Source organism: Zingiber officinale, chromosome 3B (genome assembly GCF_018446385.1).
Source record: "Zingiber officinale cultivar Zhangliang chromosome 3B, Zo_v1.1, whole genome shotgun sequence".
NCBI classification, from domain to species: domain Eukaryota; kingdom Viridiplantae; phylum Streptophyta; class Magnoliopsida; order Zingiberales; family Zingiberaceae; genus Zingiber; species Zingiber officinale.
Window position 1 is genome coordinate 48,186,359 of NC_055991.1, and position 60,948 is coordinate 48,247,306.

At 38.6% G+C, this 60,948-nt stretch overlaps 1 protein-coding gene across 1 annotated transcript; it reads left to right on the forward strand.

Annotated features, from left to right (window-relative positions):
* Positions 1-40,540: 40,540 nt before the first annotated feature.
* LOC122054868 (cell division cycle protein 48 homolog) lies at positions 40,541-56,575 on the forward strand. The gene is made up of 7 exons (XM_042616293.1): positions 40,541-40,579; positions 40,700-40,750; positions 40,842-41,012; positions 41,695-41,770; positions 55,201-55,967; positions 56,057-56,294; positions 56,568-56,575. Exons 1-7 carry the CDS (start codon positions 40,541-40,543, stop codon positions 56,573-56,575), a joined length of 1,350 nt encoding a protein of 449 aa, XP_042472227.1.
* Positions 56,576-60,948: the final 4,373 nt, after the last annotated feature.

Genomic DNA, 60,948 nt, shown 5'->3' on the forward strand with positions numbered 1-60,948 from the left:
AACAAAATATCATCTACGTATAGTACAAGAAATACCACCACGTTTCTGTTACACTTCTTGTATACACAAGACTCATCCGGACACTGAATAAATCCATATGACTGGATTACTTCATTAAACCGGATGTTCCAAGACCTTGAAGCTTGCTTCAGTCCGTAAATGGACCGATTGAGCTTGCACACTAGATGCTCTTTGCCCTTTTCAATGAACCCTTCTGGTTGCTTCATATGGATGTTTTCTTCAAGACTTCCATTAAGGAAAGCTGTCTTGACATCCATTTTCCAAATCTCATAATCCATATGAGCGGCAATGGATAAGAGTATCCGGATAGACTTAAGCATGGCTACTGGTGAAAAGGTCTCCTCATAATCGATTCTCTCTTTCTGATTGTACCCTTTCGCAACAAGCCTTGCTTTGAAGGTTTCTACCTTCCTGTCTGCCCCTCTTTTCCTTTTGTAGATCCACTTGCATCTAACGGCTTTTATACCATCAGGTGGTTCTACAAGCTCCCAGACCTTATTAGAGTACATAGACTCTATTTCAGAATTCATTGCCTTTTGCCAAGATACTGCATCTATATCTTGGAGTGCTTCGTCATATGTTCGGGGATCAGGTTCATGTTTACCCGGGATCAAGTCCGAAGACTCTCCAAAAAACATGAATCTCTCAGGTTCCCTCACAACTCTCCCACTATGACGAGGTACCGTCTGTGGTTGTGTATCATGTGTGACACGTGTTGTAGTCTCTTGTGGTACTTCATCTTGTACTGTTGGTACTAAAGTAGACGTGTCCTCTCTAAGTTCTTCTAGAACAATTTTGCTACTGAGCTTGTGATCCATTATATAGTCTTCATCTAAAAACTGGGCATTGGTGCTAACAATGACCTTCTGGTCTTTAGGACTATAAAATAAACCACCTTTCATTCCTCTGGGATAACCCACAAACACGCGAACTTCTGTACGAGATTCTAACTTATCAGCATCTGGTTTCAGCACATGTGCTGGACTACCCCAAATCCGAATATGTCTTAGACTGAGCTTTCGCCCATTTCACAATTCTGTGGGAGTAGAAGATACTGATTTAGAAGGTACTAAGTTCAGAATGTGCGTTGCCGTTTCTAGAGCGTATCCCCAAAACGAATTTGGTAATTCTGAATAACTCATCATCGATCTAACCATCTCTATAAGAGTCCGATTCCTTCGTTCTTCCACACCATTCTGTTGGGCTGTACCAGGTACGAACAATTGGGATTGAATCCCAGCCTATGATAAGTAATTCCTAAATTCTCCTAAGAGGTATTCGCCACCACGATCAGACCGTAGTGTCTTGATACTTTTACCTAGTCGTTTCTCCACATCAGCCTTGTACTCTTTGAACTTATCAAAGCACTTGGACTTGCGGCGCATTAGGTAAATGTATCCGTATCTTGAATAATCGTCTATAAAAGAGACAAAATATTCAAAACCACCTCTCGCCTGGATAGACATAGGACCACACAAATCAGAATGAACCAATTCTAACGTTTCTTTGGCTCTATACCCCTTGGCCTTAAAAGGCCTCTTGGTCATTTTACCTTCCAAGCAAGATTCACAAGTTGGAAAATTTTTCAACTCTAATGAACCCAAGAGTTCATCGGCTATAAGTCTTTGAATCCTACCTAAGTTAATATGACCAAGCCATAGATGCCAAAGATACGCTTGGTTCATCTCCGAAGATTGTTTTCTCTTATTAGAGTTTGAAGATGCATTATTAATTTCCATATTTTACTTTGTGGGAGAAATTAGATTTAAAATATATAAACTGCCAATTAATGCACCAGAACAGATAATCACTTTATTTTTCTTTATAACTACATTTTTATTAAAGGAAATAGAATATCCATCCAAATACAGTTTAGAAACTGAAATTAAATTCTTTCTAAAACTGGGTACATAAAGACAATTTCTTAAAACTAATTTTCTATTCCTATCAAAAGATAAGTAGACGTCTCCCATTGCAACAGCTGCCACCTTAGTAGCATTGCCCATGTAGACGGTTATCTCTTCTTCAAATAGTCGTCGGGTTTCCTAGAACCCCTGCAAAGAATTGCAGACATGATCAGTGGCTCCCGTATCTACACACCAGGTGCTGGTAGATAACACCGCTAAACATGTTTCAACAACTAGAGAATGAGATATACCTTTGTTGTTTTGATTCCTACGAGGACAGTCTGCCTTCCAATGCCCTGATTGCATGCAGATGAAGTACTTGCCCTTCGGCTTCTTCACTCTAGCTTTAGGTCCTATACTCTGAGATTTATTCACCTTCGTTGCTGAGCCAACTTGTTTCTTCTTCTTCTTTCCTTTCGGATTAGAAGTAGAACCATTTTTAGCATAGTGAATCTGAGAATTGTGATGAAACAACCCTTTTGCTGCCTGAAGTTCTGTCAGTAGTTCCGCCAGTGAATATATCCTTTTATTCATATTATAATTCAGGCGGAATTGCTCAAAACTTCTAGGTAGTGTTTGGAGGATCATATCGATCTGAGTTTCCCCATCAATTTCTCCTCCAAGGATTTGTATTTCATTTAGATAAGCCATCATCTTTAGTATATGATCCCTCACAGGAGTACCCTCTTGCATGGCGGCCGTCATTAACTTTATCATGGCTTCTTGCCTAGAGGCCCGATCCTGGTGACCAAAAAGTTCCTTGAGATTGTTCATAATATCATAAGCTGTTGGTAAATCTTGATGCTGATGTTGCAATACATTTGACATCGAAGCCAATATGTAATAGCGCTCCATCTCATCTGCTTTTACCCATTTCTTATGATACTCAATCTCCTCTTGGGTAGATTCACCATTGGGTGCATCAGGGCAAGGCTCAGTCAGTACAAATTTATAGCTTTCAGCAGTAAGAACAATGTCCAGGTTCCTTTTCCAATCTATGTAGTTAGGACCAGTAAGTCTATTCTCTTTTAGTATGATGGCCAGTGGGTTGAAAGTCATCCTAAGAATCATAAATAACTTTGGTCAGGACTCTAAATTTAGAATAATATTGATTCCTCAAACAATACTATTTTAAATTAACCAACACCTAAAAACACCGTGAATTTTGTATGCCACGATAGTGTGGACGTATACAAATTCAACATTTATAAAAGGAGGGTATAACCCATTAATTTTATTATTTGTCAACCTAACTTTTTGACAAATAAAATTAATAGTTGGTTTCCTTTGGTCACACGAATAATAGCAGTGACTCCGATGGGGAGGATACTATTAGACGTGCCTAAGTGTATACCATTACTTGACACTAAGTCCATAATAAGATTGTGCCCCTTCTGATGGGGAAGATCACACGCTCTTAATTAATTTCTTATAGTCATCCAAATGGAAGTTTGATCTAGTGATCCACAAACAAACTCATCCGATATGGAGGAAGGCACTCAGAGTTATCGCGCAAGTTTGTTTGCATCACTTACAAACCAGTAATGGAGACCGTGGAATTTATTTAAAATCCCTCTCCCACTTAGTTATTTAAAGTGAGGAATTTTGACTATGCTAGCTTACTTAACATGCATACTAACAAGCACACACAACACACCATAAAAGCAATAAATAGAAAAACTAATTTTCAACTATTATGGCTTTTATCTATTGTTGTCCTCCTTGTGTTGCCATCCCTAGCTGCTGTCATTTTTAGCTACCGCCATCGGGTCTAGTTGTCACATCCATCTTGCTCCTTGTTCCGCTGCGCCTCTGGTCCTCAAAAGGTTCCACGCCTTACAAGATTCGATCCGCGACATAAATAGAATTTTACATTTTTCGATCCTATATTCCTCGAAGGAATGTACATGTATCTAGATCAAAAAATAAAATCCTAATAAAACTAAATACAGCTCCTGCTGTATTTTATAATACAATCATGCACACACAATAAAATTCCCTTGACATGTCCAAGGGTCCAATCACACACACAATATCTATAAGCCATAGTAGTTGGATCCTGCATCCACAAAGTTAGCACATCCTACTATTATCCTGCCTAAATTATGTATGACATGTGAATAATTAAACTAATACCATATACACAGAGGCAAAACCCTAGCTCTGATACCAATTGTTGGTTGCTATTCGGAAAGCCTAACGATTCCACTGTATAAAAATTTTATACAAAGGTCTGAACCTTTTCCTAGCTACCATGTATTCTTTTAAATTAAACTTGGATCGCCTGCGGAACTTAACACGTTTGATCCTAAGTTTAACTTATTTGTTCTTTTAGGTTTAGACTTGGATCTCCTGCAGAACTTAACACGTTTGATCCAAATCACCTAGGTCACGAAGATAATTAAATATCTATTTCTAAAATTGGCTTCGCACTTGACCTTCTTGGATATGGGAGCAACCACCACCGACTAGACAAAGCCTTTTAAGAAAATTAAATATTTAACCTTCCCATAGTAACCCTAGGTTAAACACTAAGAACAATCGAATCATAAGGAAAAAATAAAAGAACACAACTTCGAAAACTAATTCGAAAAACTAGAATCGCATGCCTCTTGTATTTGGTATTTTTACAAAGAAACAAAACTAACAAGATGCGGAAAATAATTATTAGTTATACCTTTCTTTGTGGATAATGACCTCTTGATCTTCTACCATATTCCTCTTCTAATCTCGGACGTTGTGTGGGCAACGATCTTCCAAGACGAGAACCACCTAGCACCTTCTTCTTCTTCCTTCAAGTTTCGGCCAAGCACAAAAACTCCTAAGGATGAAGAACCTTTTCCACCAACCAAGCTCCAAGGGATGCAAGCTTCCTCTTCTTCTTCTCCAAGCTAGGATCCGGCCACCACTTGATCTCCAAGAGGAAGAGGAGGTTCAGCCACAAAGATGGAGAGAAGAGAAAAGGAAGAGACCGGCCACACCAAGGAAGAAAAGAGGGAGAAATAGAATAGAGGTTGTGTCTCATGAAGGCACCTAAACCCCCTCTTTTATAATCCTTAGCCTTGGCAAATAAGGAAAATTTAATAAAACCTTCCTTAATTATTTTTCCATTGAAAAGGAAAATTTTAATTAATTAAAATTAAATTCCTTTTCTTGATGCTTATGGACAGCCACATCAAAACAAGCAAATAAGGAAATTTTTCGCTAGAAAAATTAAATCTTCCTAATTTGCTTCTGGACAAATTTTAAAATAAAATTTCTCTTTAATAATCTCTTCATGGTTGATGTAAGAAAATGAAATTTCTATAATTTTAATATTTATCTTTTCAACATGTGGATGATTTATAAATAAGGAAAGTTTTAACCAAAATTAAAATCAACCTTTTAATCTACAAATAAGGAAAGAGATTTAACTCTTCTCTTAATCTTTTGTAGAATCTTATAAAAGGAAATATTTTAATTTTTAAACTCTCTTTTAAATCATGTATTCCACATAAGAAAAACTTTAAAATTAAACTTCCTTTTCTATTTTTAATGGCCGACCACACCAAGATTGAACCCATGCTTGGGCCGGCCACAATCATTCCCATCTAAACATGGTTTGGCCGACCCCTTGCTTGGGCTCCAAGCAAGGCTTGGCCGACCCTTTTAGATGGGTGCAAAGGTCGGTATAGGTGGGTATTGTACTCTATAATTAAGAGGCTACGATAGGGACCGAGAGGAGGAATTATTTTGGTCTCCCAATAAAATTAAGCATCCCGTGTTTGCCCCGAACACACAACTTAATTTTATCAATAATAATTCATTCCACTAGAGAACTATTATTGAACTACCACACCAATCCCAAATTATATTTTTGGGCTCCTTCTTATTATAAGTATGTTAGTCTCCCTGTGTTTAAGATAATGAATGTCCACTAATTAAATGAGTAACTGACAACTCACTTAATTAATATCTTAGTCCAAGAGTAGTACCACTCAACCTTATCATCATGTCGGACTATGCCCACCTGCAAGGTTTAACATGACAATCCTTATGAGCTCCTCTTGGGGACATTCTCAACCTAGATTTCTAGGACACAGTTTCCTTTTATAATCAACAACACACACTATAAGTGATATCATTTCCCAACTTATCAGGCTTATTGATTTATCAAACTAAATCTCACCCATTGATAAATTAAAGAAATAAATATCAAATATATATGCTTTTTATTATATTAGGATTAAGAGCACACACTTCCATAATAACTGATGTCTTTGTTCCTTTATAAAGTCAGTATAAAAGAAATGACCTCTAATGGTCCTACTCAATACACACTAAGTGTACTAGTGTAATTATATAGTTAAGATAAACTAATACCCAATTACACTACGACCTTCCAATGGTTTGTTCCTTTCCATCTTAGTCGTGAGCTACTGTTTATAATTTATAAGGTACTGATAACATTATCTTCTGTATGTGACACCACATACTATGTAATCTACAATATAAATTAATTGAACAACTACAAATAAATGTAGATAATTTGACCAAATGTGATTCTTTATTTAAAATAAATATTTACAAAAGCTTTATCTTTCAGTATACACTCTAACAGAGACAACCACATGCTCGGTCGAGGATAGGTAAATCCTTAGGGGCTCACCAACAACTGGCTTGGCAAGCACGGCCAAAGAAGTGAGATAAGACTTGAGTTCTTCGAACGCCCGATAACATTCTTCGTTCCATTGAAACTTTGTGGCTCGGCGCAGGATCTTGAAAAAGGGCAAGCTCTGGTCGGCAGATTTTGAGATGTACCTCGATAAAGTTGTTATCCGTCCGGTAAGACGTTGGGCTTCTTTTAGATTCCTCGGCGACAGCATATCTTGGAGTGCCTTTACTTTGCTGGGGTTGGCTTCAATCCCCCGCACTATGATTATATATCCCAAGAAACACCCACTCCTCGCGCCGAACAGACACTTCTGGGGATTCAGTTTGATTCCATACGCTCGGAGGGTCTGACAGGTCTCCTTGATATCTGCGCAAAGATCAGTAGTTTGGAGGGATTTAATTAGGATATCGTCGACGTATACCTCCATATTGCGACCGATCTGCCTCCTGAACACCTTGTTCATGAGCCGCTGGTAGGTAGCTCCCGCATTTTTCAGTCCGAACAGCATAACGTTATAACAATACGTGCCATCCGCTGTTATGAAACTGATCTTCTCTTGATCTTCTCTGGCGAGCGGTGTTGGATCGAGAAGCGCTAGAGGGGGGGGGGTTGAATAGCACTCGTGGCTTTCACTCGGTTCGGAATCGTAAATCGTTTGATTAAACACTTGAGTAACGCAGCGGAATAAAAGAGAAAAGCAACACAAACACGAGGGTATTTACTTCGTTCGGAGCCGAGCTCGACTCCTACTCGAAGGCCCGCGATCCTTGATCGCTTACCATGGGCAACAACTAATAGCTCGAATAGAATTACAAGTGAAGTACAATAATCAATAAGAAATGATTAAATTATATCGACGACAATATGAATAACTGAAGATTCGGAGTTCTGGATCGTCGGGGGATCATCGCAGCACTTCGAGATCGTGTCGTTAGCAGCTAGTCGCAGAAGGATTGCTTGGAATTAGTTGTTGAGAGCTGCTGGTCGAGACCCTCTTATAAAGGGTGTTCAAGGCGCCTTGAAAGTAATCCAAGGCGCCTCCATGCTGGCCGAGTCACACGCTGAGATAAGGCTGAACTGGTCGAACCTTATCAGGTTCAAGGCGCCTTTTTTGCTCTCCAAGGCGCCTTCATCCACCAGTCCAAGGTACCTTGAGCTCCCTTCAAGGCGCCTCCAAGCTTGCTTCGCAGCCAGCTCATCTTTTGCACCCGAGGCGCCTCCAAGCTCCATGGAGGCGCCTCGGACACTGTTTATCCGAGGCTTAACCTTGTTCTTTCGTACCTGCAAGACATGTTAGATCCAAAACATAAACATATCCTGCAAAACAAAAGTTAGTACATATAATATCATAAATATGAAGTTTGACAGTCATCGGACTGTCCGGGTCTGACTTCAGATTTCTTACCGAAAATCCTAGGTCCACCCGACGCCTACTGTTCCCTCTACGGGGAACGCGTCCTCACCTACTCCACTCAGGAGATTTACCTGTTGCCAGTGCGATCCTCCAGATCGACTGGACTTTTTCTCGGTGTTCGATGCTTCCGGACTTTCTGCTGGACTTCCGCTTCCCGGCTGGTCCAGTCTTTCACCTGGTTCGCGACACCAGGACTTTCCACCTAGGGTTACCCCCTCTAGGGCTTTTGCCTGAAGCACTTGACCCACCAAGATTTTTCGTATAGGGTTACCACCCCCTAGGGTTTTTACCTTGCCTAACCACAGTTAGGTCTTTTCCTGAAACACTTAACAGACTTGTTAGATCACAACACACCTTAACTTTGAATCCTTTGCCATTATCAAAACTTAGGTTCAATCGCCGGATGCTTCCCGCACCAACAATCTCCCCCTTTTTGATTATGACAACTAAAATTTAAAGTTAAGTAAAACAAATGCATAAATATATTTAAAAGGTTTAAGTGAGCAAGCTTAAGTATTTAAATTCAAATAAATACAAGCATAACTTAAGCTAATACTTAAACTTTGTGAAGCTCCCCTTTAATACAGGGCTTGCTTTTTGAAGTAGATTTTTACTTTTGAATTTCCCTACTCTCCCGCTTTGCCATTTATGAAAAAATAAGCTATTTGAAAGCAAGTTATAAGTTTTTAGAAAAAAGATTTAGGCTTTGTAAAAAAACTTGTGTAACACTTAGCTTATAATTTAATTTTGAAAAAATAGTTAGCTAAGGGAGAGGGAGGATTTAAAAGGAATATTTTTCACCTAAGTTTAAAAGGCTAATTTATGGTCGACTTCGAAGGATGACTTTAGCCTCTTTTGAAACATAGTTGTTTTTAGAAAAAATGCTTAACTAAATTTTGAAAAAACTTAGCTAGATTTTAAAGAATTTTTTGGAGCCAAATTATTTTGAAAAAAATTTAAAGTCTTAGTAGAAATCTTTTGAAAGTCATGAGTTAAATTTTGTAAGTAAAGAAATATTCTTTTTAATACTTTTAGCTAAGTATAAAAAAGTATTTTAGAAAAAATTTATAAAGGTGGCTAAGTTTGAGGAAGTTTGAAAGTAGCTATATGAATCACTTAGCTAAGCCTTTTGTAAACATTGAATTTTGAAAATGTAGTTTCAGTTTAAAATAGGTACTTAACTTAAGAAAAATTTAATTTTGAAAAAATAGGAGTAAGAACTTGTTAAATTTTAGGACGAAGAGGGAGTAACTAAATATTTAGGTTATTTATTCAAATTTAGTTGGTCCTTAAGTCCAAGCATGAGTCAAGTTAAATTAGATTTCAAGTTATCCAATTTGTTTTGATAAGGTATCAGAGCCCTAAAGTACAAACATGCTTAATCTTAGTATTTCCATTTCCTTCACCAATTGTCTAACTTTTAGCTACTTGCTGATTGCCTAGAGGGTAGCAGCTTTCACTTGGTTAGTCAAGTTAAGTCATTTAGTCCAGTTAGATTTGACTAAGGCTGGAAGACTTGACTTGATTACTGTAATAAAGTGTTTAATGCCCAGACTCATATTGATGCACTGAAATAAGCATTCTTGAGTCCAGGCTGTATCCTATGCATCTCACACCATTCTTTGTTTTTCAAACACAAGCAAGGTATACCTAGGTGTTTGTGAGATGCTCTGGCTCAAATCTAGGGGAACAGGATTTCTAGGGTAGAGCCTAAACTAAGTCCAATTTTTGAAAATTCTAAGAAAAAGGGATTTTAAAATCATTATTTTCCTATAATTTTCAAAATAGTTTTTTTTTTGAAAAGAACAGGATGATTAAGTAAGACAATAAATTTGAAAATCAATATCTATTCTACCCAGCACATTCCTATTTGTCTTCTAAGTGTACTGAACTCAAGTTTAGGTAAGGGTTTTGTAAAAATGTCAGCTAGGTTTGATTTGGACTCAACATAGTTGAGTGCAAGTTCACCTTTAGCTACATGATCCCTTACAAAGTGGTGTTTTACCTCTATGTGTTTAGTCCTAGAGTGGTGAATTGGATTTTTAGTTAGATTAATTGAGCTTATATTATCAATTAAGATTTTTGTATTTTTGTATTCTAATTGATAGTCTTTTAAGGTGTGCATCATCCACAAAAGTTGAGAGGCACACTCTCCTAGGGCTATGTATTCAGCTTCAGTGGTGGACAGAGCAACACAATGTTGCTTTCTGCTTGACCAACTTACTAGGCACTGACCTAGGATTTGGCAGCTACCGCTTGTACTTGCACCCAGCATAGTCTGAGTCAGAATAGTCATAAAGGTCAAAGGTGCTAGTTCTAGGGTACCAAAGTCCTATATTTAGGGTGCCCTTAATATACCTAAGTATTCTTTTAACATATGTTAGATGTGATTCTTTTGCACAAGATTGGTATCTTGCGCACATACCAACCGCAAATATTATATCTGGTCGACTTATAGTTAGGTAGAGTAGACTTCCTATTATACTTCTATAGTATTTTGGGTCTACTGTTTTTCCTTCTGGGTCAGAGTCAATGTTGATGTTAGTGGCCATTGGGGTATTTATGATTTTTGAATTTTCCATGCCAAATTTTTTAATTAGTTCTTTAGCATATTTAGTTTGGTAAATATAGATTCCATCTTTTGTTTGTTTAATTTGTAAACCTAAGAAAAAATTTAGTTTCCCAACCATACTCATTTCAAATTCATTTTCCATTAACTTAACTAATTCTTTTAGAAATTTAGAGTTAGTTGAGCTAAAAATTATATCATCAACATAGATTTGTGTTATGAAGATGTCTTTTTCTATAGTTTTTACAAATAGGGTCGGATCTATGTGACCTTGGTTAAAGCCTTTGGATGTTAAGTAATTGGTTAACCGTTCATACCATGCTCTAGGAGCTTGTTTAAGTCAATATAGGGCCTTTTTCAGTTTAAATACATGATTAGGGTAGTCAAGGTCCTCAAATCCTGGGGGTTGGTTTACATAGACCTCTTCCTTAATGAACCCATTTAGGAACGCGGATTTTACATCCATTTGGTATAACTTAAACCCTTTATGGGCTACATAAGCTAACAACATCCTAATGGATTCGAGCCTAGCTACTGGTGCATAGGTTTTGTCATAGTCTAAACCCTCAACTTGACTAAATCCTTTGGCCACTAGTCTAGCCTTATTTCTAATTATTTCACCTTGATCATCCAACTTGTTTCTAAATACCCATTTGTTATCTATTATTGACTTATCTAAGGGTTTAGGTACAAGTTGCCAGACTTGGTTTCTATCAAACTGGGCTAATTCTTCTTGCATAGTAATGATCCAGTCTGGATCAGGTAGGGCCTCTTCTATAGTCTTAGGTTCAATTTTAGAAATAAGGGCAATCTGACTAAAGTTTCTATAAGAGGATCTAGTCCTGACTCCTAGGTTTGGATCTCCCAACATTTGGCCAGGTGGGTGAGAGGTACTTGTTCTAGTTGGTCTTATGTTTGGGTCAGAAATTGATTCCTCTGGTTTCTTGGTGTTGGGATGAATTTCATCGTCTTCAGTAACTCTTGGATTAATGTCAACATTTTCATTTAAGTTAGGTAGATTATTTTCTTCATCAAATATTATATTAGTTGTTTCTTCAACTTTTAGGTTATTTTGGTTATAGACTCTATAGGCCCTACTGATTGTGGAATACCCTAAAAAGATTCCTTGGTTTGATTTGGGTGTAAATTTTCCTAAGTAATCTTTAGTATTTAAAATATGAACTTTACATCCAAAAACTTTTAAGTAGTTTAGATTGGGAATTCTATTATAGTACATTTCATAAGGAGTTTTATTGTGATATTTGTTAATTAGAATTCTATTTTGAATATAATTTACTGTATTTATGGCTTCGGCCCAAAATTGATGACTTAAGTTATATTCATTTAGCATGGTTCTAGCGGCTTCTTGTAGGGTTCTATTTTTACGTTCCACTAGACCGTTTTGTTGGGGGGGTTCTAGGACATGAAAATTCATGTTGGTATCCATTGATTTTACAGAATTGGGTAAACCTATGATTTTCAAATACCCCCCCCCCCCCCCCCCCCATGATCACTTCTTATTCTTTTAATTTTGGTATCTTTTTCATTTTCTGTTAACTTGTAAAATTTACTAAACTCTTCAAAAGTTTCATATTTTGTTTTTAGAAATTTTACCCAGGTGAACCTAGAGTAGTCATCAATTATTACTAAGCAATACTGGTTCTCTCTTAGTGACTTGGCTCCATGTGAATCAAATAGGTCAAGGTGAAGGAGCTCAAGTAACGAGTTAGTTCTTTCTAGATTAGTTGATTTGTGGGTTAACTTGGTTTGTTTTCCTTGTTGACAAGCATTACAGATTGAGTTTTCAATAAATTTTAATTTGGGCGAACCTTTAACTAGACCATTTTGACTCATTTTTGAAATGAGTCTAGTGTGAGTGTGACCCAATCTTCTGTGCCACAACTCAGTTTCCTCTTCTTGTGTTAGAAAACACTTTAATGAGGAAGTGGGTAGATCAATTGAGTACATATTATTTTTCCTAAGCCGCTTAAGTGTGATTTCAGGGTTTTCAATATTTTTAACTAAACAACTAGATCTGTCAAAGGTAACTAAATATCCACTATCACATAATTGGCTTATACTTTGAAGATTAAAATTGAAGTTTTCAACTAATAGAACTTTTCAAATAATAAAATCGGAACTAAGTTCGGTGCTACCTCTTCCGATTACCTTAAGTTTACCGTCGTTGCTGAATGCAACAGACCCTAAATTCTTTAGTTTGAGCTTTGTGAACTTTAGTTTATCTCCAGTCATGTGTCTAGAGCATCCACTATCTAACATCCACTGATCCAATTCTTTATATTCCTACACATAAATTGTTTGAATTGGACCCTATTTGATGAAAAGAAAGTGAAGTGATTAAGTTTGAATTTGTGTTTGTTGAAACAAAGATCTAACTTTAGGTTAATTTATTTTGAATATATATTTTAAGTTAATTAATTTTTGAAAAATAATTTTAAAAGACTTTTCAAATAAGTTTTAAAAAAAAATTAAGATGATTTTTAAAAGATTTTTAAAATAATTTTGAGATTAAGTTTTAAAAGATTTTTTAAAATGATTTTTTTATAAAGATTTTTCAAATAATTTTGAAATTAAGTTTTAAAATGATTTTTAAGATAATTTTTAAAATATTTTGAAAAGATTTGAAAAAGTTTTAAAAGATTTTTTTAATGATTTTTAGGATAATTTTAAAAAGATTTTGAAAATATTTTTAAATAATTTTGAAATTGATTTTGAAAATAATTTTTAAATAATTTTGAAAAAGTTTCGAAATTGATTTTGAAAAGATAATAAATAATTTTGAAAAGGTTTTTAAAATAATTTTGAAATTGGTTTTGAAAAGATAATAAGTAATTTTGAAAAGGTTTTTTAAATAATTTTGAAATGATTTTGAAAAGATAATAAATAATTTTGAAAAGGTTTTTTAAATAATTTTGAAATTGATTTTGAAAAGATAATAAACAATTTGGAAAAGGTTTTTTAAATAATTTTGAAATTGATTTTGAAAAGATAATAAATAATTTTGAAATTAAGTTTTAAAAGATTTTTAAATACTTTTGAAATTGATTTTGAAGATAATTTTTAAATAGTTTTGAAAAAGTTTTAAAAGATTTTTAAGTAATTTTGAAATTGATTTTGAAGATAATTTTTAAATAATTTTGAAAAAGTTTTAAAAGATTTTGAAAATAATTTTGAAAAGATTTTTCAAATAACTAAGTTTTAAAAGATTTTTAAAATGATTTTTTTAAAGATTTTTCAAATAATTTTGAAATTAAGTTTTAAAAGATTTTTAAAATTATTTTTTAAAAGATTTTTCAAATAATTTTGAAATTAAATTTTAAAAGATTTTTAAAATGATTTTTTCAAAAAGATTTTTCAAATAATTTTGAAATTGATTTTGAAGATAATTTTTAAATAATTTTGAAAAAGTTTTAAAATATTTTTAAATAATTTTGAAATGATTTGAAAAAGTTTTAAAAGATTTTTTAAGATGATTTTTAAAAATTTGTTCAATTAATTTTTAAGTTAATTTGAAGATATAATATTAATTACGAATTTAATTTCAATTTCAAATTTGATTCTCTTTTCAATTTCTTAGTCCTTAGTCATCTCACCTGATCTAAATTTTCAATCAGGTAATCCTACAATTTTTATGAGATGTTTGTGGTTCAATTTTAGGGTTTGGTTTATTTTTATGTTAGATTAAGGTTTAGCTTTGGGTTCAACAAGTAAGCGTTCTTTGGATAAACTTCTGGGCTATGGTGAGTCACAAGGACATCATTAAAGTAACCATACCTTCGAGGTTTTCCAAATAGTCCTACCCATTGAACTTAATACAAAACCTTGGTCTAACTAGTTAGGATCCATAAAGGGTAGCTTTGGTCAGTTCCACTTAGCCAAATGCACCAGGTCGAAGCCATATCTTCCTAGACATGCGATGACTAAGTTTCCCCAACGTACTATCATTCAATACTTCACCAGTACCGTGGGTCAAGTTAAACCTAACTCCTTTTAATTTAACCTTAATTACCCTGCCGGATGTCTACTCTTGTTTACCCATTTCGGATAGATTAAGATCGGTTACCCAGTCGGGTAGTTTAGTTGGGGGTGCCAGCTACTCTGGATCCTCCTTCTATTTTTTATTTGATTTAAGTTAAATTTGAATTAATTTCGAATTGAATTTTAAAATTTTTAATTGAATTTTGAATGTTTAATTTAATTTTAAATTTTTAATGAATTTTAAATTTTTAATTTAATTTTGAATTTTTAATTTAGTTTTTAAATTTTGGATTTTTAATTTAATTTTTGAATTTTTAATTTTTAATTATGTTCGTTTTATTAGTATCGTTTTTCTTTTTGCTCCCCCTGGATCATAGCCTCGATATGATCTGTCGAGATAATGTATTTGATCCTTCGGGATCCAATATTGACCAAGTCCAACTTGATTAATCAATTTGTGTTAGCTAGAGCCCTAGAGCCAATCATTTGATGATTGTATTTTGGACTTGTTGTATCATATTCTATATAAATAAAGGTATTTGGTTTTTGGTTATTATACTTGTATTGGTGCCAAATAAACTAAGTATAATAACGTCCTAGAATAGAAGATTCTTACCTATATCAATCGATTGGTTGAATCGATAGTGAGATGATATAGGGAACACTACTCTAAATCATTCCTAGTCGAGTATTAACATTCAAGGACAATGTTAATGCAATAAGACTAGCATGTAGGTCAACTCGATGACTTAATCTCACAAGTCATGGATATAGAGATATCAAGTTGACACATGGGTGTGCATTAGAGAATGTATACTAAATGACCCGCCATGAGAAAGTATCATGGATCGTTATATGAGTGTCATATACTTTCTCATGTGGCTATTAGTATGACTACTAGTCCTTAGACCTGAAGTCACCATTGTTCCCTACATAAGGAGTTATGTACTTTAGTTTCGTCAAACGTCACCCGTAACTGGGTGGACTATAAAGGCGATTACTAGGTATGTAACAAATTATGCGGAGGGATGTGAGTGATGTAGATGGGATCTATCCCTCCTATATGACGGGAGTGACATCGGTATTCTTGATAGAGTGAGACCACGAAGTGCATGGCCATGACCAAATGAGTCAATATAGGATATTGAGCTCATTTGATTTAGTGTGTCTACTTGGAGTTCAAGATTTAGATTGATTAGAGGATGACATGGTCTATGCCTCACATTGATCAATCTAGATGTGTAGGATAGAAGGACACTTGTCATATATTGTGAGGAGTCACAATTAGTAGTCACAAGGTGATGTTGGATCTCAACATTCTTGTAACTTGGATAGTAATGATGTATTGCTAGATACCGCTCATTACTTATGTTTCTAAATGAGTTTAGGGGCATTGCCAACGTTACAAGAACCTATTGGGTCACACACAAAGAACAAGTGGATGGAGATTAGGTTCATATGATGAACCAAGAGGATTAGATTCATTTGATGAATCAAATTGGATTAAGAGTAATCCTAATTGGGCTAATTGAGTTGGACTCAAGTTGATTCATGTGTTCAATGAGTCTAATTTAGATTATGACTCATTGAATCAATTTAATTAAATGAATTAGATTCATTATATTAAATTGTCTTGAATTAAATGGTTGGATTAGATCAACCATGAGAGAGATTAAGTTAAGTTTGACTTGACTTGAGAGGAAGATGAAGAGTCAAGTTTGACTTGACTTTATGCCACCTCATTGGTGAGTTGGCATTAAGTGGACCAATGATGATGCTCCACATCATCATGGTTACTTAAGTGAAGTGCCACCTCATGGGAGTTATACCAAGAGTTGTGACTCTTGGTATCCCATGGAGATTACAAACCACTTAATTAGATGAAAAGAGTTTCATTTTTTTGCAAGTGTAACTCTCATTCAAGTGATCTTCCTCCTCCTAAGCTCTCTTCTTGCTCCTTCTCTTCTCTTGGTCGTGGGTTTCAAGCAAGGGAGAAGAAAGGAGAGTGAATCTAATCCAAGAAGAAAGGTTAGTGAAAGTCACATAGAGATTTTAGAGGAGTGTGTTCTCTTCTTTTCTTTTCTTCTTCTTCCAATCCTACCCGAGAGCCCTAGAGAGTGCTAGCACACTTGTGGTGCTCTCTTCTCCATCCTTGAGTGTTAGAGAACACTTCTTGTTCGTGTGGATATCACTAGAGAGTTGTCTACGTTGACAACTTCGAGATCCGGCGTACCGTTGGACGAGCGGGATTTGCGAGGGCACGCTTCAAAGGTATAAAATGTTTTCCCTTTGTAGATCTACTGTAGATCAACGTTTAAAACTTGTACTCGTATTTTCGAAAGTTTTCTTCGCACGGATCCAATGGCTAGGGGGTTTCGGGGTTTCCGCGACGCGGAAAAGCGGTTTTCGCGGCCCGAAAAACCCAACAATTTGGACTTGGGGACCCATGCTTGGACTATTTTTCTATTTGTTCTTTCTACAATAGATAAGTAAGATTTATATTTCCTTTTTGGTTTAAATCCTAGACCAGTTCTATTGTAAACGACTCTTTGTGCCCCAAGAATTAGGTCAAGATACTTGGAGCCCAAAGAAAACCATTCTAATGTTTTCTCCAGATTCTTGACTTGAGTTTTCAGGCTGGAATTCTCTTCCTCAAGTTTTTGAGCTTGAGTTGTGTTTCCAGTCTGAACTAGTTCAGTCAGAGATTTGGAGTTAGTCACTTCTTTAAGGACAGGTACTTCCTTTAGAATTGACTTAACTCTAAGGTTTGATTTAGCTAACTTTCGCAATAAATAATTAACTAGATTATTAAGTCTAGAAATACTCACAGCGGGGTCTGGCCCTTCGGAAAAGGATACGGATCCGTGACTTCTCTCGGACTCGGCCTCTGACTGGCTCTCGCTCTCGGACACGTCGATCAGGTCCCAGGTCATCAGTGCGAGGAGACTCGTCTCATCGAGTTCGTCGTCGGTATCTTCTTTTGAGGATTCGTCCCATGTCGCCTTCAGGGCCTTCTTCTTTCGCTTCTTTGCATCCTTCAGACTTGGGAAGTTGGCCTTGATGTGCCCCTTCTGGTTGCACCCGTAGCAGATAACCTCGAACTTACCCTTCGAACTCGGTTGAACCTCCTTGGATTGTACTGCCTTCTTTAGATCTCTCTTGTTGAAGCCCTTCTTTTTCTTGTAGAGCTTCTTTACGAGGTTTATGAGCTCGGTTGTTAGTTCATCATCTTCATCGTCTGAGTCGGGTTCTTCTTCCGACTCCGGTTCAGTTCTTCGTCGTGATCTTGGTTCGCGTGTTCGACTGGTACTTGCAACCAAAGCAACCCCCTTCTCGGTTGGCTGTGCATTAGTCTGCTCGTGAAGTTCAAATTTTGAAAACAATTCATCTAATTTAATACAAGATAGATCCTTAGAGACTTTGTAGGCATCTACCATTGATGCTCACAATGTACTCCTTGGAAACGAGTTAAGAGCGTACCTTATGATGCCCCTATTTTCTACCTTCTGCCCGATTCCGTGGAGGGAGTTGAGGATGTCTTGAATTCTTGCGTGCAGTGAACTCACCGTCTCACCTTCCTGCATCTTTAGATTATACAATTTATTAAGCAACAGATCTCTCTTGCTTACCTTAGTGTCGGAGGTGCCATCGTGGAGTTCGATCAGCTTCTCCCAGAGCTCCTTTGCTGATGTGAATGGGCCAACTCGATTGAGATCCTCCTTGGTCAGCCCGCACTGGAGGGTGCAGGTCGCTTTGGCATCAACTTCCACCTTTTTGATTGTGGTTGGTTCCCATTTTTGGCAGGATGTCGGCTTGCCGTCTTCGTCGGATGGGAGTTGTAGTCCGGTCTTGATTATCATCCACGTATTGAATTGCGTCTTCAGGAAGGTTTTATTCGCCCCTTCCAATATCCGAAGTCTTCTCCGGAGAAAAGTGGGGGGCGAATGGTGCTGAAGCCTTCTTGTTGAGCCATTTGTAATATGCAACAACAAAAAGTAAAGAATGTTCCAAGACTAGGTCTTCGATTAGTATTGCGGGAATAATTTAAAAAAATGGACTCGAGTGGTGTTGCACCAACTTCGAGAAAAAGAAACTGATTTGAGAAAATAATTAGAATATAGCTATAAAGCTAAATTCTAATTGACTCCGAAAAATCTGAAAACACCACGTAAAATTATTTTGAATGGTGGTTGCACCGATTCAAAATGACCCCGCTCTGATACCAATTGTTGGATCGAGAAGTACTAGAGGGGGGGTGAATAGTGCTCATGGCTTTCACTCGGTTCAGAATTGTAAATCGTTCGATTAAACACTTGAGTAACGCAGCGGAATAAAAGAGAAAAGCAACATAAACACAAGGGTATTTACTTCGTTCGGAGCCGAGCTTGACTCCTACTCGAAGGCCCGCGATCCTTGATCGCTTACCGTGGGCAACAACTAATAGCTTGAATAGAATTACAAGTGAAGTACAATAATCAATAAGAAATGATTAAATTATACCGACGACAATATTAATAACTGAAGATTCAGAGCTTCGGGTCGTCGGGGGGTCGTCGCAGCACTTCAGGATCGTGTCGTTAGCAGCTAGTCATAGAAGTATTGCTTGGAATGAGTTGTTGAGAGCTGCTGGTCGAGACCCTCTTATAAAGGGTGTTCAAGGCGCCTTGAAAGCCATCCAAGGCGCCTCCATGCTGGCCGATTCACACGTTGAGATAAGGGCTGAACTGGTCGAACCTTATCAGGTTCAAGGCGCCTTCTTTGCTCTCCAAGGTGCCTTCATCCACCAGTCCAAGGCGCCTTGAGCTCCCTTCAAGGCGCCTCCAAGCCTGCTTCGCAGCCAGCTCATCTTTTGCACCCAAGGCGCCTCCAAGCTCCATGGAGGCGCCTCGGACACTGTTTATCCGTGGCTTAACCTTGTTCTTTCATACCTGCAAGACATGTTAGATCTAAAACACAAACATATCCTGTAAAACAAAAGTTAGCACATATAATATCATAAATTTGAAGTTTGACAGTCATCGGACTGTCCGGGTCTGACTTCGAATTTCCGACCGGAAACCCTAGGTCGACCCGACGCCCACTGTTCCCTCTACGGGGAACGCGTCCTCACCTACTCCACTCAAGAGATTTACCTGTTGCCAGTGCGATCCTCCAGATCGACTGGACTTTTTCTTTGTGCTCGATGCTTCCGGACTTTCTGCTGGACTTCCGCTTCCCGGCTAGTCCTGTCTTTCACCTGGTTCGCGACACCAGGACTTTCCACCTAGGGTTACCCCCTAGGGCTTTTGCCTGAAGCACTCGACCCACCAAGACTTTCTGCATAGGGTTACCACCCCTATGACCTAGGGTTACCACCCCCTAGGGTTTTTACCTTGCCTAACCACAGTTAGGTCTTTTCTTGAAACACTTAACAGACTTATTAGATCACAACACACCTTAACTTTGAATCCTTTGCCATTATCAAAACTTAGGTTCGATCACTGGATGCTTCCCACACCAACAAGCGACACCTAGTGATACCCCTGATATGCGTCCAGCATGCATATTAATTCACATCTGACCATGGAGTCCACCATTTGGTCGATTCTGGGTATGGGATAGAAATCCTTCGGGCACGCTTTGTTCATGTCCCGAAATTCGATGCAGACCCTCCGCTTGTTGTTCAGCTTGGAGACGAGTACTACGTTAGCTAGCCAACTCGGAAACTGGACTTCCCGTATGTGGCTGTCCTCCAACAGCTTCTCGACCTCCGCCCTGATAATCTGGTTCTGCTCGGCGCTAAAATCTCTCTTTATTTGCTTTACTGGCCGGGTATCTGATCGGAAATGGAGCTCATGTTGCGCGACGCTAGGGGAGATGTCGGGCAGCTCATGCGTTGACCACGCGAAGACATCATGGTTTTGCTGGAGGCAGCTGATTAGCTCAGCTTTCTGATCGGCTTCCAAATTAGATGCTATGAAAGTTGTCGCCTCTGGTCAGCCAGGATGTATTTGTACTTCCTCCTTTTCATCATAAACTAAGGTAGGAGGGTTTTCGGTTATGGTATTTACCTCGATTCGCGGGGCTTTCCGGGCATACCTAGCCTTCGTTCTGGCCATCTCGACCTAACATCGCCGAGCCGCCAGCTGGTCCCCCTTGATTTCTCCTACTCGATCCTCGACCGGGAATTTGATCTTTTGGCAAAGAGTCGAGACGACCACGCGGAACTCATTGAGGGCCGGTCAGCCCAGCATGACGTTATATGCTGAGAGGGTGTTGTCTCTCCGCAAAGTGTATGGGAATATCGCAAGTAATATAAAAGATTATCGTATCCACAGGGACTGGAATAAGCACTAAGAATATTTCAAAATGAATTTGCTAGACAACAAATCAATGGATTAACAAAGTCTAGGTGTAACTATGAAAAGTAAACAAAAGAATGAAAGAATAGGCAACAAGAATAAAGGCAATGATAAGGGATATTCTAGGAGTTTTGGTTTCTTTGTAAGGTTCTTTAATATAAATGATCTACCAAATCTTATCTTTCAATTGTCCACCATTTGTAGAAGGTTACCGGTTCTCTCTTGTAATAGACAGCCGACCTAGGACTGAAATACATCTAAATGCGATCGATTAGGAATGAACACTCAAATGGTCCTGCTCAATACACACATAGTGTACTAGTGTAATTATATAGTCAAGATAAACTAATTCTAAATTACACTACAACCATTCCAATGGTTTGTCCCTATCCATCTTGGTTGTGAGCTACTATTTATAATTTATAAGAAACTGATAACAAAAACTTCTATGTGGCATCACACACCATGTTATCTACAATATAAATTAAATGGGCAACTGCATTAACATGCAACATTTGACCAGAGTTTTTCTCATTTCAAAATATAAATGTTCATACAAAAAACTAGGATTTTAGTATACATCCTAACAATCTTCCACTTATACTAAAAGATTATGCTGTTATATATGCTGCCATATATATGATTTTCATCCCCTCAACATGCCCATCAAAAGCTCTCGCTAGAAGGGCCTTAGTGAAAGGATCTGTCAGGTTATCTGCTGATGCAATCTTGGTGACAACTACTTCTCCTCGCTTTAAGATATCTCGTATCAGGTGGTACTTGCGCTCAATGTGTTTACTTGCCTTATGGGCTTGTGGTTCCTTCGAGTTTGCTACTGCACCACTATTATCACAATAAATTGTGATAATTTTGGGCAAATCAGGAATCACATCTAAGTCCATCAAGAAGTTTCTGAGCCATACTGCTTCTTTGGTTGCATCAGTGGCTGCTACATATTCAGCTTCCATGGTGGAGTCCGAAATGCATTTCTGCTTAACACTCCTCTATGTTATGGCTCCACCCCCCAAAGTAAACACATACCCCGAGGTTGACTTACTACTGTCCCTATCTGATTGGAAATCAGAATCTGTGTAACCTACAGGGAGCAAATCATATACCTGGTAAACTAGCATATAATCTCTAGTCCTTCTCAGGTACTTTAATATATGATTTATGGTAGTCCAATGTCCCTGTCATGGATTACTTTGATATCTGCTAACCATGCTCATGGCAAAATAGATATCCGGTCTCGTACATAACATTGCATACATTAGGCTTCCTACAGTCGAAGCATAAGGAACTGCCTTCATCTCTTCTATCTCCTTTAATGTTTTAGGACACATCTCTTTAGATAAAGGTACTCCATGCCGAAAAGGTAGAAAACCTTTTTTGGAGTTTTGCATGCTAAAACGAGCTAAGATAGTATCGATGTATGAAGCTTGGGATAAGCACAACATTCTTTTCTTGCTATCCCTTATTACTTTGATCCCAAGAATATATCCACATTCTCACAAGTCCTTCATATCGAATTGCTTGGACAACCATACCCTTACGTCTGACAATACTTTGACATTGTTGCCAATGAGCAAAATGTCATCTACGTATAGTACAAGAAATACCACCATGTTTCCGTCACTTTTCTTGTATACACAAGACTCATTCGAACACTGAATGAATTCATAAGACTGAATCACTTCATCAAACTGGATGTTCCAGGATCTCAAAGCTTGCTTCAGTCCATAAATGGACCGATTGAGCTTGCATACAAGATGCTCTTTGCCCTTAGCAATGAATACCTCTAGTTGCTTCATATAGATATTTTCTTCAAGACTTCCATTAAGGAAAGCTGTCTTGACATCCATTTGCCAAACCTCATAATCTATATGAGCAGCAATATGTAAAAGAATCCGGATAAACTTTAGCATGGCTACCGGCGAAAAGGTTTCCTCATAATTGATTCCCTCTTTTTGAGTATACCCTTTTGCAACAAGCCTTGCTTTGAAGGTTTCCACCTTCCCGTCTATCCATCTTTTTCTTTTGTAGACCCATTTATACTGAATGGATTTTACACCATTTGGTGGTTCTACAACCTCCCAGACTTGATTAGAATATATAGATTCTATTTTGGAGTTCATTGCACTTTGCCAAGATGTTGCATCTTTATCTTAGAGTGCTTCATCATATGTCCAGGGATCAGGTTCATGTTCACCAGGGATCAAGTCCGAAGACTCTCCCAAAAACATGAACTATCAGGTTACCGAACAACTCTCCCACTACGACAAGGCACTACTTGTAATTGTGCATCATTTGTGACATGCGTTGCAGTTTCTTGTGGTATCTCATATTGTACCGTTGGTACTAAATTAGACATGCCCTCTCTTATTTCCTCAAGAACAATTTTACTCATAGGCTTATGGTTCATCACGTAGTCCTCTTCTAAAAATCGAGCAATGGTGCTAATAATGACCTTCTGATCTTTAGGACTATAAAATAAACCACCTTTCATTCCTTTAGGATATCCTACAAACAAGTGAACTTCTATACATGATTCCAACTTATCGGCATCTCCATTCAGCACATGTGCTGGACTACCCCAAATTTGAATGTGTTTCAAACTAGGCTTACACCCATTCCATAATTCTGTGGGAGTAGAGGGTACTGACTTAGAAGGTACCAAGTTCAGAATGTACGCCACCATTTTCAAAGTATATCCCCAATATGAATTTGGTAATTCTGAATAACTTTTCATTGATCTAACCATTTCCATAAGAGTCCTATTCCTTCATTCTGCCACACCATTCTGTTGGGGTGTACCAGGTGCAGACAGTTGGGATTGAATCTCGACCTCTAATAAGTAATTCCTAAACTCTCCTAAGAGGTACTCGCCACCACGATCAGACTGTAGTGTCTTGATACTTTTACCATGACATTTCTCCACATCAGCCTTGTACTCTTTGAACTTATCAAAGCACTCAGATTTGCAGCGCATCAAGTAAATGTACCCATATCTCGAATAGTCATCTATAAAAGACACAAAATATTCTAAACCACCACTTGCTTGGATAGTAATAGGTCCACACAAATCAGAACGAACCAATTCCAACACATCTTTGGCTCTATACCCCTTGGCCTTAAAAAGGTCTCTTGGTCATTTTTCCTTCCAAGCAAGATTCGTAGGTTGGAATGTTTTCTACCACCAATGATCCCAAAGGTCCATCAACTATTAGCCTTTGAATCCTACTCAAGTTAATATGACCAAGCCTAAGATGCCAAAGATACGTTTGGTTCATTTCTGAATGTTGTTTTCTCTTATTAGAATTGGAAGATGTGTTATTAATTTCCATTTGTTGCATCGTGGGAGTTATTGGATTTAGAGTGTACAAATTGTCAACCAACGTACCAAAACAGATAACCACCCTATTTTTCTTGATAACTACTTTGTCATCAAAAGAAATAGAATATCCATCCATTAATAATTTAGAAACTGAAATCAAGTTCTTTATAAAAGATGGTACGTAAAGATAATTTCTCAAAATCAATGTTTTATTCCTATCGAAAGATAATAAAACATCTCCCACTACAACATCTGCCACTCTCATAGCATTGCCCATGTAGACGGTGATTTCTCCTTCATGTAGTCGTCGGGTTTCCTGGAACCCCTGCAATGAATTACATACATGATTAGTGGCTCCCGTATCTACACACTAGGTACCGGTAGATAACACTACTAAACATGTTTCGACAACTAATGAATAAGATACACCTTCATTGTTCTTATTTCTGCGAGGACAGTCCAAGTTTTATTTCCAATCAATATAATTGGGACCAGTAAGTTTGTTTTCTTTTAAATAACGGTGAGAGGATTGAAAGCCATTTTGAAATCTTGAGAATCACAAAATAAGATATTTGGTCAAAACTTTAGAGTTTAAAATAATATTGATACCTCAAACAATATAATTTAAATTCACCAACACCTCAAAACATCGTGAATTTAGTATGCCATGATAGTGTGGACGCATACTAATTCAAACATTTGTAAGAGGAGGTTTTACCCATTAATTTTGTTATCTTGTCAACCTAACTTTATGACAAATAAAATTAATAGTTGGTTTGTCTTCGGTCACACAAAATAATAGTAGTGATTCCGATGGGGAGGATACTATTAAATGTGTCTAAGTGTATACCATTACTTGATACTTAGTCCATTAATTAGGATTGTTCCCCTTCAGATGGAGAAGACACTACAACAAAAACCCTCATAGACATCGGTGGAACAACAGCGGTTTTAAGCAAAAACCGATGTCTTTGAGTATTTTACACTGGTTTTTCCAAAAACCGGTGTCTATGAGCGCAGATTTTCGCTCATAGTCATCGATTTTTTAGGCGATGTCTATGAGCGCCTTTTTTTCGTTAATAGACACCGATTTTAACAGGGGTTTTTAAAATCCGATGTCTATGATAAAATAAAATAATTTAATTTTTCCACCCATACTTAGCCGAAATTTGCAACACTTCACTCTTCCCTCCAAACCTAAACCTATATCGCGCCGTCCACCCATACTTAGCCCTAAACCTATATCGTCGCTATGACACCACCACTTTCCTCCGTCCATCTCTCTCAGCCCCTCATCTCCCTCTTCTCCTTCTAGCGTACCTGCCTCTCCTAATCAGGATCAAAACCACCTGCTTCGGTCCTAAGCAAAACCGCAACATAAATAATAGATGCAATTCCCCCCTTCGAAGAGCACACCGACCTTCCCGTCGGTGACCCTCTGCACGATCCCACTGTACATGCGGAAAGGGTTCTTGGGGTTCTTCACAATCACGATCATCCCGGGCAGGAAAAGGGGAAGCTCGGGGAGCTTCAGCTTCGCCCGCGCCAACAACACCGCGATGCTCTCCTCGCCGCTTGCCCTTGCCTTTGCCTCGGAAGGATAGGGGTTCTGCTAGATGAAGTCTTTGAGGCCATTTTCGCCGCTTGGGAAGCCTCCGGTGAGGCCGAAGAGCTCCTTTTCGAAAGCACCTTCATCCACGCCGACGGCAGAAGGCGGGGCAGGAGCAGGCGGGGAGGCGAGAGGAGGCGAAGGCGGCTGTTCCATGTGTAACACCCATAGGATCCCTAGCAATTTTATGAATTATTTTTCCATGATTAAAATATGCTTTATGTAGATTTTTAAAAAATAAAAAGAAATGGAACCAAAAAAAAAAAGAGGCATAATCAAGGTTTGAACCTTGGATCTCTTGTTAGATGCAGGTATGTGATAACCAGTAGCCCCAGCAGGGGTCTGCTGGTCTAAAAGAGAGGGAAATTGTAGTTAAAAGGAAAGGAAAGAGAAGGCTCCCTTTCACAAAGAAGGAAAATTCTAAGTTTTCTTCTTCTTCTTTCAATGAGAAGTGGGTTTTGTTTTCTTCCTTCATTGAGAATAAATAGGAAAATAGGAAAGGAAAACTTCACTTTTGCTTCCCTCTCCCTCCTCCTCCTTTCACCGAAAATCCAAAGTCCTTCTCTTCATTGTGGCTGAATTCAAGCCAATGGTTTCTCTCTAGGAAAAAAATTCACAAAGCAAGGTTACTTCTCTTAGTGAATCAAGCGAGAGGATGTAAGTATTCCCTCACCTGCAGTACAAGTTGCTCTCGTATGTTTTAGGTTTTAAAAGTTGTTTGAAAATCTAGAGATTTATCTACAAGTTTCGGCCAAGATTAGATACAAGGTCTAGAGCAAAGTTTTGAAATGAAAACATGCTTGTTTATGCTCCTTCATAATATATGATCTCTTATATGTTGCTAGTTAAAGTTTTATGCTTCATGTGGTATTAAAAGTTTAGGAACCCTACCTTGAAGTTTCGGCCAAGATTAGATACAAGGTCTAGAGCAAAGTTTTGAAATGAAAACATGCTTGTTTATGCTCCTTCATGATATATGATCTCTTATATGTTGTTAGTTAAAGTTTTATGCTTCATGTGGTATTAAAAGTTTAGGAACCCTACCTTGAAGTTTCGGCCAAGATTAGATACAAGATCTAGAGCAAAGTTTTGAAATGAAAACATGCTTGTTTATGCTCCTTCATGATATATGATCTCTTATATGTTGTTAGTTAAAGTTTTATGCTTTATGTGGTATTAAAAGTTTTGGAACCCTACCTTGAAGTTTCGGTCAAGATTAGATACAAGGTCTAGAGCAAAGTTTTGAAATGAAAACATGCTTGTTTATGCTCCTTCATGATATATGATCTCTTATATGTTGTTAGTTAAAGTTTTATGCTTCATGTGGTATTAAAAGTTTAGGAACCCTACCTTAAAGTTTCGGCCAAGATTAGATACAAGGTCTAGAGCAAAGTTTGGAAATGAAAACATGCTTGTTTATGCTCCTTCATGATATATGATCTCTTATATGTTGTTAGTTAAAGTTTTATGCTTCATGTGGTATTAAAAGTTTAGGAACCCTACCTTGAAGTTTCGGCCAAGATTAGATACAAGGTCTAGAGCAAAGTTTGGAAATGAAAACATGCTTGTTTATGCTCCTTCATGATATATGATCTCTTATATGTTGTTAGTTAAAGTTTTATGCTCCATGTGGTATTAAAAGTTTAGGAACCCTACCTTGAAGTTTCGGCCAAGATTAGATACAAGGCTGTAATACCCACTAAACTTGTAAGATAAATATATGAATGTGGGATTTTGCCTTAGAAAAATAATAGGAAGTGAGTTGAAGCAAAAAGAAATAAAATGAAATAAAAAGAAGTGAGGGTCAAGGATTGAACCTTGAACCTCTTATATTATATTTCATAGAATTAATGGGTAATAACTAGTTGGGATAGGAATAATACGTTGATAGCAAAGGAGGGAAACTCATGATAAAGGTAAGAGTAAAAGCTAGCCAAAAGGAAACAAGTAAAGAGCAAGAGAAAGGCAATTTGCCTTCCTCCCTTCCTCTCCCTCTTCCTCTTTGATTTTGCCGAAAATAAAAGAGGTTAATTAAGGGGATTCATTCCCCCTTATTTCACCATGAATGATGAGGATAAATAAACAAATAAAAATAAAAATAAAATAGAAAAAAAGGGCTAAGGGAGAAGGAAAGCAAAAACTAAGTTTGCTACCTCTTCCCCCTTAACATAAAAGAGAATATGTAAAGGGAAAATTCTATTTTCTCTCATTTTTCTCATTCTCTCCTCTCCCTCACCGAAACCTCAGTTCCCCCTCTCCTCCATCTTCGGCCCCAAAGCCAAATTTTTCCCTAAGAAAGCCTAAGATACAAGGAGGACTTAGCAAAGGAATCAAGGGAAAGGAACTAGAAGAAGAGGCTACTTCTTCTTCACCATACCTTGGATCCACAAGAGAAAAGGATGTAAGCTTCCCCTCACCTGTGGTACAAGGCTTTTATGTGCTTTTTGGATTTTATGAAGATTTTAAAACCTAGAAACAAGTTTGAAAAAATTCGGCCAAGAAGAGCTTTCAAAATCTAATGGTGTTTAAACTAGTCTTCACTACATGATAGATTTTTCTATGCTATGTAAAGGGGTTCTTCTTCATGTTTTTATACCTATATGATTCTTGATCAGAGGAGTACTGAACCCTAGAATTTCGGCCAAAAATATTCTTAAGAGGCTAGGGAAATTTATTGTTTTACCCAACTAGTACAAGGTTCTCCCTATGAAATATTAAGGATCATGTATTAGTTTTTCTTCCTTAGAAGATATTTGAAACTAAAAGAAAACCCACTCATATGATTCGGTCAAGAAAGGGTTTAGGGTTAGGAAGACCTTTAAATTTAAATAACCATGCTCATGTGATAGAATACAAAGATCTTGAAGGATTTGTATGCTTGAATATTGCTAGAATTTCATGAACTCCTTCTTAGGGTTTTTCGGCCATGATGAGATGGATAGCTTAGAAAAGCTTAAACAAAATTTTAATATGCTCAAGACCTCTGTGTTGTGTAGATATGAAAGTTGTTTAATGCCCTCATGCTTAATTAGGGTGTAGAAAAATTAGTTGCACGACATATAACATGTATGACTACAAGGGGTCCTAGCTTATTCATGAACCAATTTGTATATATGTTTCTTAGTAACTTTTGCCATGAAACTTACATAGGTTTTTTATGCTTTAGGCCACTTAAAAACCTATCTAAGGAATGGTAGGTTTCGGCCATGAGAAAAAATAAAAGAAAAAGAGAAAAAGAAACCTAGAAAGCCTAATACACAATTCATATGTATACTCATTATGCTTGTCCTTATACATGCTATGAAACTTGTATAAATTCTCATGATTTTAGGCTATTTGAAGCAAGTTTATATTCTGTGAGTTTCGGCCAAGTAGGGTTTAAAAGACCTAGAGGCCTTAGAAATGAAACCAAATGTGTTAAAAGTACTTCTTATGAAAATAGGATAATGTGTTGATTGTTTCACATGCTTGTATAATTTTTCCATGACCTAAATGAACCCTTGAATGTTTCGGTCATGAAGGAATAGATGCCCTAGAAACCCTAGGACTTAAATTAAATATGCTCATGTCACTCTACATGAAATATGATAAGTAGAAAGCCAAGGTGCAATTGCTATATGTTGTTTTATGACCTAAAATGATGCTAGGGTATGTTTCGGCCATAACTATTGTATGATGCCTTGTATGAATTTATACATAATGTTAGTCCAAGTTCACATGCTTGTATGCTTGTTTGTAGCCCTAATGAGAACTTGTTAAATTTCGGCCATGACATATGTTAAGGGCTTAAAGAACTTAGGAACTAATTCAAATGTGTCAAATGTGTTTACCTTGTTCCTTGGTAAAAATGTTATAAATATGATTTAAAGTTGTCCATACTTTTATGTCATATGGAACCTTGTTTCACACCTTAAGGTTTCGGCCATATGAAATTAGGGACTTGAGGAACTTAGAAACTAAGTTAATCATGTTTATAATGCTTCCTATGAAAATGTTATGATGATAATTTAGGTGCCACATGCTTGGATGTTGTGTTTAACCTAAATTGAGCTCTAAAGGGTTTCGGCCACAAGGGTTTAGGAAGCTTAAAACCAAGATAAATATGATACCATGTTTCCTATGATAGGATAATCACAAGATACACCCTTATGCTTAAAATGTATGCTTGTGATTTATGACTTATGATATGATATGCATGCTTTTACGATATGATATGCTTTGTGCTTATAATATGCATGCTTATGTTATGATATGTGGTTGAATTATGCATGCTTTGATGCCATGTTTAGTGCTTAAAATATGCATGCTTTCATGATATGCTATGTGGTTAAATCATGCATGCTTGATGATATGCTTTATGCTTAAGATATGCATGTTTTTATGATCTATGCCTAAGTGATGCATATTGTTATGACGTGATGTATGCCTAAGTGATGCATGCCTTTATGATGAGATGTATGCCTAAGTGATGCATACCTTTATGATATGATGTATGCCTAAGTGATGCATACTTTTATGACATGATGTATGCCTAAGTGATGCATACTTTTACGATATGATGTGTGCCTAAGTGATGCATGCTTTTATGATACATGATATGTATGACATGTACTTTACTTTATATGTGAGTGGCTTGTACCAAGGGTGGGATCCATAAGCGCCCCGGGGACTAAGGACCTCGTTAGGGATGGGCTCCTAAGTGCCCCTAGGACTAAGGGCCTAGTATGTTTGCCTCGTAGGGTTCAAGACTTGCTACCTTGGACCTACAAGGTTGCGCGCAATATGTAAGTGGTACATAGCCGGGATCCCCCTTATGTTGAGATTACTTTCAAGTATATATATGTAAAAGAAAATGGTTTTAAAGATCATGAGACATACACATGTTTTTCGGATACATGTTTTCCAAAATCATATTGCATACACCTTATGATTATGCTATGTTTCATGTTATGCTCTTGATTATGATATGCCATGATAAGGTATGATTATGTTATGTTCATGCTATACCTTATAGACATGTTTCGGCCATGGATTTGTTGATGCTTGATATATAGATTTCGGCCATAGATATGATGATGCCTTGATGTACATGTTTCGGCCATAGTATGATGCTTTGATATACATGTTTCGGCCATGCTTTGATATACCATAATACTTGTTTGTTATGCCATGTCTAGCTATGTTTTATGCAATGCACTATGTATATGTTTCGGCCATGGTGATGCTTGATATGCTATGACTAGTTGTGATTATATTATGATGCATGATATGCTTGAATAGAATGCTATGTTATGCCATGATTAGTTGAGATTATGACTTGTTGATGCATTCTTGATTATGTGTTGATTGTTGGTTTTAGTGAGTAGGAAAGGAACTTACTGAGCCATGAGTGCTCATAGCTTACTTTCCTTGTACCACAGATAAAGGAAAAAGCTGGATGAGTTAGAGGAGCAGCAGGAGGGGCAATGAAGATGTGTGTGGCAGTGGCTAGGCAACCAAATAAATAAGAACCTGCTTAAAGTTTCTTTAAAGAACTATGCATTGGTATTTTATGACTTGTGATACCTAAACATGTGTGGCTTGACATTATGGTTCCACTGGATTTGATGTTATGATTTTGATGCCATGTGATAGTATAGTTCAAAAGAAATTTAAAAGAAGAGTTTTATTAAAACTATGAAAATTATTTTAAGTCTTCCGCTGTTTTAAAAAGAAAAATTTATACGTAGAGTATCGTAGCTCCGTCCCTTAGGGTAGCAGGGAGGGCGGGCGTTACAAAGGCCTAGAGCAAAGTTTTGAAATGAAAACATGCTTGTTTATGCATCTTCATGATATATGATCTCTTATATGTTGATTAGTTTAAGTTATCATGCTTCATGTTATATTAAAAATTTAGGAATCTTACCTTTAGGTTTCGGCCAAGTATGGATAAAAGGTTTAGGAAAAGTTTTGAAACCTAACTATATTGTTATGCTTCCTCATGATGTATGATCTTTTATATATGGTTGGTTTAAGTTTTCATGTTTAAGTTTTCATGCTTAGGGCTTGTAGGAAGTGCAAAACCCCAACCATGCATGATAATGATTTTTCATGATAGGATATGGATTTTTATGTCACCATGTTATATGTTAGGTGCACTTATGCCATCATGTATGTTTTCCTCTATGATAAGCTACATGTTATATGCACCCTATGCCATTATGTTTATGCAAGGCTTATGTATGAGAAAAAAAGCCTAAGAGATGCTTCCCTTAAGTTGGTATTAAGAGCACTCTTCATGATATGACAAGAACATGATATGCTATGATATGATAAGAACCATGACATGTTATTTTACTTTGTATGGCTTGTACCGGGGATGAGCTCCTAAGTTGCCCCTAGGTCGATGGTCTATGAAATGGGCCTAGTAAAAAGGGATGGGCTCCTAAGTTGCCCTTAGGTCGATGGTCAATGAAACGGGCCTAGTTCCTAGTAGGTTCAAGATTTGCTACCTTGGATCTACTTAGGATGCGCGCATTCATGTATGTATGTGGTACAAAGCCGGGCCCTCATGTTGAGATTATGTTCAAGTATTTATATGATATGTTTTCAAAGGACATCTTGCATATACTCATTTCATGACACATGTTTTCAAAAAAGACATCTTGCATATACTTATTCATGACAAATGTTTTCTTATGTGTTAGTAAGATGCTTCTTGGAAAGAATATGTTATGATGCTTTGACGATCATGCCACTACTTTATGTATGAGCTCTCACATGCTATGTTATGATTTAGTTGCATGAGTATGACCCTACCTTATGCTAGTATGCAAGTTTATATTATATGAACATGTCACTGTTGGTGCAACCTTAGGTCAAGGTTGACCTGGTTGATCAGACTTGAGTTGACTTGACTCGAGTTGTGTTTTGATGTTTGACGAGTTATGTCTGACAATGTTTGACGTGAACAGAAAAGTTGTATCTTGATGTTTTACAAGGATACAAGCTTGGGAGATTGTGGGTGCAACCCGTGGTCAAGGTTGACCTGGTTGACCCGAGGTGAGTTGACCTGACTCGGAAAAGTCCAAGAAGGGAGCTTGGCACAGGAAAAGTCCAAGCAGGGAGCTTGGCATGGGAAAAGGCCAAGCAGGGAGTTTGGCATGGTGAAAAGTCCAAGCAGGGAGCTTGGCACGGGAAAAGTCCAAGTATGGAGACTTGGCACGGAGAAGTCCAAGTATGGAAGCTTGGCACATGGGAAGTCGGAGAGGGCTCGGTAGCTCGTTCTCCGGACTGTGGTCAGAGAGGGCTCGGGAGCTCGTTCTCTGGACAGGATGGAAGTCGGAGAGGGCTCGGTAGCTCGTTCTCCGAACTGTGGTCAGAGAGGGCTCGGTAGCTCGTTCTCTGGACCGGATGTGGAAAGTCCTGGTGAGTGAAGCCATGCAGACGGATAAGTCCTGGTGAGTGAAGCCAGGCAGTGGGAAAGTCCTGGTGAGTGAAGCCAGGTAGTTGTGAAAACCCTAGTGAGTGAAGCTAGGTGAAAGTCCTGGTGAGTGAAGCCAGGCAGTGGGAAAGTCCTGGTGAGTGAAGCCGGGCAGATTGGAAATCCTGGTGAGTGAAGCCAGGTGAAAACCCTAGTGAGTGAAGCTAGGTGAAAGTCCTGGTGAGTGAAGCCGGGCAAGGGAAAATCAAGATGGATCAAGGGTGATCGGACATCTGGTGTTGAGAAGGTCAAGTAGGTCAAGGGAGTGACCGGATACTTGACACGAAGAGAAAAGTCCAAGTGGGTCAAAGGGATTGACCGGACACTTGGTGGGGAGTCTTAGCAGGTCAAGGGAGTGACCGGATGCTAAGCATAATATACCAAGAGGTCAAGGTTGACAGGATATTGGTTTAGACTTGGTTTGGGCAAAAACCAAGACCTGGATCGGTCTGGAGACCGATCAGAAAGCGATCAGTGTGCCTCTGTGAGCTTACTGATCGGTCTGGGGACCGATCAGCAGGAAGCCTGATCGGTCCCCGGGACCGATCAGGGTACGCACAGAGAGTTGGGCAACTCTCTGTGAAAGCATGCTGATCGGTCTGGGGACCGATCAGCATAGAGCCTGATCGGTCCCCACGACCGATCAGATCAGCCCCATCGGTCTGGCCCTAGCCGTTGAGAGACAACGGCTAGATTCTTCTGCTATCTTTGGCCTCTGTTCTTCTCGCAGGTGGATGCAGACTATAAAAGGGCTGAGGGCTTTTACACTGGACACTCTCGCTGATTCTTCTTTTGGTCCGAAGCTTCTGCTTCTTCTTCTTGATTGCTGTGATTTGAGCTGTGCTGAGCTCGCTTCTGCTTGAAGCTTCGTGTGAGCTTCATCGGCTGGATCCTGCTGTTGTAGGCGTCTTGTGAAGCTGCTGCTTCATCCAGTCGAAGAGAAGAAGGCAAGCTAGTGTTGTTACATTTATGTTCTTAGCTTCTTGCTGTACTTGTACTTCTGCTTGCTATTGTAAAGTTTGTGGCGAGGTTTCTCCACCCAGAAGGAGTGTTCATTAGCCGGTTCTCCAGGGACTCATCCACCGACGGATTGATAGGCTTCGTCCACCTTACAGACACGCCGAGGAGTAGGAGTTTATCTCCGAACCTCGTTACATCGCTGCGTGTTGAGGTTTGATCTTCTTGTCTTTTTTTCTTTGTTTTATTTTCCGCTGTGCTAACTTGATTTGTAGAAAGAAACGAACAATTTGGGGCGGCTATTCACACCCCCCCTCTCTAGCCGCGACCATCGATCCTAACAAGTGGTATCAGAGGGAGGTCGCTCTTCGCTTGAGTAACACCCGAGGGAGCACAAGCTAGAGATGGATCAACTCGGAGAAGACATCACCATTCCACCTTTCTATGACCGCGATGACTTCGCGTATTGGAAGGTAAGAATGAGGTATTTTCTTATGACTAACCTTGAAAATTGGAGTTGTGTTCAATTAGGTTTCAAGCCTCCAATGGACAAGAAAGTAGAAACCCTAGAGAAGAAGAAGTGGACCAAGGAACAAATCCACCATTCCACAATCAACGATGAGGTAATGAAAGTATTTGAATTCTCATTACCTAATGACATTCTATGTAAGATAGGTGGATACAACAATGCCAAGGAGTTGTGGAACAACTTGGCTAAGTTCCATGAGGGGAACTCCACTTCAAGCCATGAAGAGGAGTCAAGCGAGCCAAGTAGCTCACATCATGGAGGAGAGGAATTAGAAGTTGAGGGCTACTCAACATCTAAGGAAGAAGAGGAGGAGAGTTCTTCTTCAAGAATGGAGCAAGAGGAAGAAGCGTCTACCTCCGGAAGGGATGAAGAAGAAAGTCTTCATCCATCCTCAACCCTAGGTAACTCAAGCATTTCAATTTCAAATAAATTACACATAATGTGCTTTGAGTGTAGGGAGTATGGACATTACAAGAGTAAGTGTCCAAAGAGGGTTAGAAAGACTCCACCGGCGCCAAAGGTCAAGGAAGCCGGAGTCCCAACACGCAAGGGCAAGGAGCACGTGGTGTGCTTCCAATGCAAGCGAAGGGGACATTATCGGAGCCAATTTCCAAGGGGGAGGCAATCTCACAAGGACAAGAGATCGAGCACATCGATAGGGGGAGCTAAGGCAAACCCTAAGGTAACCTTTAAGGCTCATTATTGCAATTCTAATAAGACACATGCTAGTAGTTTTATTGCAATTGCTAATAATGATAAGCATGTTAATTATAGGAATCAATATATGTGCTTAGGTGCTAAACATGTTAGCTTGAATAAGGACAACTCTAGAAATGTCAACCCTAGGATTAACTCATCTAAGGTTAAGGGAAACCTAGGTAGGAATCCCAAAACTACTAGACATATGCCTAGGAGTACCTCAAAGAACAATGACAAATTAAAACTTGAGGTATTAGAAAAGGAGAATCAAGTCTTGAGGTCAAGACTTGACACTTTAGAAAAGACCCTTAAAAATTTAGAGAAGTCAACTCTAGGGTCTAAGGGTCAAAAACCCAAGTCCAAGGACATGAAAGGTTTGGGTCACAAACCTAAGTCCCAAGTGGTCAAGCCCACTTACCATAATGTTCCATTCGATTATGGAACAAGACCTAGGGCTAGGAAGACCATCACCAAGGTCACAAGGGGAGTCACCCCTAGAGTTGATCTTGATGAGTCCCAAATGACCAAGTCTTCAAAGCCTAGGAGGGTCATTAGGAGGGTTGCTAGGGAAGTCATCCCTAGTGAATATTTAGTGAACCCAATGAGCTCAAATAGGTATTGGGTTCCTAGGAGCGTGATTCCATCACGCTAGATGGTTTAGGGTGTGCCAACCTTACTTGAATAGGTAGTTAACCTAATCATGGCAAAAGGTGGCACTTTAGGATTTTTCAAGGTCTAATCAAGCCTTGAAAATGAAAGTGAAAATTATTCCTAAGATAATTAGGATGTGCCAACCACATTTGAGGAATTTTCTAGAGTCAATCTAGTTGGCACATAGTGATCTAAAAGTCTTGAGGATATGATTTTAGGTCTATTACACTTAGGAATATAGAATTTATGGCAAAATGATCAAAATTATCAAAAATGGCAACTAAGGCTAGAATTAGGTATTTTCTATACCTTGACATGTTATTTGTCGTATATTGTATGTCATATGCCATGTCATGACATCATATTTAATCTATGATCATTTGAAATGTCATGATAATGCTTAGGTTATTTATATGTCATGCTTTATTTAAGTTTCATACTTTATGCCATGACATCATGACATTGGAACATGTTATTATATATGATATCATTTTATGCCATGTCATCATTTCTTGCATTTATAATCAATGAAATTGATTTAAGGTTAAAAACACAATTTGATATGAAGATCAAATTGATGTTTAGAAAATGCATGAGACCTTAGCCTAAGATAACCTAAACCCATATCTCACATCAAAATTGACTTGGATGTGTTTGATACACCTTAGATGTGTGTGAGATATTAGGATCATGAGTTAGGATCAAGGTGCATAGTTCTTGTACCTAGATGAGCCTAATTCGAAATTGGGGATCATAGGGAAAGCTTATGTACAAGTCATGTACATTTAGCCCAAAGATTGTGGTCCTAAATTAAATGGTTTAAAATCATTTCAAAATTGATTTGAAAAACCTTGATGAAGCTTTTCTAGTGATAGCATTCATCATTGAGCAAGTTGATACAAAGATAAGTTAACTTTGAGCTATTTCAAAGACTTTTGAACTTTGTATCAAGATTGAAAAATGGAAGTTATTTTCATAGAAAACTATTTTTCCATGATAGTATATGTTATGAGGAATGTATCCTCAAAATTTCACAATTTTTGGAATTTTCTGTAATTTTCTAGAGGTTTCTGAATTTCGTGGAGAGAAATCAGAACTTATCAGACCTTTATCAGGTTTGTGGACCGATCAGAAGGGTTTCTGATCGGTCCAGGGGAGCCTGGATCGGTCACTGTGACCGATCCAGAGGGAGCCTGATCGGTCTGGTGACCGATCAGGGCGTGCCAACCTGCTGAATTTCGACTGTTTGTCTGAAATTGCAGCTATGGAAGTGGTGTTTTAGAGTTCTAAAGGTTTGAAACTCTGCAAGACATTGTTGGTGCAATGGTCAAGGGGGAGTTGACCTTTAGGGGGAATTTTACCTATTAGTCAAGGGGAGTTAACTTTTAGGGGGAGTTTTTACTCCTAAAGACTTGAGTGATATGAGATTATCACTAAGTTAATTGTTGGACCTTAGTATCAAGGGGGAAATTAAGAGTTTCAATGAAAGGTATGACACTTTCATTAGGAAGAAACTCTTGACCTTGATTCACTCTTTTTGATGTGTGTCAAAAAGGGGAGAGTAGAAAGGAGAATGGAGAATATCTAGAGAATGTTCAGGGAAGAACATTGGAAAACCTAAGTTAGGTTATCGGGTTAACCAAACTTGATTATGGGTTTGATTATGGGTTTTGTCAAACATCAAAAAGGGGGAGATTGTTGGTGCAACCTTAGGTCAAGGTTGACCTGGTTGACCAGACTCGAGTTGACTTGACTCGAGTTGTGTTTTGATGTTTGACGAGTTATGTTTGACAATGTTTGACGTGAACAGAAAAGTTGTATCTTGATGTTTTACAAGGATACAAGCTTGGGAGATTGTGGGTGCAACCCGTGGTCAAGGTTGACCTGGTTGACCCGAGGTGAGTTGACCTGACTCGGAAAAGTCCAAGAAGGGAGCTTGGCACGGGAAAAGTCCAAGCAGGGAGCTTGGCATGGGAAAAGTCCAAGCAGGGAGTTTGGCATGGTGAAAAGTCCAAGCAGGGAGCTTGGCACGGGAAAAGTCCAAGTATGGAGACTTGGCACGGAGAAGTCCAAGTATGGAAGCTTGGCACATGGGAAGTCGGAGAGGGCTCGGTAGCTCGTTCTCCGGACTGTGGTCAGAGAGGGCTCGGGAGCTCGTTCTCTGGGCCGGATGGAAGTCGGAGAGGGCTCGGTAGCTCGTTCTCCGAACTGTGGTCAGAGAGGGCTCGGTAGCTCGTTCTCTGGACCGGATGTGGAAAGTCCTGGTGAGTGAAGCCAGGCAGACAGATAAGTCCTGGTGAGTGAAGCCAGGCAGTGGGAAAGTCCTGGTGAGTGAAGTCAAGCAGTTGTGAAAACCCTAGTGAGTGAAGCTAGGTGAAAGTCCTGGTGAGTGAAGCCAGGCAGTGGGAAAGTCCTGGTGAGTGAAGCCAGGCAGTTGGAAAGTCCTGGTGAGTGAATCCGGGCAGATTGGAAATCCTGGTGAGTGAAGCCAAGTGAAAACCCTAGTGAGTGAAGCTAGGTGAAAGTCCTGGTGAGTGAAGCCGGGCAAGGGAAAATCCAGATGGATCAAGGGTGATCAGACATATGGTATTGAGAAGGTCAAGTAGGTCAAGGGAGTGACCGGATACTTGACACGAAGAGAAAAGTCCAAGTGGGTCAAAGGGATTGACCGGACACTTGGTGGGGAGTCTTAGAAGGTCAAGGGAGTGACCGGATGCTAAGCATGATATACCAAGAGGTAAAGGTTGACCGGATATTGGTTTGGACTTGGTTTGGGCAAAACCAAGACCTAGATCGGTCTGGAGACCGATCAGAAAGCGATAAGTGTGCCTCTGTGAGCTTACTGATCGATCTGGGGACCGATCAGCAAGAAGCCTGATCGGTCCCCGGGACCGATCAGGGTACCCACAGAGAGTTGGGCAACTCTCTGTGAAAGCATGCTGATCGGTCTGGGGACCGATCAGCATAGAGCCTGATCGGTCCCCACGACCGATCAGATCAGCCCCAGACTAGCCGTTGAGAGACAACGGCTAGATTCTTCTGCTGTCTTTGGCCTCTGTTCTTCTCGCAGGTGGATGCAAACTATAAAAGGGCTGAGGTCTTCTACAGTGGACACTCTCTCTTACTCTTCTGCTTTGCTGAGTGTGATTTGAGCTCGCTTCTGCTTGAAGCTTCGTGTGAGCTTCATCGGCTGGTTCTTGCTGTTGTAGGCGTCTTGTGAAGCTGTTGCTTCATCCAGTCGAAGAGAAGAAGGCAAGCTAGTGTTGTTACATTTATGTTCTTAGCTTCTTGCTGCACTTGTACTTCTGCTTGTTGTTGCAAAGTTTGTGGCGAGGTTTCTCCACCCAGAAGGAGTGTTCATTAGCCGGTTCTCCGGGGACTCATCCACCGACGGATTGATAGGCTTCGTCCACCTTACGGACACGCCGAGGAGTAGGAGTTTATCTCCGAACCTCGTTACATCGCTGCGTGTTGAGGTTTGATCTTCTTGTCTTTGTTTCTTTATTTTATTTTCCGCTGCGCTAACTTGATTTGTAGAAAGAAACGAACAATTTGGGGCGGCTATTCACACCCCCCCTCTCTAGCCGCGACCAACGATCCTAACAGTCACCACTTCATGAGTAATGCACGATTTATGATTTTGTGAGTAGGAAAGAATCTTACTAAGCCTATGTGCTTATAGTTTTTTGTTTTCCTTGTACTGCAGAAAAGGGTAAAGAATGGCTACACTAAGAGGAGCAGCAGGAAGGGCGAAAGATGTGTGTGGAAGTGGCATGGTGGAAAGAAGATCTAGTTTATATTTCAAGACTTATTCATCCTCTAAGTTTTGCCTATGAACTATTTTTCCTATTAGATACTTTTGGATGGTTTATACTTGAGGTGAACTTATGTTTCATGTTTTATGCTTTAGTAAGATGATCATGTTGCAAGTAGTAAATATGGAATCAAGTTATGTGCACTAGCATGTTGACACGTTTACTATGTTACATGATGTTATAGCTCACATGCCATGTTTTATTAGTATGCTTTTGTGATAGCATGATCAGTAGTTAGTTTTCTTATGCATATATACTTTCGCTGCCATGATTTTCATATGCATATGTATATATATGTGTGTATGTATGATTCAAGTAAGTAGCCCCATCCCTCCCTTAGGGTAGTAGAAGGGGCGGGTGTTACACCATGGTGGTCCGCTGGAGCTCGTGGCGGATGCCTCGCTCGCCGTTGCAGAGGTCGCGGCCACCCATGGTCTCCGAGAGGTCGAGCTTGGCGGAGGGGGTGAAAGTGAAAGCGGAGTGGGTCAGAGGGGTGGCCTGCTGGAGGAAGGTGGTGTTGCGAGAGAGAAGGTGAGGGTTGAGTGTAGTGTGGATGGGAATCGAAGTCGCCATGGATGGATGGATGGATGCAAGGAAGGAAGGAAGGAAGGAGATCAGGTGATTCGTCGAGTCGAGCAGGAACGATCGCGAAGGCTGCTGGTTGGAGGAGGTTTCCAGACCACAAAATACTCAATCGCATCGAATGTTTAGGGTAATTGCATTTTTTGATCTAACAAGTTAACCTATATCGTCGCTCGCTTCACCGTCGACGAGCACAACAAGAAACAGGTCTCGCGCTCCTCCTAATTACTGTTTTTTTTCTCTCCCAAAATTGGGGTTTTTTCTCCAGACCAATGTTTTTCGATCTGTTGATGTGCAGACTGTGCTTCTGGAGTTTGCGCGTGTTGTGAAGGCGAGGGAGCAGGTTGTCGCTGGAACTCTGCATCACTTGACGGTGGAGGCAGTTGAGGGAGGGGAGAAGAAGCTGTACGAGGCCAAAGTGTGGGTGAAGCCATGGCTTAATTTCAAACAGGTTGAAGAATTCAAGAATGTTGGCGAACAAGATAAATCTAGTGTCAATTCTTAGCGATGGATTTGGGTTAAATTCCATCAATAAATAAAATAAACATACTGAAATTAGTGTTGATTCCTCGACAAAATTTACACTTTTTGTTCAATTTCTCTTGTCCTGTTCCTGTATCCTTTTGTAAACCTTTTTCTTCCCACTTGATTTAATCTGTGTCAATGCCTGTCAATATTTCATATAAAATGGATAGGAAGTTGCTTATCATCATTCTTTTATTGATCCTGTTCATGTTTGCTACCTTCTATTAGCAAACTTGTATACTTCAGCTTATAAGCTCTTCCAGGCTTAGGTCAATAAGAAAAATGAAAAACAGTACTAGACATGATTTTTGTTTAAAAATTCATGCGGGCTATGAAGAAATGAAGCGCACAGAAATGAAGGCCTCCAAGATAACACAGTAAAAATGCCATCTCCTACCTCTTCAACACATGTGGCAACAGACATTTTTGGGACACAAATTGTAGATGCTGCCAAATGTTAATTTCAGAGATAGAGCATAACAAAAAAAATATATAGTGTGTTGGGAATTTCTGGGAAGGGTGGAATAAGTAAGACTACTCTAGCACAAAAAATATTTAATGATGAAATGGTGAAAAAGCAGTTCCCAAAAAGAGTGTGGTTACATGTATCCAAAAATTACTCTCAGATTGAGCTACTCAAACAAATACTAAGAGGTGTAGGAGGACATGATGATGGTGTTCATAGTAGAGCAGAAGTTGAAGGTAGAATTGTTCCTCTTCTTTCATAAAGTTTGCTTCTTGTACTGGATGATATATGGAGTGCAAGTGTATGGGGAGATTTAATCAGAAATCCCATTTTGAATGGTTCCTGTAGGGCTACTGTCTTATTATTTGTAACGACCCAAATTTCCTCATTTGGAGTTCTAATAGTGGTTAAAAATATTTAGAAATATTTTAGAAATATTCTAGAGATTTTTAGAAATTTTTAGAGTATTTTTATGTAATTTTTGGAGGTCGTTTGGTATTTTTACTAGACGAAAGAAGTTTTGACAAAAAAATGTCCAAGTCAAGATTCGAACCATGGACCTCGGACTTAACTCGAGTCTTAACTGAACTCGGCCAACCAACTGGTCTACAAATGTTTTCTTAATCAATTATGGAACAAAATACATTTAAGTAGTAGTTAGGAGCTTTTAATAAAAAGGTTTCGGAAAATGGCCGAGCCGAGGCTCGACCCGGCGATCTCCGGCTCAATCCGGGTTTTAAGTGTTGGGTTCTTCGGGCCGCGAAAACCGCTTTTCCGCGTCGCGGAAACCCCGAGTCACCCAAAGCCATGGATCTCGTGCAAAGATTCGTAAACAAAATTATCGAAAAACCTTTTTCTTGTACGAGTTTGTAAAAACTTTAGATCTACACTAAAGTTAAGATCATTACCCTTGTAGCGAAGCCCTTCGCATTCTCGCTTGTCCAAGATGTCGCCGGATCTCTAGTTGTAAAAGTAGACAACCTCGATATGTATCCACACGGACACAAGTAGAAGGAGATGACCAAAACACAAGGTGTGCTAGCACCAATGGAGTGTTCGGCCAAGGAATGGGAGAAGGAGAAGAGAGAGCACCCAAGGGAGAAGAAGAGTGAATGAATCAATGAGAGGAAATTCAAAAAACCCCTTAGCCATCAAGTGGCCGGCCACTCTAGGAGGTGTAACCCCCACATTAATTCCAATTAATGTGGAGACCATTAAGAGTTGTAACCCCCATGAGGTGACACTCTAGGATGATGTGGATCAACACTATTGGTCCACATCTTGCCACCTCACTAAATGACATGGCAACAAGTGTAACCTCCTCATTTAATGTGGGTCGGCCACATTAAATGCTATGGAGGCTTGTAACCTCCATGAGGTGGCACACATTGATGATGTGGAGCAATCCTATTGATCCACATCTTGCCAACTCACTAGTGATGTGGCAAAAAGTCAAGTCAAACATGACTTTTTCTCTTCCTCTCAAATCAAGTCAAACTTGATCAAATCTCTCTCATGGTTGATCTAATCCAACCATATGATTCAAGCCAACTTAATATAATGAATCTAATTCATTAAATTAAGTTGATTTAATGAGTCATAATCTAAATTAGACTCATTGAATATATGAATCAACTTGAGTCCAACTCAATTAGCCCAATTCGGATTACTCTTAATCCAATATGATTCATCAAATGAATCTAATCCTCTTGGTTCATCATATGAACCAAATCTCCATCTAATTGTCCTTAGTGTGTGACCCTATAGGTTCTTGCAACGTTGGCAATGCCCTAAACCCATTTAGGAGCATAAGTAATGAGCGGTATCTAGCAACACATCATTACTACCCAAGTTACAAGAATGTCGAGATCCGACATCACCTTGTGACTACCAATTGTGACTCCTCACAAAATATGTGACATTGTCCTTCTATCCTAGACATCTAGATTGATCAATATGAGGCATAGACCGTGTCATCCTCTAATCAATCTAAATCTTGAACTCCAAGTAGACTCACTCGATCAAATGAGCTCAACATCTCATGTTGACTCATTTGGGCATGGCCATGCACTTTGTGGTCTAACTCTATCAAGAATATTGATGTCGCTCCCGTCATATGGGAGGGATAGATCCCATCTACATCACTCACATCCCTCTGCATAATTTGTTACATACCCAGTAATCGCCTTTATAGTCCACCCTGTTACGGGTGACGTTTGACGAAACCAAAGTACATAACTCCTTATGTAGGGATCCATGGTGACTTCAGGTCAAAGGACTAATAGTCATACTAATAGCCACATGAGAAAGTATATGACACTCATATAACGATCCATGATACTTTCTCATGGCGGGTCATTCAGTATACATTCTCTAATGCATACCCACGTGTCAGCTTGATATCTCTATATCCATGACTTGTGAGATAAAGTCATCGAGCTGACCTACATGCTTGTCTTATTGTATTAACATTGTCCCTGAATGTTAATACTCGACTAGGAATGATTTAGAGTAGTGTTCCCTATATCATCTCACTATCGATTCAACCAATCGATTGATATAGGTAAGAACCTTTCTACTCTAGGACGTTACTATACTTATTTTATCTGGCACTAATACAAATAAGCATAATAACCAAAAACCAAATGCCTTAATATATATACATGAGTCCATACAATCATCAAATGATTGGCTCTAGGGCTCTAACTAACAATCTCCCACTAGCACTAGTGCCAATCAGTATAGGCTCTAAGGCCTAATGACCTAGTGTGACCATCATGCTTCCTCTGTGCTGTTAGCCTCTGTAGATACTCTGCAAATCTTCACATCTCCTCTATCGATAATCTCTCGAATGAGATGGAAACGTTGTAGAATTGCTGTGAACTCTGCCAGCTCATAGCACTACCATTCAAGCAAAACACGAACCTCGACTGTGATCTTTAATCATCCTGATCGGTCTGGAAGCTGGCATCACTATAACCCTTTACAGTTAGCTCATCATTGCCTCCATATATCAAGAAATATTCTTTAGTCCTTCGTAAGTACTTAAGAATATTCTTGACCGCTATCCAGTGACTTTCACCTGGATCTGACTGGTATCTGCTCGTCATGCTCAAAGCATACGGGACATCAGGTCGAGTACATAGCATGGCGTACATGATCGATCCTATGGCTGAGGCATAAGGGATCTGATCCATGCGATCTCTCTCCTCTCTAGAAGAGGGACCTTGAGTCTTCGAAAGACTCACGCCATATGACATCGGCAGAAATCCCTTCTTGGAATTCTGCATGGCAAACCGAAGGAGTACCTTGTCAATGTATGTACTCTGACTTAGGCCAATCAATCTCTTAGATCTATCTCTATAGATCTGTATCCCAAGAATGCGGGATGCCTCACCTAAGTCCTTCATTGAGAAGCAACTCCCTAGCCAGGTCTTGGCAGACTGAAGCATAGGGATGTCCTTCCCAATGAGTAGTATGTCATCCACATACAATATGAGGAAAACAACTATGTCCCCTACAACCTTCTTGTAGACACAAGGCTCATCTTCGTTCTTGATGAAACCAAACTGTTTGATCGCATCATCGAATCGAAGATTCCAGCTTCGAGAAGCTTGCTTTAGTCCATAAATGGACCTATGCAGCTTGCATACTCTACTAGTATGCTGTGGATCTACAAAACCCTCAGGTTGTGTCATGTACACATTCTTGAGTAGGTTTCCATTCAGAAACGCGGTTTTGACATCCATCTGCCATATCTCATAGTCATGGTAGACTGCAATGGCAAGCATGATCCGAATGGACTTAAACATCGCCACTGGAGAAAAGGTTTCATCATAGTCAATACCATGAATCTGCTTGAAACCTTTAGCTACCAAGCGACCCTTATAGATAAGTCCATCCATGTCAGTCTTTCTCTTAAAGACCCACTTGCACCCAATGGGTTTTACCCCTTTAGGTGGATCAACCATAGTCCATACTTGGTTGGTGTACATGGATTCCATCTCGGATCTCATGGCTTCTAGCCATTTCTCAGAATCTGGTCTCATCACAGCTTCTTGATAGGTGGTAGGCTCATCCTCTATGAGCACAATGTCATCATGGTCAGACAAGAGAAAAGAGTATCTCTCAGGTTGACGACGTACCCTATCAGACCTGCGAAGAGGTATGTCTACTTGAACTGGTTGTTGTTCCTCAACTCCTTGTGGAACATCATCCACAACACTTTGTGGTTGCAGTTCAATTTCCATCGAGGCATCAGTGCTATTGTTCGCATCTTGAACTTCTTCAAGATCGAACATGCTCCCACTAGTCTTTCTAGAAACAAAGTCCCTTTCTAGAAAGACTCCAGTCTTTGCCACAACAACCTTGTGCTGACTGGGAGTGTAGAAGTAATATCCCTTAGTTTCCTTGGGATATCCGATGAAATAGCACTTGTCGGATTTGAGTCATAATTTGTCTGAGACTTGACGTTGTACGTAAGCCTCACAGCCCCAAATCCTCATGAAAGACACCTGGGCATCTCTCCCAGTCCATATCCTATATGGTGTCTTTATCACGGCCTTGGATGGAACTCGGTTGAGAATGAAAGCTGCCGTGTCTAGAGCATAGCCCCAAAGGTATGTCGGAAGATCTATGTGACTCATCATAGATCGTACCATATCTAATAAGGTATGATTCCTCCTTTCGGATACACCATTCCACTGTGGTGTTCCAGGAGGAGTGAGTTGGGATAGAATCCCACACTCAGCTAAATAGTCACGAAACTCATGGCTTATGTATTCACCACCTCGATCTGATCGAAGTATCTTAATACTCTTGCCAAGCTGGTTCTGTACTTCATTCTTGAATTCTTTGAACTTTTCAAAGGATTCCGACTTATGTGTCATCAAGTACACATAACCGTATCTACTGAAATCATCAGTAAATGTGATGAAGTACCTATAACCGCCTCTAGCAGCGACATTGAAAGGGCCACATACATCACTATGTATGAGTCCTAACAGATCAGTCGCTCTCGCCCACTAAAGGGAGTCTTGGTCATCTTTCCTCGTAGGCATGACTCGCATATCTCATATGATTCTAAATCAAATGAGTCCAGCAAACCATCCTTATGGAGCTGGGATAAGCGCTTGTCATTTATATGACCTAAGCGACAGTGCCAGAGATAGGTGTGGTTCATATCGTTCGATTTGAACCTCTTAGTACTAACGTTATAGATAGAGCTCTCAAGGTCTAGAATATAGAGTCCGTTCATCAGAGGTGCACTACAATAGAACATATCATTTAAATAGACAGAACAATATTTGTTCTTTATTATAAACGAGAATCCTTTCTTGTCCAAACAAGAAACTGATATAATGTTCTTAGTCAATGCAGGCACATAACAACAATCGTCTAACTCTAGTATAAGCCCAGCGGGCAGATATAGCTGATAAGTTCCTACAGCAACAGCAGCAACCTGTGCTCCATTGCCTACTCGTAGGTCTATCTCGCCCTTTGTCAATGCTCTGCTATTTCTCAGTGCTTGTACATTAGTACAAATGTGCGAAACACATCCGGTATCTAATACCCACGACGAAGAAATAGAGAGGTTGACTTCTATAACATTTATACCTGAAGTAGAAATCTTATTTCTCTTCTTGTTAAGATCTTCCAGGTGTCCTGTGAAGTTCCTCTTCCAGTGCCCTGCTTGTCCTTGATATAGTTGACGAAGATGTGCAACCATATCGTAAGCACCCATCAACTCATGTTGCTTCTGAAGCTCAGAGTTCATGGTTGCGAGCATTAGACAGGACACATCTAATGCGTCATCTTGATGCTTCTTGTAAGCATCCCGGTCAGCTCGCATGGCAGTGGCAGGAGGAGCCTCCGGAATGGGCTGCTCCAGAACGTACAGTTTACGTTCCTGAGTGAGAACTATTCTCAGGTTCCTGTACCAGTCTAGGAAATTTGCTCCGTTGAGCTTGTCCTTCTTAAGGACAGATCGCATAGAGAAAGTGTTCGTATTCGACGTCATGGTTATCTACAACAGAAAATTTACAGAAATAAATATCATATTTTTTAAAAATCATTTAATTAGGCCTTTAATTAAATGATGCTCCCACTGAATTCTATAATTCTTGTGGGACAAGATCCACATCATACTAACCCTTGAGTTAGCTTTGGCTAATACGCCCAAGGCTTAGTATGATCGGTAGGTAACGATTACCAATTACATCTCTATGCAACTCTTGTTTATAGAATCAATATCCGCATTTAAATTAAAACTCGAGTTAGCTTTGGCTAATACGCCCGAGAGTTTATATAAACGTGATTTTGTCCTACCTTTCCAACTATTGGAAGAATGCCTATAGTTGACTCGATCCAACCGAGTAACTAGGAATACTCAATCTAATTGAGTTTGTATTCACCCATGCGTTGATAGGCAGGACCAAGATTGTCCCTCCGTACCCTACCAAGATAATATGTATTGCTCTGCTTTGGCAGATTCAACAATACATGTGATCGAGGTAGTGATAGGTATCACGGCATGGTTAGGCATTTAGAGTTGGTTCAATCTAGATCTAATCTAATCGAGAAGGATGCATCTTGTGCACGACTTAGATCTAATCTAATCGCAAGGGTGCATCATGTGCACGACTTAGATCTAATCTAATCGTTAAGGCACTAATTAATTAATTAATTATTAAACATGCATCAGATACATAACAATTAATTAATTAATCTATTTGTGATTTAGTCATGGCCCTACTACGATCTTCTCAAGCCAATGAGAAGATCGAATGGTCAACCTAGGGTCAACAACTTCTCCAAGCTCCTCCCTTTGACCACCTTGTGTTGCTCGTGCCCGCCTCGGAACTCCGTCTCGTGTGGACCCTCCACCGCTCCAATTTGTACATTACAATTTGAAACTCGAGTTACATTCGAGTCTAAATCTAATTTACAATTAGAATAAGAGAAAGGCACGATGCGCAGGCCGTGAAAAAAAAAAAAAATACAACACACACAATCATATGACGGCACGCAGGCCGTATTATGAATTACAACACAAATCCAATCTTATTGGATATTTTGGGCCATGACTATCACAAATTAATATATAATTCAAAATTATATATTTTTCATAATTTTTCTGTAATTTTAAAAATAATTTTTACAATTTTTATGAGTAAAATTTCCCGGCGGTCCCGTTTAGCGGTTTCGGGCGCAATCGCGGAACGGATCCCCTTGCGGGGCCCAGGGGCAGCGCCCCTACCCGCGATCTAACCATCGCGAGGGTTCCTTTGCGATCCAACAGCGCCTAAACCCGCTGTCCCAAAATGATTTGGGTCGAGACATTGCCGTTTCGGAAAAATCTTCCCGGCGGGTTCGTTTTTAGCGATTTCGGGTGCAATCGCGAAGCAAATTCCCTTGCGGGGTTAGGGGAAATGCCCCTACCCACGATCTAACCATCGTGAGTTGCTCCTTTGTGATCTAATGGCACCCGACCCCGCTGTCCCAAACGGATTTGGGGCAAAACGAAGACGTTTAAAAGAAAACTTTCCGGTAGCCTAAGCCTACAAGTGCCGAGACACTTGTGCTTCGATTCTACGGAAAAAAATACTCATAAAAACTCTAAAAACTCATTTTTTACAGAAAATCACAGAAGGTATATTTTTCATAAAAATACAAACGAACTCGTACAAGTCTTTGCACGTGGCTCTGATACCACTGTTGGGTTCTTCGGGCCGCGAAAACCGCTTTTCCGCGTCGCGAAAACCCCCGAGTCACCCAAAGCCATGGATCTCGTGCAAAGATTCGTAAACAAAATTATCGAAAAACCTTTTTCTTGTACGAGTTTGTAAAAACTTTAGATCTACACTAAAGTTAAGATCATTACCCTTGTAGTGAAGCCCTTCGCGTTCCCGCTTGTCCAAGATGTCACCGGATCTCTAGTTGTCAAAGTAGACAACCTCTATATGTATCCACACGGACACAAGTAGAAGGAGATGACCAAAACACAAGGTGTGCTAGAACCAATGGAGTGTTCGGCCAAGGAATGGGAGAAGGAGAAGAGAGAGCACCCAAGGGAGAAGAAGAGTGAATGAATCAATGAGAGGAAATTCAAAAAACCCCTTAGCCATCAAGTGGCCGGCCACTCTAGGAGTTGTAACCCCCACATTAATTCCAATTAATGTGGAGACCATTAAGAGTTGTAACCCACATGAGGTGGCACTCTAGGATGATGTGGATCAACACTATTGGTCCACATCTTGCCACCTCACTAAATGACATGGCAACAAGTGTAACCTCCTCATTTAATGTGGGTCGGCCACATTAAATGCTATGGAGGCTTGTAACCTCCATGAGGTGGCACACATTGATGATGTGGAGCAATCCTATTGGTCCACATCTTGCCAACTCACTACTGATGTGGCAAAAAGTCAAGTCAAACATGACTTTTTCTCTTCCTCTCAAATCAAGTCAAACTTGATCAAATCTCTCTCATGGTTGATCTAATCCAACCATATGATTCAAGCCAACTTAATATAATGAATCTAATTCATTAAATTAAGTTGATTTAATGAGTCATAATCTAAATTAGACTCATTGAATACATGAATCAACTTGAGTCCAACTCAATTAGCCCAATTCGGATTACTCTTAATCCAATATGATTCATCAAATGAATCTAATCCTCTTGGTTCATCATATGAACCAAATCTCCATCTAATTGTCCTTAGTGTGTGACCCTATAGGTTCTTGCAACGTTGGCAATGCCCTAAACCCATTTAGGAGCATAAGTAATGAGCGGTATCTAGCAACACATCATTACTACCCAAGTTATAAGAATGTCGAGATCCGACATCACCTTGTGACTACCAATTGTGACTCCTCACAAAATATGTGACATTGTCCTTCTATCCTAGACATCTAGATTGATCAATATGAGGCATAGACCGTGTCATCCTCTAATCAATCTAAATCTTGAACTCCAAGTAGACTCACTCGATCAAATGAGCTCAACATCTCATGTTGACTCATTTGGGCATGGCCATGCACTTTGTGGTCTAACTCTATCAAGAATATTGATGTCGCTCCCGTCATATGGGAGGGATAGATCCCATCTACATCACTCACATCCCTCTGCATAATTTGTTACATACCCAGTAATCGCCTTTATAGTCCACCCTGTTTACGGGTGACGTTTGACGAAACCAAAGTACATAATTCCTTATGTAGGGATCCATGGTGACTTCAGGTCAAAGGACTAATAGTTATACTAATAGCCACATGAGAAAGTATATGACACTCATATAACGATCCATGATACTTTCTCATGGCGGGTCATTCAGTATACATTCTCTAATGCATACCCATGTGTCAGCTTGATATCTCTATATCCATGACTTGTGAGATCAAGTCATTGAGCTGACCTACATGCTAGTCTTATTGTATTAACATTGCCCCTGAATGTTAATACTCGACTAGAATGATTTAGAGTAGTGTTCCCTATATCATCTCACTATCGATTCAACCAATCGATTGATATAGGTAAGAACCTTTCTACTCTAGGACGTTACTATACTTATTTTATCTGGCACTAATACAAATAAGCTTAATAACCAAAAACCAAATGCCTTAATATATATACATGAGTCCATACAATCATCAAATGATTGGCTCTAGGGCTCTAACTAACATTAAGCGGAGCGGTTGACCAGCTGATCCAGCGGCCGGTTCTATTTAGGAAAGGGTAACAAACTTATTTTAAAAAAAGTTAACAGAATATTGAGTTATAATAGGAGAACTTAACTTAGGGCTTGATTACCCGTGACCTAATTTCTTACCTCTCCTTCCTCTTCTCTCACAACGGCGTCGACAACTTCTCTCGGGCGAAAACGCAGCAAGCAGCCGGTGTCTCCGGCGGCCGGCAAGCATCCCTCTCCGTGAAGTCTTCGCATCGTCGAGCTCCTCTCGTCGAGAAGGAAACTGTGAGCACGAGGGAGAGGCCACAATCATGCAAGTCTCCGAAACCCTAGAGTCCTTCCTTCCGGCTGTGAGTTCAAGAAACCGAGGTAAGTTGCTCACTCACCTGCGGTAAGAGTAGTTCCGAGATTTTCTGCCCTTGTTGCTGTGAATTGGGGTTTCGGATCTTTGTGTTCATGATTTCTGAAGTTTGCTGCTGTGTTGATTTTTGAAGCTTGCTGCTAGGGATTTTAATTCCTGTTTGTTAATTCTTTCTTTGGTTTTTGAAGAATTCTGTAAAGAAGGTTTCCTCTTGAAGCATGCTGCCATTTTTGGTAGATCAAGCATTTTTGTGGATCTAACATGTTGTGTAGAACTTACTCGACTTGAATTTACCCTTTATATTACAGTGATAGGATGTACAGATCTTATTTTTATTCCAGGAGAAGAGAATCATGCCTATAGATTATTTTTCCAGTTTTGAGGAATCAAGACTGGATTAAATTGTAGCTTAGCTTCAACGTTGATCAGGCCAATATATCTTTTTCATGACTTGTGTTGACACTATAGAGGTTAGCAAGTTCAGTCATGACTACCATTCTGTACCTTCCTTAAACCCCTTTAGTTCATTCCCCCAATTCATTGCCCAACGCCACAACAAAAGTTGCTCAGTTGTTGTCCTACTTCATAGCAAATTTGCTAATTTTGGTCCTACTTCATAGTAAAGTAGTTCAGTTTCGGATTTGGAGAAATTTATTAGTAGCATGTAGAATTTTATTAAAAGTATGCAGAAATTTATTAGTGGCATGTATTCTTTGCTCTCTTTCTTTTATCTCTGTTGTGGCAAGATTTAAGGTTTTAATTCCAACAAGTTTTAGATTTAGTTTAAGCTTATATGATAAGCATACTTTCATAAGTATTGCTTGTAGATTTTAGATAAGTTTAGTATGCAGATTTTATATAAGCTTAGTATGCAGATTTTGTTAAGCTTAGTATGCAGATTTTAGATAAGCTTAATATTCGGATTTTTGTTAAGCTTTGCATGCAGATTTATGTTAAGCTTTGTATACAGATTTTTGTTTAAGCATTTCAGTGTTAGAATTTGTTTAAACATTTCAGTTTTGTAAGAGACGTTCTTTTATAAGAAAAGTATAAGAAAGATAAAGAAAAGTATAAGAAAGATAAAGAAAAGAAAGAAAAGGCCAAGCCCTTAAGTAGATCCCAAAGTCAAGACTTTAGGGATTTTTGGCACACAAGGTGCCTATTAAAATGCCAAGGCATTTAAAGAAGAAGTAATTAAGATTATAAGTATTTTACTTTTAAGAAGAGGCTAGTACCCGACTTCCGAGGTTGTCGTTAAACAAATCCAGGTATCCAATTCTGAGGTCTTGGCCCTGGTAGACCGAGGTCTGCTCTTTTAGGATTGGTGGCTCGCTACCCAACCTATTAAGGGAACGCGCATAAGATGGTACTACGCCTGGGCCCAAGAAGAAGTTGATTATTATTTTGAAGTATTATAAGTATAAGTTTTTGAACAAGTAAAATAAGTTTTACATAAGTATAAAGTATTAAAGAATAAGTTTAGAACAAATGGAATAAGTTTCATATAGTTCTAAAAAATCTGTAAGTTTAGTTCTCTATTCTACCATGTTTATCTAGTAGATGAGTAGTTTTTCATGTTTACCTATTAGATGAGCAGCATGATTAGCTATTAGAATTACATGAGTAGATTCCTTAGCTTTTCTTTGCTATTAATTTGACATGAGCAGTTATGTTTATGCTTTACTTCCTTTTAGAGCATATAGTTTCTAGTTCTTTCTGTATACATGCATATTCGTGTTTTTGTGAGTTAGATAGCGCTTACTAAGCAAATTTTGCTTATAGACTGCACTTCCTCTTACTGCAGATAAAGGAAGACGACAAGGAGGTGCGGATGATGTGTGATGCCAGGACTATGGAAGTCTTGGGACTAGAAAGGAGTTTCCTTTAGTTTTTTTTTCTTTTGCTATGTTAGAAGTATTTGAGACAGTATATGTTATTTTGATGTGATTAGGACATAGTAGATGAATTGTGTTCTTGTGTGATGATTTGTGGTATTGTTTTCTTTTGGTTTTGACACTTATATAACTGCGTGAGAGTTTGTTATCTGTTCCAGCCGCCTGTGGCTGTGTATATAGTATTTGTATATCAGTTTAAGGTCACCGGTACAGGGGAGACTTTGCCAAAATTTTTCGGTAGAGTTTCCATTTGGATTTAATCATACCGGTTAAGTAGAGTTAGTAGTTAAGTAACGGTCACTCTTAGAGAGTAGTAGTAGTAGTAAGAAGGGTGGTCGTTACATTATTCTTCTCTGAACTTGGGATAAAAGCTACTGAGGTTCCTACACAATTGGGAGACTTTGCAAAATCAAAGTAGCTAATTTATTAGGTTAAAATGATAGATAGATGAGTGATCTCAGTCTTGGCATGACTAACACTTTTTTTTTTTTATGTTAGAAACCTTTCATTTTGTTTTGTATGGTTCTCTCTAAGAGCATGGACCTAGTTATCTTTTGACAGCTGAATATGATTCTTTTACTTCATTTGTAACTGTAAATTCAACTTTCTGATACCTTGTGAACCACTGAAGATCCTTATTGCAAGCATTGAAGTAAGTATGCCTTGTTTACTTGTGCTACTTGAAAAACTATCAACATGATCACTAACCGAAGGTAACAAATTGTTTGATTCTTTTCAATTATCCGGTGATTGAAGAGTTTGCTAAGAGTCCATGTTCGGAGCACTACAAGAACCTTGGAGCAACTTAACGTTTCGAATAAGATGTAGCAGGAGCATATAGAGCCTGCATTGTGTTCTCTCTATAGAAAAACGTTCTACTCTTAATTTCCCTTAATACTGGATATATGATGTAGTAAACTAAATTCTTGAGTAAATAAAAAAAATATTTAAGTACTAATGAAGTGCAGCTGGTTTTTAAATAACAATAACTATAATGATTGATTTCTCTAGCATGCGTGCAAAGTATTTACACAGACTGGTCCCTTATTTAACCTTTGTTAAGTCATCCTCTACATTTTCATTTATTGATTTAAGTTACTGGTTTGATCAAATCTGGATTTATTATATAGTTGTTTGGGTTTTGTAATCTAACTAATCAAGCTACCTATCATTGCTTGAAGCTTTCTGACAATCAGTTATGCTTTTATCTTTTTTTTTATTTCATCTATAAATTATTTGATTCATGTATCTATTATGATTATAAATGTTCTTAATAATCACTTTTCTATTTGTAAATGCTGAAATGTTGTAGCAGTATTTTTCTCTTGTAAATATTCAATGTTTTCATGAGCTCACATTGATGGTTCTAATTGGAGTGGATCATAGTTCCTGTAATTTGATTCAACATATGCTAGTTCCATGTCTCGTTTATGCATGAGTGACTGGTTTCACTCATTTGGCTTATGTTAGCTACATCTATCTTGTTTGGTTCAGTCTTGATCAGTTCCTAATCGTTTCTTCCATAAGTAATCTCATGAATTTATGCATACCAGTGCATTTCAACTCTATGTTAGGGTTTTGATTTACTGGAACCACATGAAGATTTATTCTAGCTTGTTATAGCAAGACTTATTGAGGCTGGAGTTGTCTGATACTCGTGATTTGTTTTCTTTGTTACTTTTCTAGTTCTTTTGACTTAAAATTTAACATTTTTGCAGCTTATTTTTTGGAAGCATATCGTCTTGTTAGAAAAGGCGATCTTTTCCTTGTCAGGGGTGGGATGAGGAGTGTTGAGTTTAAGGTTATAGAAACTGATCCTGCAAAGTACTGCATTGTTGCTCCTGATACAGAGATTTTCTGTGAGGGGGAGCCGGTAAAAAGAGAAGACGAGGACAGGCTTGATGAGGTAGGTTATGATGATGTTGGAGGAGTTAGGAAACAAATGGCTCAGATAAGGGAGCTAGTAGAGCTTCCTCTAAGACATCCTCAACTATTTAAATCTATTGGTGTCAAGCCGCCAAAAGGTATTTTGTTGTATGGTCCACCTGGTTCAGGTAAGACATTAATAGCTAGAGGAGTCGCAAATGAGACAGGAGCTTTATTCTTTTGCATCAATGGTCTAGAGATCATGTCAAAGCTAGCCAATGAGAGTGAGAGTAATTTGAGGAAGGCTTTTAAGGAAGCAGAGAAAAATGCACACTCAATTATCTTCATTGATGAGATTGATTCCATTGCTTCTAAGAGAGAGAAAACTCATGGGGAAGTTGAAAGGCGCATAGTGTCTCAACTGTTGACACTGATGGATGGGTTGAAGTCTCGTGCTCATGTAATTGTCATTGGGGCTACGAACATGCCAAACACTATCGATCCAGCTCTTAGACGATTCGGTAGGTTTGACAGAGAAATTGACATTGGTGTTCCTGATGAGGTTGGCCGATTGGAGGTTCTTCACATCCATACTAAGAACATGAAGCTATCTGATGATGCATGTGAACATTACCAATTGCTGTTACCTTGTTAATAGATATCTTGTAGTGAATGTCCAAGTTATGAAATTTGATTTATTCAATGCAGGTTGATTTGGAAAGGATTGCTAAGGATACTCATGGCTATGTTGGGGTTGACCTTGCTGCTTTATGCACTAAAGCTGCTCTCCAGTGTATCCGTGAAAAGATGGACATAATTGATCTAGAAGATGAATCAATTGATGCTGAGATTCTCAATTCTATGTCTGTTTCAAATGAACACTTTAAGACTGCTTTGAGATTTAGTAACCCATCTGCCCTCCGTGAAACTATAAGTCTTTGCCTTGGTAATTGTAATCATTTTCAGTTAGTTTTTTCCTTCTAAATATGATTATCTACATGAATTTTAAAAATAAATTGTTGCTGAAAGAATTGAAAAATGAGAAATTTGACATTGGTGTTCTTTCTAAATTAAACTTACCTTTTTCAACTCAAGAAATTCTATAGCCTCATGTGTCTGGTTGGTAACTTGTGTTTATTGTCATATGTTGATGAATGGCCTAAAAACCACTTCTATTTCTACCTTGAGATATGCTGATAGTTTGTTGGGTTTTGATCAGGTTGTTAAAGTACCAAATGTCAGCTGTGATGATATTGGTGGGCTGGAAAATGTCAAGAGGGAACTGCAAGAGGTAGTTTGCTGGATATATTTGAGGTTTTATGTCCACCAAGTGTGATTTTTTCTTTCTGATGGTGATATTCTAAGACTTCTACAGCATGTATATTTCTTCTATTTTTGTTTTTTGCTGTAGTTAAGTAGACCAAATGATACTTTTGTTTGACAGATTAGAACAGTGGATGTTTTAACTCAGAAAACTAGGCATTTGAAGGTGAAAAGTGGTGAGATTAGGGAAATGAAAGGCGCAAGAAAAATGGAGCAGTATAGCAAGTTGAACAGATTCTGATTCTCATAATTTAATGTAGCCTCAGCTTGATTTTTGACTCACAATGTTCTACCTTGATGTGTACAATATCTATTAGCTTTTGATGTAAAAAGAATATTTGTGTATTTTATGGATACTGTTGTAAGAAGAATATTTATGTAATTTATGAATATTTGTGTATTTTATGGATACTGTTGCAAGAAGAATATTTGTGTAATTTATGAATATTTGTGTATTTTCTTGGATACTGTCGGTTTTTCACTGTTTCGGAAATCGAATTTGTGTCGTTAAACAATACTGATATTACATCAATTTTCCACCGCTGTAAAACTGGTGTCATTAACTAAATTACATCGGTCATATACCGCTGCCAAAACTAGTGTTATTAACATATAATATTACATCGGCTTTATACCGTTGATGAAACAGTGTCGTTAAGTGATACTACACCGGTTAATAACCGATTCGAAAATCGGTGTCGTTAAGTGATACAACACCGATTTTAACCCGATGTCTAAAATGGTAGACCTTTTACATCGCCTTCATAAACATCGCTCGAAAATGTAATAGACACCGGTGGAAAACCAATGTCTATGAGGATTTTTGTTGTAGTGAGATCACACAAAACTAAATAATTTCCTATAATTATCGATAGAGGAAGTTAGATCTAGTGATCTGTAAACAAACTCATCTGATGTGGAGGAAGACACTTAAAGACAACGCGCAAGTTTGAATGCATTACTTACAAACCAGTAATAGAGATCGTGGAATTTATTTAAATAAACCCTCTCCCACTTAGTTATTTAAACGAGGAATTTTAACATGCACACATATCACACATGCACACAAAAGCATACACATCACAGCACATAAAGGCAATAAGTATGAAAAAATAATTTTCCAACTATTATGGCCTCATCCATAACTGTCCTCCGTATGCCATTGACCCTAGCCGCTGCCAACGGGTTATGTTGTCATGTCTATCTTGCTTCCTTTTCCGCTGCACCTTTGGTCCTCAAATAGCACCACACCTTGCAAGGATATGATCCGCGACAAAAACAAAATTTTAGATTTATCGATCCTATATTCCACAAGGGAATGCACTCGTATTCTAGATCGAACAGAATGTAAAATTCTAAAACTAATACAACTCCTACTGTATTTAATAATTACAATCATGAACACACATAAAATGCCCTCGACATGCCCGAGGGTCCAAATCACACACAAGCACACAAAAAGCAATAATAGTTGGATCTAGGATGCCTGCAACCACAGAGTTAATCTATCTAACACATCCTACTATTATCCGACCTAAACTTATGTATGAGTAGTGCATAATTTAACTGAAAACCAAATACACAGAGGCATAAACTAGCTCTGATACCACTTGTTGGGTGCTACTCGGAATACCATTCTGTTTCCCCTGTATAAAAATTTGTACAAGTACAGAACGTTTCCTAGCAACCCATGTGCTCTTCAGAAGTTAAACTTGGATTGGAAACGGAACTTAACATTTTTACTCCAAGTTCGTTCTTCAAAGTTAAACTTGGATTGGAAACAAAACTTAACATTTTTACTCCAAGTTCAACCCTTGTGTTTTTCATAAGTTAAACCATATTACAGAAGTTGATTAAATATTTATTTCAAGGATTGGCTTCCAGGTCGTTGGTGAGGCACTAGGCCTTCTTGGTTAGGGGATCATCCACCACTTCCTAGAAAAAGCCTTTCAAAGAAATTGAATATTTAAACTTCTCACAGTAACCTTAGGTTTAACTACAGAGATCTCAATCAAGCACAAGAACAAAACACAAATCGAAGCACAAAAATGAAAACACGAAATCCAAGACAAAGACCTCTTGATCTTCTATCGTATTTCTCTCCTCTTCATAGATGTCGTGTGGGCGACGATCTACCAAGACAAAAACACCTGAACCCCTTTTGTTTCCAATCCGCCTACCACCAAAAGATGCAAAGAAAGGAACGCCTCCTCCTTCTTCTTCTCCTCCAAACCGTCGGCCACCAAGGTGCTTTGTCTCTTCGTTTTCTTTTCCTCCAAGCTTCGACCAGCAAGATAAGATGGGGAACCAACCCTAGAGGGAAGAAAAGGGAAGAAGAAAAGAAGTGGGGCGTCGGCCTTAAGGGAAAGGAGAGGATTTTTAATTGTGGAGAAAAACTTATCACTTCTTAATTGAATTGTTGATTTTTGTGGCACAAATTCCTCCCCTTTTATAACCCTTTGCCCTAGATAAAAAAGGAGAAAAAGTAATAGATTTTTGTTTAGAAAAAATCTCTAGAAAAGAATTAATATAATTCTTTTTATAAAAATTTCTTAAGAAAGAATTAGTATAACACTTTTTAGAAAATTTCTAAGAGAGAATCAACATAATTCTTTATAGAAAAATCTCTAGGAAAGAATTTACATAATTCTTTTTAGAAAAATTTCTTAGGAAAGAATTAATATAATTCTTTTTAGAAAATTTATAAGAAAGAATCAACGTAATTCTTTTTAGAAAAATCTCTAATTTTGTTGAGAAAAAATCTCCCCCTTTTTTTTTCTTTTCTTTTTCTTTTCTTTTGGGTTGGCCGACCCCTTGCTTGGGAACCAAGCAAGGCTTGGCCGGCCCCTTTCTTGGGTAGGAAGCAAGGCTTGGCCGACCCCTTGCTTGGGCACCAAGCAAGGATGTGGCCGACCCCTTTCGTGGGTAGGAAGCAAAACCAAAATGGGTGAATGCGAGTCTTTATAGAGGCTACAACAGGGACCGAGAGGAGGAATTGGTTTTGGCCTCCCAATGGACTTGAGCTTCCTGTGTTCGACCCGAACACCCAACTCAAGTTCATCAATAATAACATATACCACTAAAGAGTTATTATTGAACTACGACACCAATCCCATATTATAATATGGGCTCCTACTTATCATGAGTGCGTTAGTCTCCCTATGTTTAAGATATCGTATGTTCGTTAATTAAATGAGTTACTGACAACTCACTTAATTAACATCTAGCTCCAAGAGTAGTACCACTCAACCTTATTATCATGTCGGACTAAGTCCACCTACAGGGTTTACATGATAATCCTTATGAGCTCCTCAAGGGGACATCATCAACCTAGATTATTAGGACACGGTTTTCTTTTATAATCAACAACACACCATATAAATAATATTATTTTCTAACTTATCGGGCCTATTGATTTAACTGAATAAATCTCACCCTTTGATAAATTAAAGAAATAAATACTAAATATATTTGTTTGTTATTATATCGGGATTAAGAGTACACACATCTATAATAACAGAGGTTTTGTTCTTTTATGCCGTTAATATAGAAAGAACAATCTCAAATGGTCCTGCATAATACACACATAGTGTACTAGTGTAATTATATAGTCAAGATAAACTAATTCCAAATTATACTACAACCGTTCCAATGGTTTGTCCCTATCCATCTTGGTTGTGAGCTACTATTTATAATTTATAAGGAACTGATAACATGATCTTTTGTGTGGCACCACACACCATGTTATCTACAATATAAATTAAATGGACAACTGCATTAACATGCAACATTTGACCAGAGTGATTCTCATTTCAAAATATAAATGTTCATACAAAAAGCTAGGCTTTTAGTATACATCCTAATAGACGTCTTATGGAGCTTTACTTAATCGACGAGATAAGAGACAAAGCGACTGCTCAGCTTATATTATATCATTAAAGAATGAGGTAGAATTACAATAAAAGGGTCATTCCCAGATTCTTTCAGGTGGGTGACTTAGTTTAGAAACATATTAAGCTAGTCGAAGATGTTACCAAACCGGAGCCACAATGGGGAGGGTCATACAAAGTGGTGCTAAAACTCATCTCATGCTCTTATTACCTCCAAGATGTAGATGGGAGGAATCTCGAATGACCTTAGAGTGCAAACTATCTTCAACTTTATAGAAATTAACAAGTAGGTCAAGTGGATTATAATATCTCAAAGTTATAAATGTCTGGTCTGTTTATTCTACTCAACACCACATGTCCGACTAGTTCATTTACTCAATTCGGGGA

Bases quoted from the DNA above. Each gene is read 5' to 3' on its own strand.
- LOC122054868 (XM_042616293.1), top strand. From the start codon at position 40,541: ATGGATGGATGCAAGGAAGGAAGGAAGGAAGGAGATCAG. The intron at 41,771-55,200 runs GTAGAATTGTTC...ACATTTTTGCAG, and splicing joins TAGTAGAGCAGAAGTTGAAG to CTTATTTTTTGGAAGCATAT. The intron at 55,968-56,056 runs GCATGTGAACAT...TATTCAATGCAG, and splicing joins ACATGAAGCTATCTGATGAT to GTTGATTTGGAAAGGATTGC.